At 40.7% G+C, this 52,223-nt stretch overlaps 3 protein-coding genes, 1 long non-coding RNA gene and 1 pseudogene across 4 annotated transcripts in view; 3 read left to right on the top strand and 2 right to left on the bottom strand.

The window, feature by feature from the left end:
• Positions 1-4,666: 4,666 nt before the first annotated feature.
• LOC104416344 (nitrogen regulatory protein P-II homolog) lies at positions 4,667-8,160 on the top strand. Its single transcript, XM_039301005.1, has 8 exons — positions 4,667-5,007; positions 5,121-5,166; positions 5,338-5,365; positions 5,989-6,076; positions 6,241-6,308; positions 6,449-6,518; positions 7,575-7,610; positions 7,696-8,160. The coding sequence occupies exons 1-8, from the start codon at positions 4,806-4,808 to the stop codon at positions 7,758-7,760; spliced, it is 603 nt and encodes a 200-aa protein (XP_039156939.1). The 5' UTR covers positions 4,667-4,805; the 3' UTR covers positions 7,761-8,160.
• A 4,121-nt stretch (positions 8,161-12,281) lies between these two features.
• Positions 12,282-13,801, bottom strand: LOC104416345 (galactinol synthase 2-like). The gene is made up of 4 exons (XM_010027747.3): positions 13,439-13,801; positions 12,964-13,275; positions 12,742-12,876; positions 12,282-12,622 (listed from the first exon to the last, which is right to left on the bottom strand). Exons 1-4 carry the CDS (start codon positions 13,706-13,708, stop codon positions 12,383-12,385), a joined length of 957 nt encoding a protein of 318 aa, XP_010026049.1. The 5' UTR covers positions 13,709-13,801; the 3' UTR covers positions 12,282-12,382.
• Positions 13,802-31,494: 17,693 nt separating this feature from the next.
• On the top strand, positions 31,495-33,517 carry LOC104456618. The gene is made up of 4 exons (XR_005545532.1): positions 31,495-31,812; positions 31,989-32,358; positions 32,465-32,510; positions 33,356-33,517. It is a non-coding gene; the product is annotated as an uncharacterized LOC104456618 (long non-coding RNA).
• Positions 33,518-42,095: 8,578 nt separating this feature from the next.
• LOC104416346 lies at positions 42,096-46,786 on the bottom strand (annotated as a pseudogene).
• A 2,857-nt stretch (positions 46,787-49,643) lies between these two features.
• LOC104416348 (TMV resistance protein N) overlaps positions 49,644-52,223 on the top strand; it is a 6,617-nt gene continuing 4,037 nt past the window's right edge. Inside the window, exons 1-3 of the mRNA XM_039299610.1 lie at positions 49,644-50,164; positions 50,327-51,332; positions 51,892-52,212. Of these exons, the coding sequence (XP_039155544.1) occupies positions 49,644-50,164; positions 50,327-51,332; positions 51,892-52,212 (1,848 nt within the window). The remainder of the gene's footprint in view (positions 50,165-50,326; positions 51,333-51,891; positions 52,213-52,223) is intronic.

The following is a 52,223-nucleotide window of genomic DNA, read 5'->3' on the forward strand; positions in this document are numbered from 1 at the left end:
GTCCGAAATGGTTATTCAATAACCAATGAGACCACGTCTCGGCAAGTTCTACCCCTAAGACTCGATTAGTAAACCAATACACCTTAGGCTGCCTAAGCACATCACGAGTCGAGGACTTACCTTGGCCTCGGCTCCTTCCCCGCAAGTTAGTATATATATCAAATATACATCATCACATCACCTCACCCAATCCGATCGAATCATCGATCAATCGACCTAGTCGATTACATGTCATCCAAATTATCTCTTGATCGACCCCTTCCATACTTTTTATAAGTCCGATCAACATCCAAGACTACTCACCCTAGGTGATATATAGATAGTATGTTATCTTATCTCCATACGACATATAGAGTCATCGAGCTATCAAATCATACCGTACTGTCTCAAGATGATCTGTAGGATTATCAAGCCGGTATATCATACCGTACTGTCTCAAGATAATCTGTAGAGTCACTAAGCCGATAGATCATACCGTCCTGTCTCAAGATGACATATAAAGTCACCGAGCTGGTATACACACAATTTATTATACCATACTGTCTCCAGATGCTCCGTAGAGTCATCGAGCCGATAGATCATACAATTTATCATACCGTACTGTCTCAAGATGCTCCGTAGAGTCATCGAGCCGGTAGATCATACCGTCCTGTCTCAAATGCTCCGTGGAGTCATCGAGCCGGTATACATGCCATTCCAAGCAAACAATCAAATAACTAATTTTCATCCTTCCAATAAAATGACGTGTGTGGGTACACGATCGGCTCTAACCAAAATATAATAATTTCCTTTTTATAAATCCTAACATTTTCCGTAGCCCACTAAAACACTTTTGGTATCATTAACTGATGCCCGGTTAATTTTCAATTAATTTTCCAAGATTATTTAAATTAGGAAATAAATCCTAAATTCACAAATAAATCATTTCCGCACAAAATAAAGCTCAATTGAATAAACGGACTGCACCACGACAATCAGCATAAAATTCCGGTCATCGACTATCCTTGCCTAACTTCTTGAAAATAATTAATTAATTAAATTAATTTCGAAAATTAATAAATAAATACTAAAAATCCAATTTATGCCTATATTGCCTCGATTGGACGCCTTAACGGATCGGGAAAAATACGAGATACATTCAATAAATATTAGAAGCTCTCTACTTACTAATGACTAAGTCTAACCACCTAACATGCATCATTAAGTCACTAATTTAATTGTTCTAGACTAATCTAACCACCTAATTGCATTTAATTAAATCTATCCAACCCCTAAGCATAATTAGCAAACTAAGAAAGCATTAGTGAGTAAAACTCACTTGCACTAAATGAAGGTCGGGACACCGAGACGACAACACAACGGCAACCGAACTTGGGCCGGGCCAAGAACTTCGCAAGCCCAAAGAAACTTTGGACTTCAAGATTGGGCTGACTTCTTTAATCACTTGGGCTTGAAAATATTAAATTGGGGCTGCTTCTTTGGGCTAGAATTAAACCGAAAATGGGCTCTCTCTTTGGGCTGAAATAAGCCAAATTGCTAGGCTTCAATTCTAATTGATGATGGGCTGAGTTTCCTTGGGCTGATGGGCCAACCAAGAGGCAACAAAAGCTACCGATGGGCCTCTAGACTGCAAGGCCAATGTTGCTGAAATCTACGACAGCTGGACTCCACGAGCTGAGTTGGGCCGAATGCTGGACTGGGGAAGCTCGAGCGTGAAGATGGAAGAAACGGAAGCAGCTTGGGTCTATGTGATGTCTTGGACGTGTGGAGGGAGAGATCTCTCGGTGGAGCTGGTCACGTGGATGAAGAGGGAGCAGCTTCAGTCTTCTATTCGATGGAGAAGCAAAATCAAGATGGTGCAGCTTCGGCGTCGTTGGCAACTTGCGAGAAGACACGGAGCAGCAATCCGTTGGACGTGTGGTGAGCTGGGAATTTCGGTGTTGCAGCTGGCGGAACACCAAAATTGCAGTGGTCCAAGATGAGGGGAGGGCTTCAAACGAGTGTTGACCAAGTGGGGTTGAAGGCGCGTAAACCGGTGAAGCTGAAATCAAATTGCTGCCGACAAAGCCTAGTGGAGGATGCGGCTTTGATCTTTGGTGCAACTATTCTTCGGTCCAATCTTCAATGGACTCCTCTGGGCGTGCAAGGATGTGAAGATGGCCGTGTGGATGAAGAACAACACATCAATGAGTCAACAACTCAGCTTTGTTGGACTCTTTTGTGGACCGAATTTGGCAGAGAAATGGAGCTCTATGGATGAAGATGGAGTCCTCGCTAGGTTGTTTCGAAGGAGCTCCGGGGAGTTGAAAAATAAAATGGAGACGTGCGCAAGAGGGGATAGGGACGGCAAGCAATTGGAGGGCAGCTGGAAATTCTTGTTCAAGAAGCTAAGAATGGGGCAAAAGTCAAGGTCTTAGCCAATCCATTTAATGCTTGTCCCCTCTCATTACTTTCCAACTACAATTCCACTAAAACAATCCAATTTTGATGTCAAAAAATGTTGTCCAAGCATAATTCCGAATTTCGCAACTTAGTCTTTAATTTCTTTAATAAATTCCCAAATTGAGGTCTAATCTCGATGTAGAAAAATCCCACATAATTTCTACAAGTCCTCCTCGCCATATAGCTCGGCTTGCAAAACAAAAATCTCATTTAATTTGGCCTATTCGAATTTCCATTGATTTTCCGCGGCGTCCGAACTGATTTTTCCGTAAACATCTCGGAATCTCTGAAAAATCTTCTGAGACTAAGTTGACACTCCTAAAATTTATTGTGACACGACAGAATCTTCAATTTCTGAAATTGGACTTGAATTGGTGGTTAATTTTCATTCGGCGCGTTTTTAGCTTGACCTAGACTACCGGGTAGTTTTCAGAACTTTTCAGGGCAATTGACTCGTGGTCGATTTTCTTCGAGTCACTATGAACCCACTCGACTCATTGGCGACTCTCGATTGTTGTGAAAATCTTGATGATTCAATTACGGACACAGGGTACCAAAACGACAGAAAAATCAAATTAGTGCCGGTCGACGAGAATTTTCCAATTTAGTGGAGTCACCCACGATCGGCCACACATCTCAGTCGAACCGACCTATCTCTGATCTCAATTCGATTTTTAATTGTGCCGTAATGACCTTTAAAGATGAACACAGTCGAGAAGCCAATTTCTAGTCGAATTCTCAAGTCTATTGCCTTAAAATTCTTTAATAGCATACCCAGTTAGCCTAGTTATCTCGAGAGTGATCGGCTCTGAAAATAACCCTATAGGCGCGTCAATGAAATGCCCGATTTATTCAGTAGAAAACAGGGTCGAAAAATCTGGATGTCATAGGCCACGTCGGAAGGACGGCCGTGTCATTCCCATCCCAACAAGGATTCAAGGTGTGATAGAAGAAATAGCAAAGAAGCATACAAAAAGAATCCCTTTAAATACACAAACATTCTGAAGTTTTGAGAAGCAGTTGAAGAGAGAGCAAGAGAAGAGAACGAACATAAAGAGTTAATGGCCACTTCACAGAGGATTGTAGCTCTCACGTTTGTGCTCCTTTGGATTGGCAACGTCACAAGTGGTGATCCCGACACGAGCGAAACGTTCTTAGCCTATAACCTAGCTATGTACCAACTCAACGATCATTTCTCCTTTAGCTTAATGACGCTTCTTTCCCACTTAGAACAGGGGACACCCTACCAGCCAAATTACGAATATTACACAACGTCTCTTTATCAAGAGGCGGTTGCCTATGGCCACGCAACCTGCAATCCAGCGCTTTCCTATGACGATTGCTCCACGTGCCTCAATTATGCGCACGGTCATGTGCTTGACGAGTGTTATCTGAGCATCGGGGCACGATTAGACCTCCAAGATTGCAAGGTGAGGTATGAACAATACTCGTTCATCGACTGATCGACCAACGGCTCGTATCAAGCTAATCGGATGTTCATTTTCTTTCTGCTAAAGCTCCATCAATAATGAAAGTTTGATGTTGCCATGTGAGAATTATGATGGAAAGTTGGGAACATCCTCAATCATCGTAGTTGAGTTACATCTTAAAGTTTGGTCATGATCGGTTTGCTATTTGTAATTTGGTGAAAGGTGTGTACCCTTACAATTCCCTTCTTCTTATGTTATGTCTACAATGTTCGGAAAAAAAAAAAAATTCACCGACTTTGCTATCAATAAACAAGGACATATTTGGTTTACTTCTTTTTGTTATTACTATTTTTGGGGGTAAACCCTGATTTGTCTTCCAATATTTGCATAAATACTAGAAAAGCAAGTCACGACGTCATTTATGATGTCAAAAATTACCTCACCAAGGGCGCGTTTATTTCATTAAAAATGAATGCTATGAGATGTAGTGAAAATGTATAATGCATGTGAAATTGAATGGGTGATCTTATAGATGCTACTCATTTTACAAAACATATAGCTTCGATTACAAATATCAATTTGTAGTCCCATAATTTCTTTCTTGATGAAACAACTCGACGGAAGGCCCTTTGCAATTTTCATTTTTAAAGTACTTCAACTAGTTGAATGGAAATACGATTCTGACCCCAAAAAAAAAAGGGAATACGAGGTGATGTTTGAGAAATTAATATACAAGAAAATTCAAGTTTTCAAGGAGGATCTCAGTCAAAAAAAAAAAAAAAAAGAGGAGGATCTCAGTCGATCCACTGAGTCACGAACTCGCTCGAGTCGCAGCTTCTTCTTATTGAGTCAGCAACGAGCTTTGGCTCGCTCGCCTCCCACCGAACTCGGTCTCTAGCCCGCTACCTTCACGAGCAAAGTCGAGCTGCAGCCATGGCGTGCGCGAATGCAATGGCGAGACCAGCGGCACTCCCAGCTCGCGATCGCCAGCTCAAAGAGCTCGCCTTCGGGGCCTCGAGCTCTCCCCTCCTCAAATTCGGTGGTTCCCGGGTCCGCCGGCTCGGTGGGGGGAAGCTTCATGGCGCCAGAAACGCTTCGGCTCTTCCCGTTGTCAGAGCCGAGAGCAGCACCCCAGGTTGGTACCGGAAAATGGGTTTCGATTCGTTTCGTCGTTAGGGAACTCCGAGATTTTGGTCGGGGCTTCTTGTCGGTTTGGTGGGTTTATGTGTTACTTTCTCTGTTCGCCAGAGTATTTTCCGGATGCCAAATTCTACAAAGTAGAAGCGATTCTCAGGTGTGCTTCTGGGTTCGCCTTCTCGTTTTCAAAGCTGGGTTTCGATTGAATTCTTGCATGCTGCAAAAAGGAACGTGCTTTCCTCTGTACTTGAACAGAAAGTCCCATTGAAAGGAGTTTCGTTGATCTTTTTTTTCCTTCTTTTTGATGGATGAATTTGGAATGACACAGGCCTTGGCGTATCCCTCAGGTTTCCTCGGTAAGTCGTTGGAGCAAATTTCCCACCTTTGTCCTCTTTCTTTGGGTTTCGGAAATTGTACTTGTGGCAGCATAGATAGAAGATGGGGAGCCCGCCTGGATCGGCATTTGGATGCTGCTTCGTTGTTAGATCAGTATACTTCGGTTGCATGCCTTTGGATTGAAGCTTGATTTGCATGAGATGGTGTTGGTAGTTTCGATTGGCAATTCTTTTCATGCGCTGTGTGATTTGAACTCTCTGAACCTTTTTAGCTGGTAGGGGCAATCGTCATTTGATGGTCGTTGCTTGACTTTTGAGTACCTTGAAACATCACTGCCTGCTCGTGAAAAGGTTGTATTAATCGGGGGAACTCTTTAAGGAAAAAAAATACATTCTGTATTAAGAACTCGTGAAAGGGTGAAGGTTTCTTGATAGTTTGGTTAATAGAGAAGTGTTGATTCTGGAAATAGTATTATCCAGGGGCCTTCCACACAAAAAGCTTCAATGAAGGTCCGTGGCGGAGCAAACATGTGTTGAAATGGATCGGAAGATGATAATGTTGGCTGTTTGTCCTTGAAGTGAGGAGCTTTAATTGTTCATGGTACAATGGTTGTGCCTAATCGATTGTCTGTCTGGGATTCTAGGCTCTGCTTAAGATGGGTATTCGAGGTGTCACTGTTTCAGATGTTCGGGGTTTTGGTTCTCAGGGAGGCTCTACAGAAAGGCAGGCTGGTGAGCTTTTTGTGCTGTTAAATACTAAACCTTTCTTTTCTTTTTAAAGTATACTATGTTTAGCAAAAAAATGCAGGCCATATATCTGTGCTTTGGATAGAGGATTAAATGCGTCATTGAATTATGTTTTCAACTGTTATATCTTTGCTGGTTCCATTGCACAGGCTCTGAATTTTCTGAAGACAAGTTTCTTGCTAAAGTCAAGATGGAGATTGTAGTGAGCAGGGAGCAGGTATCATATTACCAGCCATTAAGATGCTTTTTGACTTGTTTTCCCAGGATGTGTATAGTTTGCATTTTTCTCAGTATGCTGAAATAACTTTGGTTTCTAGTGATGTGATCTCATCAGTTACATGATTTACTCTTCCTTAGGTCGAAGCAGTAATTGACAAAATAATTGAGGAGGCAAGAACGGGAGAGATTGGTGATGGCAAAATTTTCTGTAGGCCTTCCCATTCGTCTATCTAATATGCATTAATTGTCTTGCATTGATCCCTCTGTGCTTTGGCTATTCTTATCATTCCCGTAATCTTTTTGGGTGGTGACCCATAGATGTCGCCATTTTATTATATGATACATCCATGATATCTGCACAGTTAAGAGAACATGGAGTCAGTGTGATTACATACCTATACCAGCATTTCGACTGATGGAGAAAATCTTTTATACTGAATTCTTGATCTCATCTAAGTTTCGAATTTTCAGCAAATGTCAAATTTAGTGGGAAGCTAGTTCTCTTATTACATGAGCAAATTAAGTTGTAATAATTTCATTCTGAAGATTTATTTATTTTTCTTTATCTTCATCAAGTTAAGAGAAAGGCATGCTCACATAATAGTGCCACTGTTTGCGGAAGTTTGTTGGCACCTATAAATATGGTTATGATGTTACATTGTGATACAGGAATTTGGAAAATCTGCGCTTCCCCAATTAGTTTTGCCAAATGACACCATACTAAGAACAAACTCCAATTGTCTTTTCAAAATCATCAGTAGTTCACTGGGTACATGTGGAACTTTATAAAATAGGGTGAGATCGGGTTAAATCTGCAAACTCTTTAGGATTTGTTTTTAGCTATGTTGATCAGGAGGTTGTATGCACGGATACAAACATAAAGGTGGGCAGCATTAAAATCCTTTCTTTGCCTTTTGGGAAGCAGTTTTGCTAATGTGCATGTCAGAGGTTTACCTTGCTATTGCTAATTTGCACCATACCTTTTAATGAAGTTGTATTGGTTTTGCTAATGTGCATGTCAGTTGTATTGGTTTCTCTAGGAATTTGTTGGTGTCGGATTTCTGTTGATTGATCGCTGTTACAACATGAGTAGCTTCTAAAGGGGTTGATATTCTTCGATCGTACTTCTTCATATTGTTTAAGTAATTGCTATACATCAATAGGTTACATCATTTTGGTTAGTGAAAGTATGTAGTCATGTAGAGATGTCTGACGATTATAGCATATTTAATTAAAGAAAACCGTCTTTTGCTTGACTTTGCAGTGGTGCCCATCTCAGATGTAATAAGAGTTCGCACAGGTAATATTTCAATTGCCTAGCGAATTAATGAAGAACATATGCTATCCACTTGTTCTAGAAACACCCTAATAAAGCTGATGTTCAGGTGAGCGTGGAGATGAGGGCGAGAGGATGAGCGGAGGCCGGGCCGACATGTTCTCGACTTCCTAACATCTACAGGTTGTCAATCCTTCAGCGAAGCTCTAGTTAGCATCTGTTACCTGACTCTCTCCTTGCGAAAGTTTCCGAAAGTTTGAACTGTGTTTGAAGAGTTTACAGTCAACATCAGTCATGTCTCTGAGTCGTGGGACCATGGTTGAGTAGGTTGATTTGACGGTCCAAGGGGAAAAAATGGATCCGAAAAACTGGCTTCTTATGTAGTGCCGAGTCTGAAGGAGTGCTGTCATTTACCTTGGGTGCCGAGGGCCCTACGGCATCAATTAAGGATTGCTAATAATGTCCTGTAATGTCGCTCGTGAAATGAAAATTTAGCAAGCGAAACTCAGTTGGATTATTGTCTTTAAAGCACTCGTTAATATGCGCTCTCACATAACATCAGGTGTTTCTTACACATCAAGATATGTGTCCATATGAGGGACGTAGCAAGGCAGATTGTAGCAAGACGCAGATTCATGAAGCTTCACAGGAGCCAAGTGATGGCATTGCTCTGTCAACTTCACGGATGCTTGTTAGGGGATCAGTCTTTAGGGACATGGTCCCCCTATCCCGTATCATACGGTGCTTGTGGGTGAGTGTCATGTTGCTCCATCTCAATTGTTAGCGCATGCCTTGTTTACATGCATGGGGTCAAGGTACGAGATAGAGGTTCTGCATGCTTGGGGTCGGGATGGAGGTTCTTCATCTACGATTTAGATATCGTACTTGCTTGCAATTTGATTGCACCATGGCTATCAAAACGACTTACAAAAGGCGATTATGAGTCTAATCATGAAAGATCGATAAAAAAAAAAGGGTGGGGGAGCAAGATATCTAAATCCAAAGGCAACGCTTTAAGCATTAGCACGTTTTTAATATGCGTAGCATTCTTAAGCCGAAACAATGTATAGAATGTGTTGCACAACCTCACTCTTAGCCTATTCTGAGTTTAAAAAATGGGGATCCCCATATTATATAAGCCGAGATAGAACTTAGAAAGCGACATAAAGAGACCAAAAAAATCAAAAGAATATGACCTATCGGGTCTAACTGGTTTTGGCAAGTGGTTTTATACCTTTAGAATATTGGTGCGCTTTATACATGTGGAACGCCAAGGTATATACGACTAGACACTCTTGTTTTTATTTTTTATTCATTCTAAATCATGTAATCGATGCTTTTCCATTTATTTTTATTTTTTTACCCATGGCGTATCAATTTATTCACGTAAATTCACATGCTAAAAGTAACTATCACGAGGAAATCTGTGATTCTATGAGAAAAGGGGAAGAAAACAGGAGATGATGAGGCCGAACCAGAGTAAAAACGCTATAGTATGACAACACATTTCGCTGTTCAGAAAAATGGTCACGATGGACCACAGGGACATGGCGAAGGATAGGAAAAATGACGTTAACTGTCCTCAAGCCAAACTTATATATTTTACCATTCATTCGAAGAGACTTACTCGCAAGACCTCTTCCTCTTGAACGGGAGATTATTCATTGCCAGCCTAGACAGGCACTTTTACACTAGCAATGTGTAAGTTACTCGGCCGATCTCTTGTTAGGACCAGAGGCGAGGCTTCCTATAATCCGATGGGCCTCTTCCTTGGCCGCCATATCCAATTCTTGTAATCCAGAGACTCGTCCCGGTAGATGTCCCGCCATCTATTTACCTGCATCTTGATGTCCTATTTAACGGCGAAGTCCCACATTTTCTCGACCCGCATCTTGAGGTCCTCTCTAGGAATCTTTTGGTGTTGGTTTTCTGTTGATTGATCGATTTTACCATATAATTAGTTTCTAAGGGGGTTGATGTTCTCCGGTCGTACTTCTTCATATTGTATAAGTACTTGCTATATATCAACGGGTCACATCGTTTTATTTAGTGAAACTATCTAGTAATGTGGAGAGGTGTTTGACGATTATAGCATTCTTATTTAAAGAGAACCGTCTTTTGCTGGACCTTGCGGTGGTGCCCATCTCAGATGTGATAAGAGTTCACACAGGTAATATTTCGATTGCCTAGCGACTTAATGAAGAACATATGCTATCCACTTGTTCAAGAAACACCCTAATAAAGCTGATGTTCAGGTGAGCGTGGAGACAAGGGCGAGAGGATGAGCGGAGGCCAGACCGACATGTTCTCGACTTCCGAACATTTGCAGGTTGTGGATCCTTCAGGGAAGCTTTACTTAGCATCCGTTACCCGACTCAATCCCAGTAGAAGTTTCTGAAATTTTTACCATGTTTGAAGAGTTTACAGTCAACTCCAGTCGTGTCTCTGAGTCATGGGACCATGGTTGATTAGGTTGATTAGACGGTTCAAGACAAAGAAATGGATCCGAATAACTGGCTTCTTACGTAGTGCCTTGTCCGAAGGAGTTCTGTCAATTACCTTGGGTGCCTAGGGCCCTACGGCATCAATCAAGCATTGCTAATAATGTCCTGTAATATCGCACTTGAAATGAAAATATAGCAAGCGAAACTGAGTTGAATTAGTGTCTTTAAAGCACTTGTTAATATCCACACGCATGGAACATCAGGTGCTTCTTGCACATCAAGATATGTGTCCATATAAGGGACATAGCAAGACACAGATTCATGAAGCTTCCCAGGAGCCAAGTGATGGCATTGCTTTGTCAATTTCGGGGATACTTGTTAGCAGATCAGTTTTTAGGGACATGGTTCCCTCTATTTCGTACGGTGCTTACCTGTGATTGTTTTATCTTGGTCCATCTCAATCATGTCTTGGTCCATCTCTATCGTTAGCGCATGCCTTATTACATGCTTCAAAGTCCGAAAGTTGATCAGGCATCACGACGTGGTCGAGGTGTGGGATAGAGATTCTTCATCCACTTTTTAGATATCGGACCTGCTGGCAATTGGATTACACCGTGGCTGCCAAAATAACCTCCAAAAGGCAATAGTCCGTCTGAGCATGAAAGATCGATAAAAAAACAGAAGCAAGGTATCTAAATCCAAAGGCAATGCTTTAATCATTAGCAAGTTTTTAATATGCTTAGCATTCTTGAGCCGAAACGTGGGATAAAACGTGCTGCACGACCTTAATCTTAGCCAATTCTGATTTTAAAAAGGGGGTTCCCCATATTACGTAAGCCGAGTCAGAACTTAGAAAGCGATATAAACAGCCAAAAAGAAAAATCCAAAGAATACTTGTCCGCTTAAGATGGACGAGATCGTATTTATGGAAACGGGAAATATGACCTATCGAATCTAACCAAATTGGTTTTTGGCAAGTGCAGTTTTATACCTTTCGAATACTGGGGCGCTTTATACATATAGAATGCCATGATATATCTGAGTAAACTTTAATCATTTCTATTTTTCGTTCTATCTAAATCATGTAAATAATGCTTCTTGATATCCTTTTGCTCTCATGGCATATCAATTTATACATGTAAATTCACATGACGCAAGTCACTATTACGTGGAAATCTGTGGTCATATGAGAAATGAAGGGGAGAAAAGAGGAGATGATGAAGCCAAACCAAAGAGAAAATGCAATCATAAAACAAACACATTTCGCCATCCCAACAAATGGTCACGCCCGTTCATGTGGTTTGGTGAGAGTGGTAGGGGGAGGCGTTTCCTTTACGTCCTTCTGAATCTTCACGTGCCTGATGGAGATTGTTTGGTGCACCCACTGACGAGTCCTCGGAATCCAAAGGCCTTTATTAGTTAGAAGGCAAAATTTTGAATTGCAAGACGACCTGACCCGACCCGACCGTACCGTCATGCTTGAGCGGGGCTCAATCATTATCTTAAGGAGTGCTGTCAATTACCTTGGGTGCTGAGGCCCCTACAACATCTATCAAGCATTGCTAGTAATTTCCTGTGAGGTCGCGCGTGAAATGAAAATTTTAACAAGCGAAACTCGTTGAATTAGTGCCTTTAAAGCATTCGTTAATATGCACGGGCTCAGAACATCAGGTGCTTCTTACACATCAAAATATGTGTCCATATAAGGGACATAGCAAGAGAGAGATCGTAGCAAGACGAGATTCGTGAAGCTTCGCAGAAGGCGAGTGATGGCATTGCTCCGTCAACATTGGATAGAACGCACGACCTTTTTCTTAGCCTCCATTCTGAGTATAAAATATGGGGGTCTTCATGTTACATAAGCCAACGAGATAGAACTTAGAAAGCAATATAAACAGAAAAGAAAAACAAAAAGAATACTAGTCAGCCTAAGATCAACTAGATTGATCCATGAGAGAGGAAAAAATATGGCCTATCGTATCTAATTGAACTGGTTTCAGCAAGTGCAATTTTATAACTTTAGAATACCAGGGGCCTTTATACATATAGAAGGCCGAGGTATGTCTGAATAGAATCTAGGTTTTTATTTTTCATCTAATCTAAATCATGTAATTGATGCTTTTTATTTTTTTTTTTTTTTACTTTCACGGAATAGTGATTTATACATGTAAATTCACATGATAAATGTCGCTATTACGAGGAAATCCACGATTCGATGAGAGAAGATGGGGAAGAAACGGGAAGATGATGAGGAAAACGGCATAAGCCTCAAGCCGCACTCCTTGAAAGGACATATTATTTCATTTTCTACGTTGACAGTACCTACCTTAAAACATGAGATTTTCCCTCACCCTAATTAGTCTGCCACCGGTTCATTTGACAACTGACCAGGGCCAGGCCCGTCATCAGCCACCCCATCCAGTTCTTGTAGTCGAGAGACTCGTCCTCGTAGATACCCGTCCATCTGTTGACGAGAGTATCGATCTCCTTTTGAACCACGAGTTTGCACAGTTGTTTGACGTGCATATCGATGCTCCCTCCCTGCATGTTGTTTGTCTCCTCTTGCCGAGTGTACCTCCATGGCTTCGTACCCTGAAAAATGAGATTCTAAGTATCACCAATCTATCATCCTTAACAGGTGTGTCTGTAATTACACGATGTAAATGAATTGGGTAAGGAAGTGGGCAACTGCACATGTGTCGATCACTCACCGCCTCGCAATAGTGGACGACCTTCACCGTCTCGAGGTTCACCTTCTCCGGGTGACGCCATAGCATGGAGAGGGCAAGGTTGTGCTCAAGAGAGAGAGGCGCGTATATGTCCCTGAAGTGCGTGTTCAAGCACTCCTACAAATTGCCAAATTCAATACAATGAGTGACGTGCCAGGCCACCATGAAGCATTGAAATGGTGCGGGGTGTAACATATAATATACCTGCATGGCGACTGGAGAGGGAAGGGTGTTTTGAAGAATGTTGAAGAGTCTGTTGTAGATGGTGATGTTGGGCTCAAACACGAACATGCTGTCATTGAAGTAGGATGGGGGCGGGTCCATCTGGTCCCCGTTGGGCCTATGCTGGCACTGGCAGTAACCACGATCGTGCTGGGAGGTGTGGCTCCACGTCTTCTCGCAGAAGCATTCTGGCACTGCATAGAGAAAGCCAGCCGGCTTGTTGAAGAGGTCGTCAATGTTGTGGAACACCTGCATGTTGCTTTCCAGGAATACCATCGTTCGGTAATCCACAAACTGCGTAGCATAAACAATTTAGCGCACCCACGTTAAAACATCATAAGAGTATAAAAGGTGACTTGATTACGAAATTAATTTATGAAATGAAGATCTTGAATTAACGGGTGGGTCACTTTTCAATCAATAATAGGAGAATTCCGAAATGATTCAGTCCTTTTACCTCCCAAATACGGAGCTTGGAGTAGTTGACGACGTAGTATGTCGTGGCGAATTGGGTCAGGTTCTCAAACGGGTACACGGGCTGGATCTCCCGCACCACGCACCCCTGCTCCTCCAGGATTTTCCGGTTCTCCTCGGGCACGGCTAGGACGGCGACCACCAGCGGGTACGCGGACCTCGCCTTCCGCAGCCCCTTGGCCAGCCCGACCACTCCCTCGACGTCGTCCCTGTGGCCGGCCAGGAAAGTCACGTAGGCCCGGGACAGCGCCATAGACGTCAATGCGAAGGCGGTCGAGTTCGCGGACTCAAGAGAGAGGAAGCTAGAGAGAGAAAGTTAGAGAGAGAGCTGGGGAGCTGCTGGCCAAGTGGCCATGACGGTTTTTTGGTTTGCAGAGGGGAACGCCGTGCGAGGGTGTATATAAAAGGGAAATGAGAAGGCGACGGCACCGTTACTCTTTCGAGAATGACGGTGCTGCCCCTATCACCAGTTAGTGGGTCCCACCAAGTGGAATTTAATAAATAAAAAGATAAATGAAATAAAAAAATTGAAAAAGGTACTTATTAGAAACATCACCATAAAATATCTTTACTTAGAATTTAGAAAGAAAAACTTTAACATCTTTATTATAAGACAAAATGAATGTTAGATTTCTATTAACAACAACTCTATGATTAAACATTTTTTGCACTTGCAATTTTGAATAAAAATATTCACCAATGAACAAAATGAATATAATTATCAAAATAAAGAGTTGAATACTCAATTTACATGACTTAAAGCATTAATAAATCCTGTTCGAACAATCGTGGTCCAAGTTCTAATCATGATGATTCCCTCGAAAGAGAAAAGAGAGACCGAGAGGTCTTTAAGGGGGTTGAAAATAAAGCGAAATTTTCTCTAAAGAGAAAAGAGAAATGGAGGGAATTTTCCTTTTTGTAATCTCGAGACGCGACTTCTCCACAGCGAGAGCGACGGCCGTGCGGATCGGACGGCGAGGGAATATCTTGCAGGGAAGGCACTAGAAGGAAAGGGAAGTGGAAGTAGGGGAAGAGATAATTTCATTCGTGGGAAGGGGAGTGGAGGGGCTAAAAGATAAAGTGAGGCAGATGAATTTTCTTTTGTTTCGGAAATTAAAAGAAAAGAATAAAAGGAAAATGCGGCGTGCAAATTAGTTCTCCATGTTAAAGTTGGCCAAGGAGAATTAAAAGGAGAACTTCCAACTTCGACTGAATTTGGATGTTTTAAGTGGATGTCCTTTCTTTTCGTTGATGTGCGCAAAACAAGTTGGTCTCCGCATTCACATATAAATATTATTTTCTTATGTTTTATTGGTGTGCACCATTTAAGTGCTTCAATCTACAGACAGTATTTCACTTGATCTCTTCAAGTGTTGTGCTCCAATCTCTCAATAAATGGTTACGCTTGATTTTCACTTCCCTATGTTCTATTTTAGCTCCGATCCCTCGATAAAGGGCTCGCTTCTTCTTCAAAGTCTACGGAATAGGTACTTATGCTAAATGACGTGATAGCCTTTTATCTATTATTGAATAGTTGAAGGGCCATTTCCAAGCTATCACGCTACTAAAATATATCAAATTAGCATATCAATCTTAATGTATATCACTACTCTAAAGTCTAATGTTGCATACACAACAAGAAAAGTTTGGTTAATTGTCTAGACATGGTACCTAAAGCACAAACAACACTTCAAAAGTATATTCGTCATTGCGGATCCATTGATTGTCCATTCAAAGTTAGTATTTCAAAAGTAGGACATCGATTTATCAGTAAAAAAGAAAATCTTTGTCTTGTGGTAGCTTGCTCCAATCCCCTTGCATACTTCTGCTAATTGATTTAACTAGATGTTTCATATGCTTGTTAGATTATAGTAAGAATCATATGAGATTTGTCATTTACTCAGTTTTTCCTATTCGAAAAGCAAAATGTCTCATTCATTAACTAGCAAAGATAACATAAGTTGTGGGGTTTCTGAACATAAAAGATCCCATAAAGATAAAGGTGGTTCTACGAGCCAATAATGTGGTAGGACTTTCTTACGATGAAATTTGGCCATTCAATCCGCCACTTAATTTGATTTGCGTGGGCTATAGACCAGTTTAATAGAATTGGACTAGACAAGCATATCTTTGCATTCCTCAAGGTAACCTGCAATTCCCATGGGCCTGGCGCCTGACCCGCTATGAAATTCACAAGTGATGAGCTGTCAGAACTTGAGGCCCCGTATAGATCAGCGTTGTCTCCACAGATCAGCACCTTCGTTTGCTCGGTTGGTCTCTCAGTCTCTGGATGTCCGGCAAAGAAAATTGAGAGAGAGAGAGAGAGAGAGTCTGCGTCGTAGGATTGGCGAATGGTTGGATGACGCAGGACTGTGGAATTTCTTTTCCTTCAAAAAAAAAAAAAGTGGGAAAGGGGGTATGGATAACCTTGAAGGTCTATGGAATTTCCTTTCCTTCAAAAAAAGAAGAAAGTTTACTTTCCTTCAAAAAAAGAAGAAATGAAAGGGGCCGAGAAAAGCTTCAGTGTCGTACGGAAGGGTATCCCGCTAATGGAAAAGGTGGGTGCCACCATGATAATCCTGCCGACATCGGAACATGCAAAATCCATATTCCTCCCGACATCGGAACATGCAAAATCCATACTCAATATAAAAATAAAAAAAAAAAATAAAAACTCGAGGGGGCCCCCGCTCGACCGCTTTCCTTCCACCACGTCACTTGACGATCACCGTCCAAACTGGAATGACAAAAACAAAGAGAGAGCGTAATGTTCTTGTCATTTGGAACAAGAAGGTAACCACGCGTTCATTTCGTAGCTTTCGGGAAAGATGGCACTACACATCTGCTGCCGCAATCAAGCAATGTCCGGTCTTTGGATTCGTAATTCCTCTGTCTCATTGGCTAAATTTTTATTTTTAATTTTCCCAGGCGGTACAGTGCGAGGAGAGGCGTGGTTCTGTTTTGCTCTTGCCGGAAGTAGCCCCTGGATTTGCTTCCATTACATAGATATAATATTTAAAGAAAACATTTACTCCACATTTAGCAATCTTCATAATACCCAAATCTGAAATTCTAATTTCTAATCATGGGGTCAAACTAATTTCAATAATCGATTTCTCTATCCTTTTAGTTTTACTGGGATGTGCATATTTCAGGTCGAAGCAGTTAAATTGACATAATAATTGAGGAGAGGCAAGAACGGGAGAGAGATTGGGGACAGCTAAAATTTTCCCTAGGCCTTCTTCTTCCCCCTTTTCATTTAATCTTAATGTGCATGACATTGTCTTGCGGCGAGACCCATGGGAAAGGTGCAATTTCCCCGAACAGGAAAACGACGGTGGGATTATGAATCCAAAGACCAGACATTTTTGTACTCGGAGCGTAAAAAAAAATAAGGAGCATTTTAATCCGGGACGGAGACCCACAGACGTCACTGTTCTATTACATGATACACCGGCGCTATTGGCACGGTCAAGATATTTTCGTTCGTCAAAACCAGAAGTGTCAAAGAGAGAAAAGGAGGGAGACAGATTGTCAACAAAACCAAAAGTGTCCCAGAAAGAGAGAGAGAGAGAGAGAGTGTGTGTGTGAGCGCGCGCGCGCGGGGATGGGATCTGACTATGCGCTGACGAGGATTCCACCCACTTCCACCCGCTGCTTACGGTCGAAAGAATATTTTAGTGCCATCGGCATTTTCCGCGGTTCGGATTAACTTTAGGCAACAATTATTGGCAATAATGCAATTAAAAGCAATGTGAACCCACCGACCAAAAAGTAAAAAAATAAAAAAAGTTACGTGAAACCAAACATCTAAACTCTGAGCTTGCGTTTGGTCATCATGATCTAGATGAAATAACGTCTCGATACATAGGGTTGGGATAATAAGTTATCCTATCCGGACTACAAAATGCAAGGATTTCGTTCGATGATAAACATCAGGTAATTACTCAAGAAAATTTTATTTGTCAAATTCACCGGTCATTGAGACACTCGGTAACATGGTCTAAGTATGGGATATGGGGACGAGGAGTAGACCTAATGCTTAGGTGGCCAAGGGTCTAGACGAGTGTCGAAGCCCCAATCCTACAAGACCTCGAGGCCATTGCCCAAAACCAATGAGTGCCAGATATGTCGTGTAGGACAAGCATTGTCAATGTCAACAATTTATAGCTTAATTGTACAGATAGATTCCATTAGCAAAATATGCAAAATTTTATAACTAGATTGGCATAATTAAAATGTTTAAAACTGAAATGACACAAGTACAATATGTTTACGATTTTTTTTTTATAATTTTTCCCATGTAGTATGATAGAGAGGAAAAAGCTATATGTTTTGTATCAAGGCACAATGCCAGAATAAATGAGTACAATGAAGCCTAATTTAGGAAAGTACATTCTAGAAAAACAATCCTAGAGAATATAAAAAGATAATTTTAGAATATCCTAAATATATATAAGAATCCATAAGATATGCTCACATAGTAAACTTCAGAAGAGTAAATCACTGGGGTTTGCCTTAGTGGCCACTCTTCCAACGTGAAATGGGGAGGTGGGGAGTTCGAATCCCCACCTTCTCAGGGGAATGGGGTGGGGACAAAAATCTAAAAGTGAGTGTTAGAGTACGAGTAGAATATTACCGATAAAAAAAAAAAACAAAACAAAACTTCGTAAGAGTAAAGTCAGAGGCTCCTTAAAATTTGTTTACGGATAAGTTGAGCTCATTTGGTATAAGGGTAGCAGAATGGTGCCATGTCGCGCTGCAACTTTAGGTTGTTCGCACGATGCCAAATTTCCGAGGAAGGTCAATCTTGATACAGTGGTCTAGTTCAAAGTGTTGGATATTTCAGAAATTTTGAAATATTTATTAGAAATTATGACGTACTGAAAGTCATAATTTTTGTAACGATTTTGTAATGGCCATATAACAGTTTTCTAACAGCCGTATAACGGTCGATTTATTACTTCATAAACTCTAATGGTTATCCTTTTAATTACCAATTGATTTATGCTCTCTCTCTTATTTAGATATAAATTAAACTTCAAATTACAATCTTTGAAGATGCACTATGTTCTCGTATATTTCCTTTTCTTTTTGTTGGGTTATACACATATATGTTCAGTTCCTTCTAATATTCAGTGCAGAGTACAGAAGAAGATCTATTGTATTTTGGGAGGATAACCACTGAAGCCTTATGCACCGAGTTTCATACTCCGAGGGGCAAAATTATTAGTAAGGATAGTGCTTGCACACCTCATACATTTGTTTTTATCTTCTAATCTTTTTCAATATATTTCCAACAAATATTATTTTCATGTCATCTAATATTTTCTAACAATCTTAAGGATAAATATTCTTCAGTCTCCGCCGTCTCGCACCAGTTTCTCCGGTAGTTTGATGTTGGCTCACGGTTCTAGTGTCATTGCGGTTCTTCTTAATCAACCGCGACTCAATTCACTCCTTTGATTGCAATTCCAGTGCAGCAACGACGACTCTGGCGGCTTTATATTGGATTTTCCGCGGCGTCTTCAGCCCTATCGTTGTATATCCTGCTCCATGACACTCAGAAAATGATGAATCCATTAACTGAGAGCCACACCAGCCAGGTCGCTTAGTCTTCAATTAAATTTAAAATTGATTTTGGTTCCTTACGGATTTGTCTTTTGATATATGTTCTGTTTTTGTTCATAAGAAAAAAAGGGACCCAGAGAGCTTCATGGCGTTCGTGGAAATGAAGTCAGGGCGTAGGAACGTGAACCATAGCACAGCCGCATCATGATTGTTGTGCGTGTTATCATCTTACCGCTGCCAGGTAGAGTCTTTACCCATTAAGTGAGCCACAGTTAATTCTGGATTGTCTCACCTTGCTGATTGAAGCCAAGTATCGGCATCGGACCCTCAGGTCATTTTGTATCCAATTAAACTCAAATTTGCCGAATTATCTCTACTGTATTGTCTAGCCGAGTATCCTAGGTCATATTGTATTTTGAATAGTTAGCTATTCTGCTTTTCGGGTACTTCAGACCACATGCTCACAATCCAATCAGTAATGACTGACCCACTCATAGACGGTTAGTTCCTATTGCGTTCTGTTTATAAACATTTTGATGTCCAATTGATGTTGGGTTGGTTTGGTCTTGCTGGGTCTGTATATAGTTGACTAAAATGCAAATGGATCGGATAAAGCTTGGATCGGTGGTGATTAGATTGGATTATGTAGACTTATAAATCTCATATTTTAGTATGTGCCTTTTGAAAGTAAATGGGTTAAATCGAGTTAATGAGTACAACACAATGAAGGTGAAAGAATAATCACACGGAAGCATTTCGTGGGAGCTTTGCAGTGCATTGTCTAGTTTCTAGAGTTAAATTAGCTACCTTCCATCTTGTGTTTCCATATTGAGTTGATATTTGTTCGTTACAATATGTTTGATGACTAAGATGTAGTAGCGGGTGTTAATCAAATATTCGATTACTTGAGCTAAAGTGACATGTTGTCCTTTTACATCAAATTCAATTTTACATTACATTTTTCTTATTAAATCTTGCTGGATAGAGGCGGTCGTTGAAGAGCCTTGTAACAAATTCACAATTCCTTAAATAAGTATTTCATTTGAATTGTGTTGTCATAGAAATACACTGTTGCTCTTACTTACGTCTTTTCATTATCATAATCGATAGTTGAAGATGTAAAAGACTATATAGTCATACCATGCCATGGATGGATACATTGGTCTTGACTTTGCATAATTCCTCGTGTTTTCTATTAATTATGTTGTTATCTTGAAATGGCTCTATATCAAAGTTATTCTTATTCTTTTTCTTTTTAATTGAACGTTTATCAAGCATGGCAAGATTTTTCCATATCCTCTTAGTGTCTTTATTTCACTCGCCAAACAGTGTTGTGCGTGTTCATGGAGTTGTTGGTGGCTTATGTATTTTTCTTGTATAAAGCTGAGAGAGAAAATCATTTGAATAGTGAAGATAAAATTGTGTGATCTCAAAAGTCAGTTATATCTTTTTCTAGCTCTTTTACAGTGTCTATCGGCTTTAGTGTTTGAAAAATTAATAGTTGTATCTCGAGGAGGCCTTGCATCTTTAGCTTGACGATGGATAATTGAGATGGTAGATGGGATAATGACATATTGTGCCTTTTTTCACCTACTCTGGCTCTAATTGTATTAGATTATATGGAGTTCTATTTTTAACCTATATGTGGGGGAGTCGTAATTTTACGAGCATACTAACTCTTTTTGTGTTTTGATATAGTTGCTTCATGACCATGAACTGAAGCTTCGATTGTGATAATTATTTTTCTTGAAATTAAGCCCTCTTGCTTTGAGCTATGCGCCAACATGTATTGGGTACTTGAAGACTTGCTTGAGCTTTGCAATTTAACATCCTTTTTTTGTTTTCCGTGGAGATGAAATTTATATTTGTTTATTTGCACCTATAGTCAACGTAGATCTATATTGAATAAGATTTGATATCTTTTGTGAAATACTTTGTTAAAGGGTGACTATTGTCAAGTTTATGATATTTTACATAGTGGATTTCTATGTTAACTAGATCTTGGATTCAGATGAGACAAAATCCACTAATGAATATATGTTCACCTAATGGAAGTGTCATAACATAAAAAGCAATCGAATGAAATTGTGGGAGAAATAACAATCCTGCTAAACCAAAAGTTGACTTGATTGAAGTGGATGATTTTGATGACATAATTATTGTGTTCATTTCCCAAAGCCAATATGATGGCCAATGCAAAAGAAGTGAAGGTAGACTCAAGTGCTACCATTTATGTTAAAAACATAATGCTTTATCCTCTTACTCTCTAGTAAGGAAGAAGAAGAAAATATTTATCTTGGTGATTGAAAGAACTACTCAAGTTCTTGGGAAGAAGAATTCTCAAACTCATATTAAAATTGAGGCTGAGCAGTTGAGATATTTCTTAGCATATGTTCCTATGGAAATGAAATGACACCTATGTCTAAATATTGTGATTGCCAAAACGCAATAGCCATTGCAAAGAATGGAACTTTCAATGGTAAAAAGAGATGTCTAGTTGAGACATGATGTGGTAAAATAATTCATTAATAAAGGATTTATATATCGATTGATTATATTAAGTCAGAAGTGATTTTGGCCGATCCTCTCACTATACATCGAGAGGAATGAGACAAGCCAATTGAAAAAATTTAACAATGATGGTAACACAACTTATGTGATTGGTGATCTCATAAATTAGGTTCATATGTGTAACAACAAATCATTTGTTGATCTAGTGCATCATTAAAAATTTTGTATCCCTTCTAAGGTGAGAATAGTGCAAAACTACAAGGAAAAAAAAGGTTGAGCTAAGCTTTTAATAGAATTCCATGGCCATTATTTATGGTGTATTAAACTGCAGAATACACTTGATGATTTTTCCTATATTAGTGTGGAGTGGGCTACTGCTATGAGAATTGTTGGCAATAATTTTTAGAGCACTTATGAATAAACCAAGCACGCGCATGGCCTCTTAGCGCAAAACCGCATTGGACAATAGACATTGTGGGAGTGTAATGTGATTAGTGAAACTTATAATTCACAAAAACAAATTCTTGATTCATAAAAGTTTTAAGCTTCACCATTGTGTGAATTATATTTCATTCTTTCTAGGGCTGGTTCATAACCTAACAAGCACCAGTTCCGATGCAATACTCTCCAATAACCCAGCATTATTCTATTTTTCCTTTCAAAGCTTTTTGAAATATATGGAGGATTGTTGGATATTCAGCAGTATTGAAATATTTATTAGAAATTATAACCGTCATGATAGTCATCATTTTTGTAATGATTTTATTACGACCATATAATGGCTTTCTAATGGCCATATAACAATCGTCTAACGGCTTTGTAACTTTTGATTTATTATTTCATAAACTCTTCATTATTTTATAATGGCCATCTTTTTAATTACCAATTGATTTATGACGATTTCCTCACGGCTCTCTCTTTCTCTTGTTTAAATATAAATTAAACTTCAAACCACAATCTTTGAAAATACTTGCTGAGTTCTTCACATAACATTGTTATGTTCCTTCTAATATTTAGTGCTTCTAGAAGAAGATATGTTATATCTTGGAAGGATAGACGCTGAAGTCTTACGCACCGAGTTTCGTACTTCGAAATGTGAAATTACCCTTAAAGACGGTAGTTGCATGCTTCATATATTTATTTTTATCTTATAATCTTCTTCAATGTATTTCCAACAAATATTATTATTTTCATGTCATCTAATATTTTCCTACACAAAGCAGATGTACTTAGCTGCTTTGTAAACCAATTGCATTTTAACAAAGCAGCTAAGTACATCTGGCGTTTTTGGCTCGTATAAGTTTCCTATTAGATTTTGTCCAACTATTACACTAACGACTTCATGTAAACTTTGTTTTTATCTGTCAAATATATCTATGATCATCGTCTTAAAGAACTTCCCTATTCTAGCAATTACGATGTTAAAAATATTAGATAGCCACTCAATTTAAGAACCTATTTCATTACAAAAGTGAAGTCATTTGATACCTGTCAATACTAGTAACAAATAAAATGGAAGTAATTACAAATCAAAGAAGATCAAAACTGTTGATAGTAATAAAACCTTTGACCTTCCTTGTGTGGCCAAAAGATACACCTCGTGCTAATTGAGGAGATCTAACCCCCAAAGATAGAAGGAATTTGTGATTTGTGCAAGGGTATAAATAATAATAATCCTATGTATGTGATTTGTATATAGGACAGGCAATCCAATTTCGAACGATATCAATTATACTGAAAAAAAAATTGGGAACATTACAAACACCATAATTAACTTAACCCTAGCTTTTCAAAACCTACAATTACCAACTTCGCTTTTTACGATGGACTTCACATTGCATCTCTCACTCTCACAACATTTATCGAGTTGTGGTTTTATTTTCTAGACTACTCCATCCTCAACTGTAGATTTCATGTTTTGGGTGTACATATCGGGTGTGCACGATGGCAAATAGGTCATTCAAGATTAGGGAAATGCATTATGATTAAATTGAAAGATGACTTCTGCAGTTATCTCATTCTTTTTTTATACATTGATACGAGTTTTCGTGAATATTCTATTGCCCAAAAACAGAAAAAGGAAGTTTCATGGTATAATTGGCTTATTATTATTTTTTTGGGGCCTTGAATATCTGATTTCACATACAGATGCATGGGAGGCTGCGGAGTTAGACCATCAACTTATATATATATATATATATATATATATATATATGAGAGAGAGGGAGAGAGCTAAGGGTTGCATGACAAACTACAATTTTTGTTACGAAATAATTTTTTTATTCTAGACTTGTTTGAATTAGAAATCCATTTGATAAAATTATTCTATTTTTCTATTTCTAAAATAGATTTTTGTTCCGAAATAGGTTTGGAATAGAAATCGAAGTAAAAATTTTCTACTTTTTTATTTCTGGAACATAAATGATAAATAAAAATTATTCTCATCATTCGTCCTTGCTATGAATCGGTCATTCATCCATCACCACCAACCACCATTCGCCGGTTGCCATTTTGCCGTCACCGTCGTTCGCCATTTGCCATCCGCCATCCGCCGTTCGCCGTCCGTCGGTTGCCGTCCATTGTTCGCTGTCCGTCGATCGCCGTCGCCGTTCGCCGGCCCGTCGTCACCGTCCCCCATCTACGCTCGCGTCGCGCCGTCCGCCATCCGCTATTCCCCTTCCACCGTCCGCCATTTGCCATCCGCCGTCTGCCGGTCGTTGCCGCCGTCTGCCGTTCATCGGTCACGGCCATCGCCGTCCGTCGATCGCCAACCGCCGCCATCTACCGGCCACCGCCGCCACCATTGTTGGTGTCCGAAATGAAGGAATTTTATATCGTTATCAAACAAATTTTTATTTTTAGAGTAGAAATTTTGTGTTATTATCAAATGGATATTTTTACTTAGAAATTTATTTAGAAATAAAAATAAAAAATTTTATTTCTCTTTCAAAAATTGATTTCTAGCCAAAATTCTTAAATCAACGGCCTTTGACTTTAGAAAAGTAGGGGATACCTGGCTAGCGTCTGCGTTGTACTGTCGACGGTTGTCCTTTTGTCTTCTTTAATCATGCAAATTTTGGTGGGGCTCCACGTCATGCTTTTAGAGTTCCGTACAAAAAGGTCATCCCCTCTCCCCTCCCGCCAAAGATTACAAACCGGTCCATTAATGTCATATTTATTATAAATTAATTTTCACATTACAAAAATTCCTGAATTAATGCATTTGCTACGATTCCAAAATCTTTGAACAAGATTGCAAATGTCCGTAAATATCTATAACATGAGGGGGCTTTTAGAGCAAAATTATTCAATATTTAAATCCTTTAGAGGCTGATATGAGCTGGATGAAATGTCAAGAGAATTCATCTTATTTTCTTCGGATTTAGCTTTCTTAAGATCCATATGTGTTACCACCGCCCGCGGTGGCCGCGCTGGTTAAGAGCTTAGTACCTACTCCTTCCGGGGGTCATGGGGAGGAGTTCGAAACTCAGCGTGCCGGGTATTTCAATGTACAGCTGCACGATTCACCTGTGGCTGGGCCAGCGGTGGGGGCCCAGTTCACCCCAGGGTTTACTCCGCCGCGAAGCAACGTGCGGGGTTCCCTGGGTTACAAAAAAAAAAAAAAAGATCCATATGTGTTGAATCACCAAAGTCCCACATCGATTGTCTAAGCTATTGATGGGAGATGATGGAGGGCACATTTGTTACAGGTGCATCGGGGTTGGAATTTTTTTTCTGACATGGAACTTAACTTGTGGTAATTGTGATGCCGATATTCTGGTTTGTGATTTTTGTTGTATTTACCTAATTGGAAAAGGGTTTTGGGTGCACTGTTAGGGGCCAGTCTGTTCAGCTCCCTTTCTCTTTCTTTCGCTGGGGGAATAAGATGAGATCCACAACTTCATGACCCAACCTTCGTCCAGGAAAAGCAGCATTCATTGTCGTTTTTTTTGCGCATTCATGTCCAACAATTACACGTCCCAAACTCAACCTGCACAGACCCTAAAAAAGGGCAAAAAATCATTTGGCATCCTCTTTTGGGCTTTTCTATAATGCGCTTCTCGATTCTCCTTCTCATTTTCTGTCTATAAATATATAATTCGTGAAAATGGGGATTTTCCCATGCCACTAGCTGAAAAATGCACAATCATTAATGTAATATTTAGCGGCAATTTGCGTGAAAGCTTAGACGTCGAAAGCCTTGCAATTTGAGACAGCGAAAGCTGGGCGATACTGTTTTTTTTTTTTTTTTTGGATACGAGACTGGAATTGGATGAAGAAAAGGATAAAGTAGTAAATACTGGCTTGCATCCGAGGGAACCACAATTGGGGGACGTGTAGGCCCCCCACTCGGCGTGCTCCCGCGTCGCCTCGAATGCGGTCCAGCTACTTTTGCGTCTTGTCCCTTGTTGCCCTTCTTCTTCTTTTTTTTCAGAGTGCACGAATCAGATTTTTTTAGGAAAAAACGGTTTTTTATTTTTCGTGTTATTCTCCCGTTAAGACAGTCCAAATTTTGAGGACCATCATGTAACGACGGATCTCTTTTCGGTGGGCGTCGGCCCAATAGAAATAAAAAGCTTGGCACGTGTGGTACCCGAATTGTGGAAAACCGTAAAGCCGCCAATTATTACTACCGAAGTGTGGACCCCGCAAAGCCGCCTCTGCTTACCACCGAAGTGCAGAACTATAAAGAGAAACCCGGCCATAAAGAGAAGAAACCCCCGCCATAGATTTCGAACCCCACCATCCGTACCCCGATTATCGTGAACCAATTTTCGTGTGGCGAAAATATCCCGAATTAATGCATCCAATACGAATCTACCCCCAAACTTAGGGCGAAATTGGACGAAATTGGGAATCTTGGTAGATTTCCGAAACTGGAGGGGGCTCTCGAGGCAAAGTTAACAGATTTGCTGATCTCATTTCATCTTCTTCAGATTTAACTTCCCTAAAAACATCGTTTCGAAGACCCATTTGTATCAAATTTTCATGTTTGGACCAAAGTCACACATCAATTGTCCCGGTTGTTGATAGGAGCAAATGGAGGGCAGATTCGTTACGAACTTACTAATTTGAAACTTTTGGGGACATGGAAATTAGTTTGTATTAAATATGGTACCGATGCATGTGTGTGTGCTCACGGCCCAAATGGTATAGCACCCGAACTGAAAACAAAGTTGGGTCGGGGCTAATATTTTTGGCATCTCTCGACTAATATATCAGTTTGTGATTTATGTGGGATTAACACAATTGGAAAAGGGTTTGTGTGCCCTTTTAGAGGCCAAGCTGTTCAGCTACCTTTCGCTTTCTTTTGATGAGGAAGGCGATGACATCCACGACTTCATGGCCCAACCTTCATTGATCTAGAAAAGGCAACATCACTGTGTTTTTTGGGCATTCATGTCCAACAATCTTAAGGCCCAAACCCAACCTCCGCAGACTCCGAAAAGAGACAGAAATCATTTGGCATTCTCTTTTGGGCTTTTTCAACTATGTTGTAGAATATAAGAAAAAAAAAAAACTCTGGGAGCAAGAGATTAAAATCGGGCACGCTGACCGTCTAAGTGTAGACTTCTGCCTGTGCAACGGTCCGTAATTATATATAAACTAGACACAAAGCTGAAAAACTTGACTAGCTCACTTTTTAAACCGTTCGGAATCATCTTTCATAAAATAATAAGAGATGATAAATGATTAATCCTATGCACTACCCAAAATACTACTCTACTTAAATTAAAACCATCTTCACATAAGGCAAAATCCTTCAACATGTCAATTATCTAACAATGAAAGAACATAATTTATGCCGCGGAAACAGTATCGCACAATTGATCACAATAGCAAAGTAAACGGAAAAATAAGCGAGAAGTAGAGAGAAAACACGTTATAGTTTACGCAATTCGAATATCGATTCCCTTGTAAGAGAGGAGAGCCGACCACAATGGCTCTATGAACTACATAGATACAGAGATTGGATCAAAAGTTCTCTCAAACTTATTCATCGTATCTTCAAGTTCTTATTGTTTTAGGATTTGGTTTGATTGTCCATGCCTCGAGGTTGCAAGAGCCGTCGAAGTTTTTGTTTTGTCATGTAGTCATAATATCACCTTTCTTCCGCACGAAAGAAATAATAATAGATGCAATTATGTTTGTCATGTGTTTGACCTTTGTTACTTCGCTTAGAATTTGATGCAGCTATAAAGATTTTGTGAAGGTTTTTATAGATAAAATCATACGCATACATATTTCATTCCTCCTTCTCACTCCACAGACGCCTCCACACTCATCTCGGATTTATCCTGTTCTCCAAGTTTGGGATTTTTGCTAACACGGAAATTAGTTTGCATTTTGCAGCAACTGTGGTGCCGATATACTGATTTGTGATTTTTGTGATATTGACCCAATTGGAAAAGGGTTTCGGTGCACTGTTAAGGGCCGAGCTGTTCATGGCCCAACCTTCATTAATCCAAAAAAGCAACAACATCGCCGTCGTTTTTTTTGGGGCATTCATGCCCAACAATTTCATGGCCCAAACCCAACCTCCACAACGCAAAAAATCATTTGGCATTCTCTTTCGGGGTTTTTCAATAATGTGGCTTTTCGATTCTCCTCCTCATTTTTACAATTGGGCTGTGATTTGATTCCCGCATGCCGCAAAAGAACGTGCCTCCCTCTGTACCGGAACGAAAAATCCCATTTGAAAAAGTCTCATCGATTGTTTTCCCCTCTTTTCGATGGATGAATATGGAATGACGCAAGCCTCGGCGGATCCCTTGGGTTTCCTCGATGAGTTCCTGGAGCAAATCTCCTACCTTTTTCCCTTTTTCTTTGGGTTTTAGGAATTGTACTTGTGGCGGTACAAATAGAAGATGAGGGGTATATTTCAACCAGCTTGGATCGGCATTTGGGTGTTGGATACTGCTTTGCAACAAATCGTTCGCTCATTATACCGCGATTGCTTGCCTTCATGTCGAAGCTTGATTTGCGTGAGTTGAGATGATGGTGTCTGTAGTTCCGATTGGCAATTGTTTTCATGCTCTACGTACTGTTTAAACTTTTCATAGCCGGATAGGGACAATATCTATCACCTTGAATTTCATGATGTCATCATGAGTTCTGAGATGTTCGGCAAATGTCAAATTTAGTGGGAAGCTACTTCTTTTATTATGTGAGCAGACTAAGTCTTAGTAAATCAATTCTGAAAACCCGAATTGCCTCTCCTGATCAGCTTTGCCAATTGACACCATACCAAGAACAAACTCCAATTATTCTTTCGAAATCATCAGTAGTTCGCTAGCTACATTTTGAACTTTATTAAGTAGGATTAGATCAGATAAAATCTGCAGACTCATTTAGGATTGTATATTTATGCTTGAAACTTGCTACGGCCGTCAGGAGGCTATATCCTTGGATGCAAACATGAAAGTGTGCAATGTGAAGGTTCTTCCTTAGCCTTCAGGGAAGAAGTGCCATTTGCTAGCGTGCATGAAATTTCTTTTACCTGCTACAGCTAATTTGCCCTGAACCTTTTGATGAAGCGATGTCGGACTGGCATCCCTTTTCCTCCTTTTTGTTTCTTTAGTAATTTTTTGGTTTCGATTTTCTATTGACCAATTGCTATTACCTGTCAAGCAAGTAAAAATAGAGTTTAGGCCGAGTCATAAATAATCTAGCCCAAATTGATCCATCAACTTATTTATTACCCATTTAATCATAATACATATTTCTCGACGAATATCCGACCTACTCATATTATTAAAATTACTTATATATTTAACCCGATTTAACAAAACTTATTTCTTATTTTTTATATTATATATATATATATATTACTGGAACACTTTCATCCAATACAAGTCTAATGCATGGTTTTACATTTTCTTAAAATGGTTTTTTTAAATATTTTCTTCCATCATTTAAGACCCATTAAATTGTTAAATAATCCATTTATAAGCCACTTAAGCATGTTTTTAAAATAAATAAATAAAAGTTGGGAGTTATCTCTCCTCAGCGGCGCCCTTACCCACCTTCACCGGCAAGGTACGACGAACGCCCAGCCACAACCGTCCTATACCAGCGGAGGTCGCATGGTGATGGCGCCCACCACCGCACGAGGCTCGCGTCGAGGTCGAGGACAGAAGGAAGACACAAGGCGGGCAGAGGAAGCAGCAAGGGAGCCGTGTAAACTTTAGTGAAGAGAGGAAAAAGAGAACGGAAAACTCGGACTTCAATTTCTTCACTATGTTTGAGTTTTGATGAGTGAAAAGCCGAGGCAAAGCAATTTACGTACTCCGTCAATGACAGTCCCAATTTCTTCCTTTGCAATCTCGACAAAAAAGATGTAATTGATTGACCATTGTCAAGCTGCAATTAAGAGAACAGCATGTTCAGGCACTTGACAAGATGAGAATCGCTAAGAGTGCTGCTCGCTACTAGAGCTCGGGATCGTGCAAAATTTTGAGCTATAAGATTCCTATTTGACCGATGGTCGCCGGTGCTTATGGCGAAGGCCGATTGGCAGTGCTACCCCTTCCTATTCTTATCGGGGCGGGGGAAAAGTCGAGACGGTGGTGGCGGAATTGTAGGCTCAGATAATCCTCAAGAATTTGGCGACCGAGAGATTGGCGGCACGAAGTGGGCTAATGGCAGTCGAGGTGGCAACAAAGAGGGGAAGGGAAAAAGTGAGTTGGGCTTTTCATTGAAAAAAAAGGCTATAAATAAGTACAGCCTGTGTACCAGGGAAGAAAAAGATATATTGATCTCCTTATTTTTAAAATTCATTATGGTTGATTTGAAAATAAGGAGTGTCACCCATTTAAACAAACATTAGTTCAAAAGTAAGCCCCCAAAATATTTTTTTTTTTTTTTTTTTTTTACCTCCCTGGGGTGAGAGTCCCCATGATACATGAAAAAGTGTGAATAGCTAGGGAGTTTTGGCTGCCAGACTCTCCTACTGACAGGTGCTTAAAGGGAAACCAGGTAACCTCCCTGTCACGCCGGATTGGTGCTCAGGCGACCTCCTTAAATGGAGGGACTATCACCACATGAAGTGGGCTTGGCAGTGGAGTGGCGACAAAAGAAGAGAAAAAAGTTGGGCTTTTCAAAAAAAAAAAAAAAATAAAAAGTACAGCCTGTACCATTTAAGACATATATATTGATCTCCTTATTTTTAAAATTCATTATGGTTGATTTGAAAAATAAGGAGTGCCTCACCCATTTAAACAAACATTAGTTCAAAAGTAAAATACCAAAAATATATATTTTTTGCTATTCTTTTTTTTTTCCATTGACGATCAAGAGACAGGCGATGCTGCATGAAAAAGTGTGAATAAATAAAAATTTTGGCTGCCAGCCACATTTTCGACCTCTTCCTAGTTCCGACCAAATAAACAAAAAGAAAAACAAACAAACAAACAAACGTGATGCAGGAGCTTCGAGACTGAGAAAGCAAAAAATAAACTCCAGGACCTTTCATTGGGGGCAGATTTGCAGTCCCCATATTTTGTTGCGGACATTTTCGACCTCTTCCTAGTTCCGACCAAGAACCCATAAAAATAAAAAAAAAACAAACAAACAAACAAACGTGCCAGCTAGTACACTGGCACGTTAAGTCATGTGACGACCAACACGCTAATTATAAAAATCCAACCTCAAATTTGTCACAAAAAATAGACAGCTCGCTGATGCTGATTGAAAACTATGGGCACAAAAAAAATCATATATTTATTATAATTACGATAATTCAATAATAATTTGATAATTCAATACTTTTTTTTTTGCTAAACGAATTTTGAACCCTTCTGCATTTATGCTCCGGGCCCAGTCGTCATCTTTCAATAATAATTCAATAAATTTTCGATTTTTTTTTTCCTTTCCTTGCCGGTCGCCAGTCCTCGGCTCCCGGCCGGAGGCAAGGGCTGGCGAGGGCGAGCCTCGCTTACCCAGCCATGGCGTCGCCCAATCAGCCATGGGAGCTCAAAACATGCTTTTGCACTAGCCGGAACTGAACCAGGAAAGAAAACACGAGCCACTAGCAGCGATCCACAGGTCGGAGTCGGGTAAAAGTTGACGAGGGCGAGGGATATTTGAAACGAACACGTGGGAGCGATCGAAACTGAATAAGCTGGGAAAATAGTTAATAGTACCCTGAGATCGAGTACGGTTTGTTCTATAATCCGCCATGGCCGGCTCGCGACTGCCACGGCTAGATCTGGCTTCAAAGCCCACTTCGTGGCCACGAAACTCGCAGCCGCCATGGCCAGATCTGCTTCGAAGGTCGTGGCTATGTCCGTCATACTCTTTTTTCCTCCTCAAATCAATCGTTAGGATCAATTATCATGTTACTTACTACCCGTTAAGCTGCTCTTCTGACTTTTCTCGCCAGGATGTGTATATTTTGCATTGTTTCTGGTGGCGTGACCTTATCAGTTCCATGATTTATTCCTCCTTAGGTTGAAGCAGACATTGACATGATAATCGAGGAGGCAAGAACAGGAGAAATTGGCAACGGCAAAATTCTCTGTAGGCCTCCTTCCCATTCGTTTAACAAGCTAAGCTTGCCCGCCTCCTGCTGAACTCACTCTCGAGCCTGCTACTTCGCCAGCAACTCAAGCTTCAACCATGGCTTGCATCAATGCAACGGCGAGACCAGCAACGGTCCCCACTTGGCATCGCCAGCTCAAAGAGCTCACTTTCGTGGACTCAAGCTCTTCACTCCTTGAGTTCGGCCTCTTCCCAGGCCCATCAGCTCAATGGGAAACTTAATTGCACTAGAAATGCTTTGGTTCTTCCCGGCATCAGGGCGGAGAGCAGCACCCGAAGGTTGGTAGGAAATATGGGTTCCGATTCACTTGCTCATTGTAATTCCAGGATTGAGCTGGGCTTTCTGTTGGCTTGATGGTTCATGTGTTCTTTCTTTGTTCATCAGAATACTTTCCAGATGCCAAATTCTACAAAGTAGGAGCGATTCTCAGGTGTGCTTTTCGTTTCTCCTTCTCATTTTCACAATTGGGCTGCGATTGAATTCCCGCTTGCTGCAAAAGAATGCACCTTCCTCTGTACTTGAACTAAAAAAATCCCATTTGAAAAAAGTTTTATCGATTATATTTCCCTCTCTTCGATGGATGAATTTGAGGTGGCGCAGGCCTTGGCGTATCTGTTAGGTTTCCTTGATAAGTTCTTGGAGCAAATTTCCCATTTTCCTTTTTCTTTGGATTTCAGAAGAGGTAATTGTGGCAGTATAGATAGAAGAAGATGAGGAGCATATTTTCACCTGCTTGGATCGGCATTTGGATACTGCTTCTGAAAAATTGTTAGCTCATTATACCGAGATTGCTTGCCTTCAGGTCAATGCTTGATTTGCATGAGATGATAGTGTTTGTAGTTCCAATCGGCAATTGTTTTTATGTGGTGCGTGCTCTCTTTTTTCTCTGAACTTTTCGTAGCTGGTAGGGACAATTGTCATATGATGGCCATTGCTTTTCTTTTGAGTGCTTTAGACATATCCCTGCCTGCTCATGAAATGGTTGTCTCAAATTGTGGGGACTCTTTCATAAAAAAATATAATAATGTATGAAGAACTCGTGAAAGGATGAAGATTTCTGGATAGTTTGGTTTATAGAGAAGTGTCGATTCTGGAAATAGTATTATCCAGGGGCATTACACATGAAAATCTTCAATTAAGGTGTGCGAGGGAGCAAACAATCGTTGAAATGGATCAGAAGATGACGATGTTGGTTTTTTGTCCTTGAAGTGAGGAGCTTCAATTGTTCCTGCTCTAAATGGTTGTGGCCAATCGATTGTCTCTCTGGGATTCCAGGCTCTGCTTAAGATGGGTATTCGAGGCATTACTGTTTCGGATGTTCGGGGTTTTGGTTCTCAGGGAGGCTCTACAGACAGGCAGGCTGGTAAGCTTCTTGTGCTGTTAAATACTAAACCTTTCTTTTCTTTTTAAAGTATACTATGTTTAGCAAAAAATGTAGGGTATATGCTTTTACTGTTATATCTTTACTGGTTCGATTGCACAGGCTCCGAATTTTCTGAAGACGAGTTTCTAGCTAAAGCCAAGATGGAGATTGTGGTGAGAAAGGAGCAGGTATTGTATTACCAGCTATTAAGCTGCTTTTTGACTTATCTTCCCGGGATGTGCATATTTTGCATTTTTCTCAGTATGCTGAATTAACTTAGGTTTCTGGTGGTGTGATCTAATCAGTTCCATGATTTACTCTTCCTTAGGTCGAAGCAGTAATTGACAAGATAATCGAGGAGGCAAGAACAGGAGAGATTGGGGACGGCAAAATTTTCTTACGCCTTCCATTCGTTTATCTAATATGCATAAATTGTCTTGCTGTGATCCCCCAATGCTTTGGCTATTCTTATCATTCTTAGTCTTTTCAGGTGGCGACCCATAGATGTCGCCATTTTATTATATGATACACCCATGCCATCGGCACAGTTAAGAGAACATGGAGTTTGTGTGATTACATGCCTATACTAGCATTTCGACTGATGGAGAAAATCTTTTATACCAAATTCTTGATCTCATCTAAGTTCTGAATTTTCAGCAAATGTCAAATTTAGTGGGAAGCTATTTCTCATATAACATGAGCAAACTAAGTTGTAATAATTTCATTCTGAAGATTTATTTATTTTTCTTTATCTTCATCAAGTTAAGAGAGAGGCGTGCTCACATATGCCACTGTTTGCAAAAGTTTGTTGGCACCTATATATATGGTTATGATGTTAATCTGAGATACAGGAATTTGGAAAGCCTACACTTCACAATGACACCATATTAAGAACAAGCTCTAATTATCTTTTCAAAATCATAGTTCACTGGGTACATGTGTAACTTTATAAAATAGAGTGAGATTGGGTTAAATTTGCAAACTCTTTAGGATTTGTTTTTAGCTATGTTGATCAGGAGGTTGTATGCATGGATACAAACATAAGGGTGGGCAGCATGAAAATCTGTTGGAATTATCTCAGTGCTACTGTTTTCAGTCGTTTTCCTCTGTTTTTTTCTTTTAAAAAACAGCCAAGTAAATTAAGTTATGCAGTTAGTGTTTTTGCTATTTTCTAGGAAGTTAATAGCACGTTTGTGTGCAGTTATGTGTTGCACATATGTAAGCAGTTTCTGCTTTGTATTTAGTTGTTGTACTTGACAGCTTTTTCCTTTGCACAAGACGTATGAAGTGCTATGCTCTGTTTTTTTATCCTTTCTCTCCCTCAAACAATAGGGATGTTTTCTGTTTTGATTGTTGTTTTATGAGCTTTAACAGTGGTATCAAAGCGTTTGTGGGATCTTAAGGGACTGTGAAGTGAGAGTAAGTGATTGAAGATTGTTTCCAATCTGCAAAGAAAAAGCTGATGAAGGCAAGATCGAGTGGATTCTCTGCAATGGCTGCTCTAGTCTTTACTGGGTAAAATTATCAGGCTTGGGCTATCAAGATGACGGCATTCTTGGAGGGTCATGATTTATGGGAGGCTGTGAAGAATGATTATGAGGTTGCTCCACTTCCAGACAATCCGACATTGAATCAGATAAAGTACCATAAAGAGAGAATCACAAGGAAGGCTAAGGCAAAGTCTTGCCTATATGCTGCTGTTTCACCCACTATCTTCACAAGGATCATGAGATGTGATTCTGCAAAGGCAATATGGGATTTCTTGAAGGATGAATATGAGGGAGATGAGAAGATAAGAGGCATGAAGGTGCTGAATCTCTTGAGGGAGTTTGAGAGACAGCAGATGAAGGATTCAGAGTCAGTGAAGGAGTACTCTGATAGGCTAGTTGAGATAGCTGAAAAAATCGGAGTTTTAGGGACTGACTTGAAGGATGAAAGGCTTGTTCAGAAGATCCTGGTGTCTCTTCCGGAGAAGTTCGAAGCCACCATAGCGTCTCTGGAAAATACAAGAGACTTAGCTGATATAAAGCTTGCATAATTGTTAAATGCTCTGTAGGCACAGGAGCACAGAAGACTGATGAGAAGAGAAGAGTTTGTAGAGGGTGCGCTACAAGCTAGAGTGAAGTCAAATGATGGAGGCAAAGGGAAGAAATGGATTCAGTCCAGAGAAAATGCTGGTGACTCCAAGTTTGTAGCAAAAGAAGGAAATTCTGGTGGGTCTAGCAAATGGAAGAAGAAATAAAAACATTGTCAATACTGTGGTGGAACTAATCATCAGTTTTTTAGATGTTAGAGAAAGCTTGATGCTAGATGCAGAAGATGTCACAAGTTGGGTCACATGGAAGCAATCTGCAAAGAGAAAAATTACCAGCAAGCAGGAGAAGCACATGTAGCAGTGAATGAAACTGAGGAAGAGCACTTGTTTGTAGCTTCTTTTGTTGAGAATGATGCATGGCTGGTGGATAGTGGCTGTACCAATCACATGACTGGCAATTTGAAGCTGTTTAGGAGTCTAAACAAGTCAGTCAGGTCCAGAGTCAGAATTGAATGGATAGTATATCGAAGTGCAAGGGAAGGATATAGTTGTTATTGAAGGAAATTAGGAGGTGAAGCCGATCAGTGATGTTCTTTTTGTGCCAAATATTGACCATAATCTGTTAAGTGTTGGTCAATTAGTTGAGAAGGGCTATAAAATGAAGTTCGAAGGGAAGGAATGTCTTATTAATAATGTAGATAGCAAAGAAGTGCTAAGAATCCCAATGAAGGACAAGAGTTTCATGTTCAAGCCACAAGAGATGCAACAAATGGCTTTGAAGTGCAAAGAAGAAAATGCAGAGCTATGGCATAAAACACTTGGGCATGTTCACAGGAAGAGCATGTCGTTTATGTAGAAATAGCTTGGCAAATGACTTGCCAAGTTTGGAGGAGGAATTTTCACAATGCAGAACTTGTCTTCTTGGCAAGCAAGCCAAATTTCCTTTCAAATGAGTAGGTTGGAGAGCATGTGAGAAGTTGCAATTCGTCCACACAGATTTATGTGGACCTATGTCTAAGTCTTCTCTCAATGGTAGAAGGTATTTTATTACTTTCACTGATGATATGACTAGGATGAGTTAGATTTATTTTCTGCAAGCCAAGTTTGAAGTTGCTAATGTGTTTATGAAGTTTAAAGCCTTAATTGAGAATCAAAGTGGGAAGAAAATTAAAATGCTCAAGTCTAATAATGGCTCTGAGTATACTGCTCACAAGTTTAAGTTGAATTGTGAGCAAGCAGGAATTGTGCAACAGTTCACTGCTCCATATTCACCTCAACGGAATAGGGTCAGTGAGAGGAAAAATAGAAGCATTATGGAGATGGCTAGATGTATGATGTAGGAGAAGAAGTTACCAAAGAAGTTCTAGGCTGAGGCAGCTAATACTGCAATGTTTCTATTGAATAGATTGCCCACAAAGGCCTTAGAGAAGTCAGCACCTTTTGAAGTCTGGCATGGTGTTAAACCTTCTGTGAAAAATTTGAAGGTTTTTGGGTGTTTGTGTTACACTCATGTTCCTAAGATCAAGAGGGACAAGCTGGATAAGAAAGTAGAGCTTGGAATCTTTATTGGGTATAGTCTTCAATCAAAGGTTTACAGGATTTTCCATCCTATGACAGGGAAGGTGATTGTGAGCAGAGAAATTATTTTTCTAGATGAAGATGAGTGGAATTGGATGGAAGAAAAGAGTGCAGAACAGCAGCAGTTTGAAAAACAGCCTGCAACAGATGTAGAGGTTGATAAAGTTATAGATGGATTGGAAGACAGTATGGATGATTTGCCAGTGAGAGGCACAAGGTCACTTGCTGAAATCTATGAAAGAAGTAATGTGGCAATGCTCGAACCATCTAACTTTGTGGAAGTTAAGGAGGATCAAAGGTGGATTGCAGCAATGTAGGAGGAGATTGCAATGATTCAGAAAAACCACACATGGGAGTTTGTTGACAGACCATCTGATAAGAATGTGATTGGGGTTAAGTGGGTGTTTAGAACAAAACTTAATCTTGATGGTTCTGTCAATAAACACAAAGCTAGACTAGTGGTGAAAGGCTATGCACAAATATGGGGAGTAAACTATTCTGAAATATTTGCTCCTGTTGCACGACTTGATACAATAAGGCTATTGTTAGCTATTGCAACAGAGAATGGGTGGCATATATTTCAGTTAGATGTCAAGTCTGTATTCTTGAATGGAGAGCTTGAGGAGGAGATTTTTGGTGAACAACCTGAAGGCTTCAATATAAAAAGGCAAGAAGAGAGTGTATACAGGTTGAGGAAAGCTCTATATGGACTGAAGCAGGCTCCAAGAGCTTGGTATGGGAAGATAGATCGATATTTGCAGAATTTTGGCTTTGTAAAAAGCTTAAGTGAGTTCACTCTTTATGTCAAGAAGGTGAATCACAGTATTGTAATTATGTCACTTTATGAAGATGATCTATTAGTGACGGGAAATGATATGGAATTGATAGAGAAGGTGAAGCAAGATCTATTTGCAGTTTTTGAGATGTCAGACTTGGGAAAGATGACTTATTTTTTAGGTCTGGAAGTCAAACAAGCTTCATATGAGATCTTCATCCGTAAAAAAAAAAAATACATGAAGGAAATTCTAAAGAAGTTTCAGATGGAAGATTGTTGAAGTGTAAGCACTCCTATGGCTGCTAAAGAGAAGCTGCAGAAGAATGATGGAACAGATGCAGTAGATGCTTCTATGTATAAAAGTCTAATTGGGTGTCTCATGTATCTTACAGCAACCGAACCAGATATTCTATTTTTGTGAGTGTTTTATCCAGGTTTATGAGTAGTCCTAGTCGTTACATTTGGTTGTAGCAAAAAGGTCTTGAGATATCTCAAAGGAACATTGTTCTTTGGTGTGAAGTTTAAGAAATGTCAGAAGTTTAATTTGCAAGGATTTTCTGACAGTGATTGGGCTAGTTCAGTAAATGACATGAAGAGTACGTTTGGATATTGTTTTAGTTTTGGTTCTACTTGTTTCTCCTGGTGTTCTAAAAAGCAAGAGATTGTAGCTTAGTCTACTGCAGAGGCTGAGTTTATAGCAGCTACTACGGCTGCAAATCAAGCTTTGTGGCTGAAGAAGATAATGAAGGATTTGTGGTTGAATTCCAGTGATTGTATCGAAGTCAATGTGGACAATCAGGCTGCTCTAGCAATATCACAGAATCCAGTTTTCATGGCAAAACCAAGCATTTCAAAGTCAAATTTTTCTTTCTGCGTGAGGTGCAACAAAATGGCGAAGTTAAGTTGGTCTATTGCAGATCTAAAGATCAGCTTGCAGATATGTTCACAAAACCACTTCGGGCTAAAAGATTTGAGCTGTTAAGAGAGAAAATAGGAATCTGCAAAGCAATCGATCCAAGGAGAAGTTTGTTGGAATTATCTCAGTGCTGCTGTTTTCAGTCGTTTTCCTTTGTTTTCCTCTGATTTTTTTTTTATAAAAAAAAACAGCCAAGTAAATTAAGTTATGCAGTTAGTGTTTTTGCTATTTTCTAAGAAGTTAATAGCACGTTTGTGTATAGTTATGTGTTGCACGTATGTGAGCAGTTTCTGCTTTGTATTTAGTTGTTGTACTCAATAATTTTTTTCTTTGCACAAGACGTATGAAGTGCTATGCTCTGTTTTTTTATCCTTTCTCTCCCTCAAACAACAGAGATGTTTTCTGTTTTGATTGTTGTTTTATGAGCTTTAACAAAATCCTCTCTTTGCCTTTCTGGAAGCAATGCCTTTTGCTAAAGTGCATGTCAGAGGTTTTACCTTGCAATTGCTTATGTGCACCGTACCCTCTGTTGAAGTTGTATTGGTTATCCCTTTCCTTCCCTTTTGTTTCTCTAGGACTTTTTCAGTGTCGGTTTTCTGTTGATTGATCGCTGTTACCATATAATTAGCTTCTAAAGGGGTTGATATTCTTCAGTCATTCCTCTTCATATTGTGTAAGTAATTGCTATACATCAATAGGTTACTTTGTTTTGTTTAGTGAAAGTATGTAGTCATGTGGAGAGGTGTTTGACGATTATAGCATTCTTAATTAAAGAGAACCGTGTTTTGCTGGACTTTGCAGTGGTGCCCATCTCAGATTTAATAAGGGTTCGCACAGGTAATATGTTGATTGCCTAGTGACTTAATGAAGAACATATGCTATCTGCTTGTTCCAGAAACACCCTAACAAAGCTGATGTTCAGTTGAGCATGGAGACAAGGGCGAGAGGATGAGTGGAGGCCGGGCCAACATGTTCTCGACTTCCTAACCTCTACAGGTTGTAGATCCTTCAGTAAAGCTCTAGTTAGCATCCATTACCCGATTCACTCCCTGTAAAAGTTTCTGAAAATTTATCTGTGTTTGAAGAGTTTACTGTCAACACTAGTCGTGTCTGAGTCGTAGGACCATGGTTGATTAGGTTGATTAGACGGTCCAAGAGGAAGAATATGCGATGCCTTGTCTGAAGGAGTGCTGTCATTTACCTTGGCTGCTGAGGGCCATAAGGCATCAATTAAGCATTGCTAATATTTTCCTGTAATGTCACCCATGAAATGAAAATTTAGCAAGTGAAACTCAGTGGGATTATTGTCTTTAAAGCACTCATTAATATGCGCGCTCACAGAACATCAGGTGCTTCTTACACATCAAGATATGTGTCCATGTAATGGACGTAGCAAGAAACAGACTGTAGCAAGACGTGGATTCATGAAGCTCCATAGGAGACAAGTGATGGCATTGCTCTGTCAACTTCGCCGATACTTTTTAGGAACATGGTTCCCCTATCCAGTATCATAAAGTGCTTCCGGGTGAGTGTCGTATCACTCCATCCAAACCGTTAGCGCATGCCTTGTTTACGTGCATGGGGTCAAGGTATGGGATAGAGGTTCTGATATTGCTAGTATGAGTACCTAGAGGGGGGTGAATAGGTATATAAAGAATTTTTCTCAAGCAATTGCACAATACTAGACAGTTGGAGGAAACGATAATCAAAGTAAGGCGAGAGAAGAGAAAATTTAACACGCGGTTTATAGTGGTTCGGCTTATATCAAGCCTACATCCACTCTTCTTCACCGACAGCCTATTGGCTGGATTCCACTATGAACAAGAAAGAGGTTACTGACACAGCTTTGCCTTGATTCCACAAAGTGTAGATGTTCTACCATACCTCCTCAAGATTTCTCACAAATATAGACTCTCTTTCGTATACAAGTATTCGCTCAAAGGATTTGTCTAAACAAAAAGGAGCTTCAGACTTTGGAATTCTTCTATCGCGCACACCTTGAACAACTAAGACAGTCTTCCTTATATACTCCTTTATGCCATCATACCCGTTGGCACTTACCAAAGGAATTCCTCCAATCTACCCGTTGGACGGAATCAATTAGGAAGATTGTCCAAGCTATTAATGGAACGTGTTGATAGCCCATCAATCATGTTCGCCCATACAATCAGGATCTCGGTTTCCATAAGCAGAACCTTCCAATAATATTTAGGCAATCACCGGATCTTCAATTATCGAATCAATCTTCGATCAATCGAAGGACTCCGTTTATGTCTTCTCCAGCCATGAGATCTTCTCCAGTTGATAAGGTTAAATCCTCAACGAAACATCCAGTCCGGATAACCTTTCTTCAACGGATTAGAGACTGTCAATGAAGATAGACTTTGAGTCTTGAGTCTGGCTGTCCCAAGGTCTTCAGACTTTAAATAGCAGAGTCTGCAAACCTTCAGACTAGACTGATAGAAACGATTTGTCAACTTCAAAACACTTCAAGAAGATTTCTCCAACAGGTTCTACATGCATGGGGCCGGGATAAAGGTTCTTCATCCATGATTTAGACATCGTACTTGCTTGCAATTCAATTGCACTCTCGCTACCAAAATGATTTAAAAAAGGTAATTATCTGTCTAAGTATGAAAGATCAATAGAAAAACAGGAGCAAGTTATCTAAATCCAAAGGCAATGCTTTAAGCATTAGCATGTTTTTAATATGCTTAGCATTCTTGAGGCGAAACATTGGATAGAATATGTAGCACAACCTCACTCAGCCTATTCTGAATTTAAAAAATGGGGATCCTCATATTATATAAGCCGAGATGGAACTTAGAAAGTGACATAAAGAGACCAAAAAAAATCGAAAGAATATGACCTATCAGATGTAATTGGTTTTGGCAAGTGGTTTTATGCCTTCAGAATATTGTGGCGCTTTATGCATATAGAACGCCAAGGTATATCCAAATACACACTCTAGTTTTTATTTTTTACTTTATCTAAACCATGTAATTGATGCTTTTCAGTATTCCTTTTATTTTCATGGCGTATCAATATGTACACGTAAATTCACATGATAGAAGTAACCATCACGAGGAAGTCTCTGATTCTATGAGAAAAGAAGGGGAAGAAAAGAGGAGATGATGAGGCCGAGCCAGAGTGAAAACGCCATTGTATGACAACACGTTTCGCTGTTCAAAAGAATGGTCACGATGGACCACGGTGACATGGCGAAGAAAACGAAAAACGACATTAACTGTCCTCAAGCCAAAAGTGATCTATTTTACCATTTATTCGAAGAGACTTACTTGCAAAACCTTTTCCTCTTGACACACTTTCACACTTGCATTATGTAATTTACATGGCCGATCTCTTGTTAGGACCAGAGGCAAGGTTCCCTGTAGATACGCCGGGCCTCTTCCTCGGCCGCCATATCCAATTCTTGTAGTCTAGAGCCTTGTCCTCATAGATATCCCACCACTTCTTGACCCAAATCTTGATGCCTTCTCTCTGCATGTTGCCTGTGTTCTCTTGCCAAGTGTACATCCATGGCTTCGAACCCTGAAAAATGAGATTCTAATAATCAGCAATCTATCATACTGAACAGGCATGTCAGCAATTAAAAGATGTATATGCATTGTGTAAGGAAGTGGGCAAATTGCACATGTATCGATCACTCACCGCCTCGCAATAGTGGACGACCTTCACCTCCTCGAGGTCCACCTTCTCCGGGTGACGCCATAGTATCGAGAGGGGAAGGTTGTACTCAAGAGGGAGAGGCTTGTACATGTGCCTGAAGTACATATTCAAGAAATCCTGCAACTTGCCAAAATCAATCCATTGGGTGACGTTCCGGGCCATTATCAAGCATTGAAATGGTGCGCAGTGTAACATACAACATACCTGCTGGGCGAATGGAGTGGGAGGGGTGGTTCGAAGAGTGTTCAAGAGGTCGTTGTAGGCGGTGAGATTGGGCTCGAACACGAACATGCTGTCATCGAAGTAGGGGACGGGGGCGGGCCCATGTCGTCTCGCCACTGGACCTTGTCAGGGCATTGCTGGCAGTAACCAATCGCGTACTGGGGGTGTGGCTCCATGTCCTCTCGCAGAAGCAATCCAGCACGGCGTAGAAGTGGCCGTCCTCCATGTTGAAAGAGGTGGTCGATGTTCTCGTTCACCTGTATGCTGCCATCCAGGTATACCATCTTGCTGTACTGCACAAACTGCGTAGCATAAAACATTTTTAGAACCCAAAAACAGACGAGACTTTATAACGAGTTCATGTATCAAACTACTCGCTTCATCACTTAATTCGTCATATCACCACGTTAAAACATCATAAAAGTGCGAAGGGGGACTCAATTATGAAATTAATCTATGAAATGAAGATCTTGAAATATCGGGTGGGTCACTTTTCAATCATTAATAGGAGAAGCCCCGAATGAATCCGTCCTTGTACCTCCCAAACACCGAGCTTGGAGTAGTTGATGAAGTAATCCGCCATTGCAAACGGGGTCTGGTTCCCTTGCGGGCACACTGGCTTGATCTTCCGGACCCTGCAGCCCTGCTCCTTCAGAATGCGCTGGTGATCCACCGGCACGTCTGGCAAGACAGCCACCACCAACGGGTACGTCGACTTCACCTTCCTCAACCCCTTGACCAGCCCGACCACGCCCTGCACTGAGTCACCTTTGCCGGCCACGAACGTCACGTAGGCCCGGGACCAAGTCGGGGCGGGCTTGGTGGGAGCTGCGGGGTTTGCCGAGGCGCCAACAACTTTGGGCACTTCAGGGACGCCGACAACTTAAGGCACTTCGGGCAGCCGAGAGGTCGTGGTGGGCTTGGCAGGAGCCGCAGGGTTCGTCGAGGCACGGACAACTTCGGGCGCCATAGAGTGGTGGGAAGGCGGTGGAGCTCCCGTACAGAGCCGAGAGAGAGAGAGAGAGAGAGAAAAGGGGGGCGGGGGGCAAGCGGATCAATGCGATGCCTATGGCATAAAGAAATGTGGCTTAGGTGAATAAATAGAGGAGTCGGCCAATATAATTTTATTAAGCTGCAATTTTACGAATGCCGGACGGTGGTACACGTGTTGGATTTGGTGATCTGACTGTAGAGGATGAAGCGGTCAGTGATAGCCGGGAGCCGGATGACTTGAGCAAGTGACTGTCCAATAGCAACACACGCTAAAACAAATATACATTTTAGAGTATTAATCCGTGATTCCAAACGCGGAAATGAATCAATGTGGCGGTACGCGTGGTGGGGATCTGACTTTAGAGGTTTTCGCCACGGACGGGTTTCAACTAATGTCTGATTCGTCTGGACGGACATCCAATAGAGCAACCTACCGGAGTTTCCGTCCCATTAATGAGAGTATTTTTTTTTTAACAAATTAAGATTGGATTTTTGTACCCGTGATCCGACGAATGCCAAATTATAGAGAAACGGTGGTTGGAGAGACTTTAGAAATTTTTTAATTAAAAATTACATTGCGAGCTTTACCCTACACAACGGTCTAGTTCAAATAGTCAAATCTTGACGTGGAATCGTAAATAAAGCCAATAAAAGACCCAATCCTGTCAATTCCAGATAACATAATTCCATCAAATTGTAATTTCACTCTTTGAAGTTTCCAGTCTACATCTTGGAGAAATCTTGTCTTCCATCCTGTTCCCTTCGCTGCGTATTCTCCTCCGACAGCAACGTTCGATTGGTGAAAGGTTCGTCACGATCTTATTCAAACATACAAACAGATAAAAAAAATTATTACGACACTTTTATCGGTAGATTAATCGCGTTCTCAGTCAATTATATTGGTATTAGAATTAGAATTCACCCACCACAAGGTTCCACGTTGACGTGAAATGAAAAAATTAGTCTAATATTTTGCACACATGATGTAAAAAAGTTGTGTAACGTAAGAGCAATGTGAGGTTCATTTAAACTGGTCTTGCCTCGGTGAATATTGCAACGGGAGTCCTTGAAACGTTGCCTATCTTCAAATCTCACTGAATAGCCGTGCCAAAAAATTAAAAGCCTCACTGGTGACAGCGGTTCCGTTTCATGGACAACAACTGGGATCTGAGACCTATGTTCAGGACGAGATCGATCATGCGGCGGTTCTCTGGTGATTGTTCATAAAAGGAAGAAGAAGAAGACGATGACGGAGACAACCAAGAGAGACCTCAAGAAGAAAAGAAAAAGGGCTGGGTGCTACCCTAGTGCATGTCCATGCACGTGCACAATGAGTTAAAAATAGGCATTCTTTCACAGGCTCTCCACTATCCTGCGAAACTCCGAACTATTCTATTCCCATAATATTCTATTTCCATTATAAGCAAAGCTAATGGAAATAGAATAGTTCGGAGTTTCGCATGAAGACTACATGTCTTATGATTAGTAATCATGATCATGATTTTCCACTCCAGAATAATGTCCCTGATTATGCATTGCCCTTTTGACCCTAGACACGTGTTTTTTAGCCAGGAGAACTTGAATTTGCATTTAGGGTCAATCTAAACGGTCCTTTTTTTCACTTCGGCCGAACTTCCACGGTTAACTGCCATGATTGGCAACGATGGCCATCGAGCTCTAGGTTAAGTCTAGTGAGGGCTTGGAGAGATTCGTCGGTGGCCAGGGTCAGCTGGGTCGCCCCCTTTCTCCAGCCGTGTGTGTGAGTCATTGGACCATGGTTGATTAGGTTAATTACTAGACTAACTGGCCAAAAATTGTGGTATCATGCTCATGGATGTGTAGTTGACCAGACGGTCCAAGAAAAAGAAAAAAATCAGAATAATCGGCTTCTCATCTAGTGCCTTGAGTGAAGGAGTGCTGCCTATAATCTTGGTTGTGGAGGGTCCAACGGCAACGTTTAAGAATTGCTAATAATGTCCAGTAAAGTCGCACATCAAATGAAAATTAAGCAAGTGCAAACGTTGAATTAGTGTCTTTAGATCAAACGTTGAATTAGTGTATTTAGATCACTCGTTAATATACTCACCCACAAAATGTCATATCCCGATGCATCAAAATAACAAAAATTGTAGCATGACTTGTCAAAATCTAACCAAACTGGTTTCGGCAAGTGCAGTTTTATATCGAAAAGATTTACACATATAGAACGCAAAGGTATATATGAAAAGACTCTAATTTTTATTTTTGCATGTAATCTAAATCATATAATTGATTCTTTTCGATATTATTTTACTTTCATGGTTAATCAATTTGGGCACTGTATATGTGGAGGGAAAGTGGTCAAGTTCGCTTGCACAGAGAAAGAGAGAGAGAGAGAGAGAGAGAGAGAGGGGGAGGGAGCTAAGTAGTACCGACACGCAACACGGACACGTGATACGACATGACGCACCAACACATCATTTTTCAAAAATAGAGAATTCCGACACGTTTGTGATACAATATATATTAAATAAATATTTTTATTTTTAATTAATTTGATTCAATAAAAAATAAAAAAAGAGCTTATAATAAATTTACACTAATAATATTAATAAATCTATTTATAGGAAATTTGAAAGATATATTCATAGTTAATACATACCCATATTTGGAGACATATTTTTAACTTTAACAAAAATTATGGATAAAATTAATGATTAATAAAAAAATAAAATCAATTTATTTAAATAAATTTATGATCTTCTATAATGATCAAAATTTATCATTATTTAACATTCAATATTTTTATTTTCGAAATCACTTTTTAGCTCATTTATTTATTTTTTAACAAAAATAGCTTTGCCGCCTAAAAATTATTTACCTCCCTCATTTTTCCCCCAAAGCCCCCAAAACTTATTTCCCTCTCTCATTTTCTCTCCAAACCTTCATCCCCCAAAAATCACTTCCCTCCCTCCTTTCTCTCTCCCTCTATCCCCCACACGGCCATGCCACCCCACGCCACCCAAAATCCCCCCTCGATTTCTTCCCTTACACACTCTCTCTCTCCCCCAAAGAAAAACCAAAGTACCTGTCAATCGCCCCACCCCACGCCACCTGCTCTGCCCCCTCGGTTCCCCACCAAAAGCACCTGTCATTTCCTTAGTTTCTCTCTTCCCCAACCCCACGCCACCACCCCATCCACCCCCATCTCCATCTTCGATTTCTTTCCGTCGTCCCCATTACCCTCCCTCTCTTCTTGCTAAAACCCTAACCGCAGCCTCTTCCTCCTCCTCTTAACTTTCTCTTGGTCGCCTCATTGTAATCGCTCGCCGTCTCGCCTCCATCCCTTCCTCCTTCACAGTTGCAGCTTTGCCGTCGGCCCTCCATTACAATGTCGTAGTCACGGCCCTTTGGATCCCCTCGATTTATGCTCTTCCTCTAGCCCTCTCTCGCCGTCATAACCTCGCCTCTGCTCCCTTGACCTTGCCTCCACCCTCTAGCATCTTTTTCAATGATCCTCTCTCTTGAACACACGTGTCGAAATGTGTTGAGAAAAGTTGATCATTTGTCGGAAAATTCGACACATGTTGACCACGTGTCCGAGCTTATTAGACACATCAACACGTGTTGGACACAACACCGAAACTTGGGCAAAGTGTCCATGCTTCATTGTCAAAGAGTTGCCAAAGCATTTTTTATTTTAAGTAATTACCTTTCATTTTACAGATGAATGATTTGATAACCGTAGCGGACCAAAATAGGTTTTGCGCTGTAGATGCAGCTGAATTATCTATTTAGCTTTTACATTATACAACTTATCAACCGGAATGTTCTGTTTATGTTGCTTTTAAAATTCTATGGTTGGGGGTCCAGATTAAATATGTTTTTTTTTTTTTTGGTGCAGGAGGAACCAGTTTGCACCGACAGTGCACCGTAAACCCTCCAGGTGATGCTAACGGGAAACCACCACCCCGACGTCACGCTTAAGTCACCATGTAGCTAAGACCGCTTTCCTGCTTCGCATGGGCTTCGAACCTTGGCCTCCACCGGGGAGGGCCAAGGATCTACCATCCACGCCACCTCAGTCGGTGGTCCGGATTAAATATGTTTATCTTTCTAAATTTGTAGATTATTTCGAGACAAACAATTATCAGATAAACAATAGATTTAAACAATCAAGACATTCAATAAATAAAGAATTGAAGTAATCGAAAAAATAACATGTTATCTCACAAGTTAAATTAACGATTATTCTAATTCTAAACATTACAACAAAAAGCTCAAAATAATTAAAAATTTGATCCGAAATCTTACGGATTAAATTAATAATTATAATAATTTAACAATTAAAATACTATTAAAATACCCAAGAATTAATATAATTAAAAAAATGATCCGACGTCTTACGAATTAAATTAATAATTACAATAATTTTGGACAACGTCCCTGCTGTTAAACCATCATATTCATAACCTGTAAATCACCTCTCAATATTCAAACTTGTATAATAATAGCAAAACTTAAAGACATAAAATAAAGTAAAATAACATAAAATGAAAGATAAAAATAAAAGAAAATTGAGCAACCTAAGGAAAGTGGGGACAGCAGGTTGGTCGGCGCCGGGCGGACGGTGGCCGGCGAGCTGCTGGCGCTATCGTCGGGCAGAGGCGCAGGCGGCGGCGACGTTCGAGCGACGCTGTAAGTGGAAACGAGCAGGTCGCTGCTCGCGGCGTCGAGCGGGAGGAGGCGGCGCGGGTCGTCAAACGCTGCCGGTGGAGGCGGAGCAGGAGCGTCGGCGTCGGGGCTTCTGGCGTCCGGCGCTACTGGGCACGGAGACGCGGAGGTCGCTGGGTGCGCGAGCGGAGGCTGTCTGAGCGGTGGCGAGTGGCGACGTCAGGTTGCAGACGGCGCGCAGCGAAGACTGGCGGCCCGGCGACTGGCGCAGATCTGCTGGCGTCAGGGATGGTGGTGCGGAGGTGCGGCGACCAATGGCGACGAACGGGTGAGCTGCTGCGACGGCGCTGGTGCAGAGGCGGGGGCGTCGGGATCAGCTCAGGATCGCGGACCGGCGGGCAGAGAGAGACGGAGCGAGCGTCGCAGCGGCGGCGAGCGAGGCGGCGACGGTTGCAGAGGCGCGGCGGCTTCGCGGACGAACGGGGACGGGCTGGCGGAGGAGACGCCGGTGCGGTGGCCGGCGTGGATTCGGTGACTGTGGAGGCGCGGCGGATCGGGCAGCGAGGAACGGCGAGGAAGATGAACAGTATTCTGATTTTTTTTTGTTTATTTTTTTTTTTTCTCTCTCCTGACCTGCCACTCACGTCACTTCTCCCTCTGCTCCTTGCTGACTTTTCTTTTCCCAAAAAAACCGAAACTCCTCTTCCCTTTCCTCCCTTTTTCACTTTTTGACCCCCCCCCGGAAAAAAAAAGCCCCCTATTCTTCACCGTACACGGCCTCTTTTATCGGTAAAAAATAAAATTACAACCCGATTTTTTTAAATTTCAAAAATTCATCATAATATCATTTTAAATCTTTATTTAGATAATTTTTGCTATTAAAAAAAACGAGTTCGGATCAATTTTGCTTGTTTCATAGATTTAGTTCGGCCTTGCCAAATTAAAGTTCAGTCATTTAATTTAAATTTATTCACTACCGGTTTAATAAAATGAAAAATGTAAATTAAAAATAAATATATCTAAATTTATATGTTATTAATATATATATTTTTAGAGATAAAACTACTATCTATTTTTATGTAATAAATAAATAATCGGACCAGGGTGATTTGTTTGACGACTGAAACCTTATGGGCCTCGAGGAGCAAGTCAAGTCTCGCCCGCCTGCTAGTGCGAGGATTCAATCGGAGAAGCAGAGCCTGTCCTGACGGCAAAGCTTTGATTCCTCGTCCCTTCTCAATCACCACTTGCGCTTTCTCTCTCTCATATATACCCTTTCCCCGCGAGAAAAGTTTTCAGCCTATTTTCCATTTTCTCACTCAGTCACGCACTGTCCCCATGGGAACCGAAGAAATCGAGCGACGCATTTTGTCTTCTGCTTCGATCCATCAATGGAAGTATGATGCGTTCGTGAGCTTCAGAGGCGAGGACATAAGGAAAAACTTCGCGGGCCACCTCTTCCATGCGCTGAGGCAAGCGGGGATCTACTATTTCAGGGAAAATGATAATTCGGAGACCGGGATTATAATCGAGACCAAGCAGCTCGACGCAATTCGCCGCTCTAGGGTTGCCCTCGTTGTGTTCACCACCAACTACGCCGACTCACGGTGGTGCTTGAACGAGCTGGTGGAGATCCTGGAGTGCAACAGGAGGTTCAAAGATCATCAGGGTCACGTGGTTCTGCCCATTTTCTATGATGTTGAGCCACGGGACGTTCGGAAACAGAGTGGGCCATTCGGGGATGGTTTGGGAAGGTGTTTGGCCACCCACACGGACGATTTGCTGGTGCAGAAGTGGAGGGATGCGCTTAAAGAAGCTGGGAACTTGTCAGGACGGCACTTGAATAATGATGCTAATGGGTAACGCATTTAATAAGTTTACTCCCGAAAAAGCTCATATTAATGGTCGATTTGAAATATGCGGTTGATTGAGTTTAGTTTATGGGTTTACCGCGCATCTGCTGATAGCTTCTCCAAGCTATAGTTACTCATATTGGACTTGTTCTTCCCATGTAACTACAGGGATCAAGCAGTATTCATCAAGCAAATCGTAAAACATCTCCTCACGGTCAGCCCTAGAGCAATCTCCCCCTATTTTGTCCAAAATGCTATTGGGGTAGATTCCTTTGTAGAGGACGTGATATCGTCCCTGGAAATTGGGTCAGAGGATGACGTGCGTGTGATTGGAATATGGGGAATAAAAGGAATTGGTAAGACAACGGTGGCCAAAGTTGTCTGCGATCGTGTTTTTAGGGAATTTGAAGGCGTTAGCTTACTCGAAAATGTCGGAGATGCCAACCAAGATACACTTTTACTTCTTCAGAAGAGACTTCTCCACGATGTTCTGAAGGTAGAAGGTCTAGAAATGTTTGATCTTAACAGCAACATCAACGAGATAAAAGCTAAGCTCTGCCATAAAAGGATCCTTCTAGTCCTCGATAACATCACTAAGAAAGACCAGATTGAGTATTTCGGAGCCGGAGATCAAGAATGGTTCCAACATGGGAGTAGAATTTTGATAACTACAAGAGATGAGCAGCTGCTGGAAGATGTTGAAGTAGATAACAAGTACATGCTCCCAGGATTGACTCATAAAGAATCGCTCGAACTCTTCAGTCGCCATGCCTACCGCAAAGACCACCGTAAAGAAGGCCATGAAGAGTTGTCAGAGAGGCTTGTCCACTACACGGGTGGACTTCCCCTAGCTCTTAAAAGATTTGGTTCCTTCCTTTCTAAGAAGAGGAAAAATCAGTGGCATGAGATATTGGAGAAGTTGGTGAGAGACCCTCATCTTGACTCGGTTGGATTACCTTTAGAACCATTCTCCTCTGTTCTTCCTTTTCAATCAGTAGGGCCATATGGAGGTGGTGGTGGGGGTTCTTATGATGATAAAACATACACCGATGTCCGAAATATAACTGTCGTTGTGACATCAGTGATTGAGTCCTTTTATATTGAGTACGATCAGAACGGGTGTTTGGTCCGCTCGCCAAGACATGGTGGACCTACGGAAGGCAAAATATGCACGGTGAGTCCATTGTTATAGTATGCTATGGCACATATTTGTAAATATTTATGCCAAGACATGTTGGACCTTTGCGTATATATAAATATTCATGTCTACTTATGCTACTCCCCAACAAAATATGAGGTACTGTTTGGTCATTAGAAAATAAGGGTCTATATCGAAGGTAAATTGCTTAAAAGGATTCAACGGGGTTGGTCCACAATGCTTCATGATCTCACAAATTCTCGACGTTTGTAAAAAAAAGAAGAAAGAGTTGTGTTGGTTTTATATGCTTGTCTTGATGTTAGATTTATCATAGATTTTGATTTTGCTTTGATGTTCCCAACATGGTGTCAAGGACTCTTTATCTGTTTATGCAAAAAAAAAAAATCAGGGTTTTAGGATGGAGTTGAATGATTGCAACATGAGTTTAGTGTGACTAACAAATTGATCTTCTCAGTGCCCATGCAATATACTCTGGAAGTACTTTCTAAGTCCACAAAAGTGTCCAATATCCTTAGTTTTGGTAATATTCATTTGTTGAAGGCGATGGATACACTATTTGCGGTGCTGCCTGCAGGTAAAATTAGATTATCCAAATGAGTTCTTGACTTCAGTGTCAGGCTACATTTTAGACGATCCCAGACATGTCGCTATCCAATCACTTATCTTCCACAGCAATAGGAGAACATATGGTCCATTTGGCAATGAGAGCGGAAAATTTTTCAGTTTCCCACCCGTTGCTGGGAAGATCATTGGATTCTTTGGGAGGTCTGGCAGTTGTCTTGATTCCATTGGAGCACATCTTTTACCGATCTCTCGTGCATATCCCTTTGAAGTCGTAGGCCCATTTGGAAATAGTAATAATGAAGGCAGGTGGGATGACGAGAAGCATGCAGATGTCGGACAAAT

This window comes from Eucalyptus grandis, chromosome 8 (assembly GCF_016545825.1).
Source record: "Eucalyptus grandis isolate ANBG69807.140 chromosome 8, ASM1654582v1, whole genome shotgun sequence".
NCBI classification, from domain to species: Eukaryota; Viridiplantae; Streptophyta; class Magnoliopsida; order Myrtales; family Myrtaceae; genus Eucalyptus; species Eucalyptus grandis.

Bases quoted from the DNA above. Each gene is read 5' to 3' on its own strand.
- LOC104416344 (XM_039301005.1), top strand. From the start codon at position 4,806: ATGGCGTGCGCGAATGCAATGGCGAGACCAGCGGCACTCCCAGCTCGC. The intron at 6,077-6,240 runs GTGAGCTTTTTG...TCCATTGCACAG, and splicing joins CTCTACAGAAAGGCAGGCTG to GCTCTGAATTTTCTGAAGAC. The intron at 6,519-7,574 runs GTAGGCCTTCCC...TTGACTTTGCAG, and splicing joins TGGTGATGGCAAAATTTTCT to TGGTGCCCATCTCAGATGTA.
- LOC104416345 (XM_010027747.3), bottom strand. From the start codon at position 13,708: ATGGCGCTGTCCCGGGCCTACGTGACTTTCCTGGCCGGCCACAGGGAC. The intron at 12,877-12,963 runs GTATATTATATG...GGCAATTTGTAG, and splicing joins CCTCTCCAGTCGCCATGCAG to GAGTGCTTGAACACGCACTT. The intron at 12,623-12,741 runs GTGAGTGATCGA...CTCATTTTTCAG, and splicing joins TCGTCCACTATTGCGAGGCG to GGTACGAAGCCATGGAGGTA.